At 45.4% G+C, this 72,089-nt stretch overlaps 4 protein-coding genes across 4 annotated transcripts; 3 read left to right on the forward strand and 1 right to left on the reverse strand.

Moving 5' to 3' along the window:
* Window positions 1-16,812: 16,812 nt before the first annotated feature.
* On the forward strand, window positions 16,813-17,760 carry LOC117872546 (olfactory receptor 52R1-like). Its single transcript, XM_034761143.1, has one exon. It carries the CDS (start codon window positions 16,813-16,815, stop codon window positions 17,758-17,760), a length of 948 nt encoding a protein of 315 aa, XP_034617034.1.
* Window positions 17,761-30,720: 12,960 nt separating this feature from the next.
* Window positions 30,721-31,659, forward strand: LOC117872551 (putative olfactory receptor 52P1). The gene has a single exon (XM_034761156.1). The coding sequence runs from the start codon at window positions 30,721-30,723 to the stop codon at window positions 31,657-31,659; it is 939 nt and encodes a 312-aa protein (XP_034617047.1).
* A 6,236-nt stretch (window positions 31,660-37,895) lies between these two features.
* LOC117872555 (olfactory receptor 52E2-like) lies at window positions 37,896-38,834 on the reverse strand. The gene has a single exon (XM_034761165.1). It carries the CDS (start codon window positions 38,832-38,834, stop codon window positions 37,896-37,898), a length of 939 nt encoding a protein of 312 aa, XP_034617056.1.
* Window positions 38,835-54,626: 15,792 nt separating this feature from the next.
* LOC117885379 (olfactory receptor 52E2-like) lies at window positions 54,627-55,565 on the forward strand. The gene has a single exon (XM_034786721.1). It carries the CDS (start codon window positions 54,627-54,629, stop codon window positions 55,563-55,565), a length of 939 nt encoding a protein of 312 aa, XP_034642612.1.
* The last annotated feature ends 16,524 nt before the right edge of the window (window positions 55,566-72,089 follow it).

Below are 72,089 nucleotides of genomic sequence, written 5' to 3' on the forward strand. Positions count from 1 at the left end.
CAGATTCTGAGTTTATCCCCCCCAATTCTGTCTTGTCTCTCCTTTGTCCCTACTATAACAGCCCATGCCCCCCCACCCCCAAATTCCAAACTTTCTCCCAGGTCTCCATGTTCTTGACTTACCTTTTGGCTTTGGTCTGCTACCCTCTTTGAACATTAGTTTAAAGTCATCCTCACTACGTTAGCCTTTCTGCACCAAATATGCTCTTCCCCTTCCTCGATAGGTGGACCCCATCTCCGTTTAGCAGTCCTTCCTGGAACAGCATCCTGTGGTCAAGGAAGCTGAAGCCCTCCTGGAGACACCATCTTCACAGCCAGGCATTCATCTTCAGGATGCATCTGTCTCTGCCTGGCCCCCTACTCTTGACTGGACAGATCAAAGAGAACACCCCCTGCACTCCCAACTCCCTCACCCTTACTCCCAGAGCCCTGTAGTCACTTCTGATGTGCTAAGGGTCATACCTTGAAGTAACATGTTGCCACCTCACTGATCGCCATTCTTTCTAGATTGGTAATAACTAGAACATATTTGCCCTACTATTTGTTATAAAGGTATGTAACCCCCCCCTCGGTGTGCTTCTCTCCCTTCACAGGCAACTTGAGCATTTCTGATCCCAACTGATGCACTGACAACTTCAACCTTTCAACCTCACCCCCTCTGACCCTTCAACATTCATCCTAATGGGCATCACTGCCCTGAAAGCTGCCCATGTCTGGATTTCAATTCCTTTCTCTACATTCTACATTATCAGCTTGTTGGGAAATGTCATGGTTGTGGGCAAAGAGACGACCCAAAGAGAAGACAAGCCCAAATACCTGCTGCTCTGCATGCTAGCGCTCACAGACATCGGCATGTCTACCTCCATTGTGCTGAAGGCACTGCGTATGTTTTGGTTCAATCTGAAAGTCATTACTGTCTTATGATCTATCCCTTCCTTAATGATGCCCAACATTCTGTTCACTTTTTTGACTGCTGCTGCACATTGAGTGGATGTTTCAAGAGAACTATCCACACTGACTGCAACATCTTTTTCTTGAGTGGTAACAGCTAATTTAGACCCCATGATTTTATATGTATAGTGGGGATTATGTTTTCCAAAGTGCATTACTTTACATTCATCAACATTGAATTTCATTTGCCATTTTGTTGCCCAGTCACCCAGTTTTGAGAGATCCTTTTGTAGCTCTTCACAGTCTGCTTGGGACTTCAGTATCTTGAGTAGTTTTGTATTATCTGCAAATTTTGTGACCTCACTATTTACCCCTTTTTCCAGATCATTTATGATTATGGTAAATCTTGTTAATATGGGGCCCATATGTGCTGGTGTGAATATCCTGGCTGTGGCAGAATTTTAGCAAGGGGAATGTAAGGGGGCTGTTGGACACTCACTAAAAGTTAGTGCGGATTTTTGATTGGCCCTTGCCCAGTACCAAAAGGAAGGGGAAGGGTCAATGGGAAACCAGGCCCCTGAGACAGACAGGCCCCAGGGAAAATGGGTAGAGGCCAATGTTCACAGTCAGCCTGATTGACAGGAGAGGCAGGCCAATGAAGGAGTCAGGAGGTCGCGGGGTTCTGTCCTCTGTGTGGACTGGGGCTGCCTTGGCCACAGCAGGGCTGAGCTAAGGAGAGCGCAGGGGCCTGGGCTGAGCTGGGAGCAGAGACAAGCTGAGCAGAGCCAAAGGGGTCAGAGGAGCAGCCCAGGGAGCAAGTCAGTGCTGGGAGCAGCCCCACAGCAGCCCAGAGAGCTGAGCTGTGTCAATCCTGACCAGAGGGGCCAGAGAAGCCAGGCAGGGAGCTGGAGGCAGAGCAGAAGCAGTGCTAGGGCTGGAGCTTGGGCTGGGGCTGGGGCTGGAGCCGCAGCTGAGGGTGGAGCAGCCCACTGCCTGGTGTGGTGAGTACCTGGGAAGAGCGAGGGGGGGACCCTGGGTACAGGGCCCAGCCAGGGAGATGCCCCAGTCGAAGAGGCTTTGCAGGCTGCACTGGGAGGGGAATTGTAACCCCGGCGGGGGAGCCGATGCTGGGCAGAAGGGCCCTGTTACCTAGAGCCTGAGGCCATGTGGCCATCCCCAGAGCAAGGGTCCGACCCACAGCATCTTTGCAGCACAGACAGGGCATGGGAAGGGGCCTGGGACATATGAGGGACAGACTGTGAGCTGCCCTTACTTTCCAGTGACAGCTGTTTGTGGTGTCCCTGTTGCCACAGAGCAGGGTGACGTGTTTTCCTTTAACGTTTCCCATTTTATCCTTTTTTTTTTAATTTATTGTTGTTTAATAAATTGTATTTGCTTGAAATTTACCTAATGAGCAGTGGGTCAGAGAAATGTCCGCAGCAGAGAGAGCACCCCAGAGTGGGGACACCCTAGTCTCTGTTCTAAGTGACCATGACAAGGTTGGCAGTCAAGCGCCCCCGGGATCCCGGGCCCAGCCTTGTTGGGGTTACAAAGACTCTGCCCTACAGGGGAGTGGAAGGGAAGTCCTAGAAGTCAGGCAGGCCTTTGGGTAAAGGATGTGGGAGTGAGGACTCAGCTCTTTTCACTAGCCTATTCCACCGGAGTGGTGTATACGTCAGGAAAGTTCCCCACAAGAGCAGGACCGTTCCCCCACTTACATCTGTTAGGAATTCTTCAAAGGACTCACCTTACTTTTCTCTTCTAAGGTGAAACTTTCCCCCTTAAGCGACCCAAGGCTCTTCAAAGTTCTGCAAAACGTGTAATAACCTGCTCCCTCTGCCTGACTGAGGCTAGGATAACGCTACAGACCTTACAGTGGCACAGCTGTATTGTTGTAGCTACGCCGCCCTAAGATCTTCCGTGTAGCTGCTCTATGCCAATGGGAGAGAGCTCTCCTGCCGACACAATGAAACCACCCCCAACGAGCGTCTCCCGCCTACATAGCGCTGTGCACAACAGCCCTTTGGTTGGTCAGGGGAGTGTTTTTTCATACCCATGACTGAACCAACAAAAGTGCTAGTGTAGACAAATCCTGAGTTGCATGATAGTAAAGACGTCCACTTCCCCAGCTGCTTGCATAGATATATCTCTAAACTCTCTCTGAATGTCGGCTGCATTATCTGAAAGTTTCAACTCCTTGGGGGCTTTCAGTTGTTCCATCTCCAGGATGGCTCCTTCCTTCCTTCCTTCCTTCCTTTATCACAGCCCTTTTTTCTCTGCTCCCTCCTCTGGTCTCCCCTCTGGTATCAGGGGTTGTCTTGGGAATTCATAAGAACATGGGCGGTGAGTATAATAGGCCAGGGGAGGCAGGGCCAGCTCCAAGTTTTTTGCTGCCCCAAGCAAAAAAACATTTCCAGCGCCCCCGGCTCCACCCCTTCCCCGCCCCATTCCAACCCCTTCCCCAAATCCCCAGCCCTGCCTCCTCCCCAGGGCGCGCTGCATTTCCCCTTTTACCCCTCCCTTCCAGGCAAGGGCTGAAGCGGAACGGAGGTGTGCTCGGGGGAGGAGGTGGAGGTAAGCTGGGGGGGAGCGGTTCCTCTACTCCCCGTTACTTCCTGCGGCCCTCCCCGCACCTCCCACTGCCGCAGCTCACCTCCACTCCGCCTGCTCCCCTGAGCCTGCCACCGCCGCTCCGCTTCTTCCCCCTTCCTCCCAGGCTTGCCGCACGAATCAGCTGTTTAGCGGCAAGCCTGGGAGGGAGGGGGGAGAAGTGGAGCAGCAGCGGCGTGCTCAGGGGGGCACGGGGAGGGCGAGGAAGTAACCCGGGGGGGCAGAGGAACCGCTCCCCCCCCAGATCACCGCCGCCCACCGCCCGAGCACGCCGCCGCTCCGCTCCTCCCCAGGCTTGCCGCAAAACAGCTGATTCATGCAGCAAGCCTGGGAGGGAGCGGGGAGAAGCGGAGCTGCGGCGCACCTGGGGGAGCAGGCGGCAGTGGAGCAGAGGTGAGCTGGGGGGGAACGGTTTCCTCTGCCCCCCCATTACTTCCTGCAGCCCTCCCCTGCCCCACCTCACCGCAAAAAAAAAAAAAAAAAGAGGGCTGGAGTGCCGCCTCTTTGAAAGTGCCGCCCCAAGCACATGCTTGGAGGGCTGGTGCCTAGAGCCGGCCCTGAGGGGAGGCTCTGTCTCACCCAGCTCCGCTGTGGCCGTTGGACCCCCGGTTGTGGGGTTTGGTGGTGAAGTTTTTGTTTTATGATACCCCATGTTGGTTCCAGCATGGCTGAGAAGGCACATACCGCCTCCTCAGCTGCCATGGAACCTGCATGGGGCATATCAAAATTGTCTTCTAAGTAACAGAATCTTTTCCCCTGGGTAGGTTAAGTCCGGGGAGGGGAGGCATGGTGCGGTTTTGGCCAGGCTGCTTGTGGGCAGGGAGAATATTCAGCGGGCCTGGGGCTTCTCCAGCTGAGAGCAGGGGTGCTCTGGGCTGCGGCCAGCCTGGGGCTCTTGCGGCCGGGGGGCAGCACTCGGAGGGGGGGGGGCCTTGTGGCCCGGGTGGGGGGGGGCAGAGAGTCTCGGGGCTCTGGCTGTGTGGAGGGTGCAGAATGTAGGGGTGGAGCTGGGGGCTAGCCACCCCATAGGGGGGCTCCACCCACCACACATGCAGAAAAAAGAAGCGTGTTTAGAACTAAAGCAGAGTTACAAAAGCTAACAGAGAGCCACGCGCTCCCAGCTGTGTGTCTGGTGCATCTGCCATTTAATGGCCCATTCTTGCTAGCACCAATCTAGTTCCCCCGAGCACATGCTCTGCTTTTAAAGACCCAGAACACACTTCTAACACCCGGGGCAGGGCTGTGCATTTCATCTCTCTCACATCCATCCAGCAGCGTATGTAAGTGGACTCCCAGAGTTCACACTTCACAGGAATGGGGAGTTCACAATCTCCAGCTAGTTCTGAAAACCTCAGACTCGCCTTGAGAGGATGGCAAAAGCTCAGCTCCCTTTTCCCGCCTTTTCTCTGCATCCCACCCAACGAACAGCCCCTGCCAGAGCAGGAGTCCATTTCCCTCTTGATGTGATGGAGACACTGTGGTTATGGCAGAGAAGTCAGGACTCATGAGTTCTGCCTGTCATTCGGCCCCTCAAACTCCATGTGACTTGGCCAAATCACATCACCCCGTGCCTCAGTTTACCCAATGGGGATATGTTCATAGTGACTTTCCTTTGCTAGGTATTTTGAAGATCCTTCAGTGAAACATGCTGCACAGTATGACGATAGTTACTGATCTCTCATCCCTTAGAGACAGCTCTGTGTGTCTGCACAAACAGCTCGTGTCTCCCCACATTCATCTGTCTCCAGATATGTCTGTCTACTATCTACCCATCTCTCCTGGACATTTACAGGGTATCAGACCCTATGTAAATCTAAAAAAAACAGGAGTACTTGTGGCACCTTAGAGACTAACACATTTATTTGAGCATAATGTTCTGTATGTATATGTATCTCCTTACTATATGTTCCATTTTATGCATCGGAAGAAGTGGGCTGTAGCCCACGATAACTTATGCTCAAATAAATGTGTTAGTCTCTAAAGTGCCACGAGTACTCCTGTTCTTTTTGCAGATACAGACTAACACGGCTGCTACTCTGAAATATGTAAACCTAGGCATTATCCCTAGTTTTCTTCGTAATCAACTATAAATTGTAAATATACACAAATACACAGATCAGCCAATTCCTCTCTAACTCAGCACAGAGCCGACGAGTTCTCATTTCCCTATGGGAAGATCCCTTAATTACTGTTTACTCATAAAGCTGGATAAAGAACACAGAAACACAGATATGGAAAGAGACATTGGCTAGAATGTCTCCAGTCTCCCACCTGTTTACATTCAGCTGCCGCTTCTCTCCTAGGGGCTGAGCGAACCCCACTGGAATTGCACAGAGCTCTATTATAAATGGTGCACACACCTGTGTCGGCTCTTAGCATGGGGTGTTGCTGCAGATGCTGGGGTGAGAGAGGTGTGGGACACAGCTACCTGAGGGGGATTCCCAGGGAAGACAGTTCCATCTCAGAATTCACAGATACCCATCTCTTGCTGAGGAGCTCACCTGCTCGACAAACCCAGGGCAACGTGGGTATGATGGGATAGAGAGTAAGTCTATGGTCATTTCTGCTCTGCACAGCCATTAAACATGCCAGGATCCTTGCCGCAGGGGATGAGTTTGTTCCAATATCATGGGCCAAAATGTCCCTCTTTGCTCTGCCCCCAACTCATGGCCTTCAGCCCCAAGGTGGCTGCTTATCAGTGGCACAGTGAATCCTTCAAGATGAAAGGTGTTAGCAGATGTACAACACAAGGCCAAATTCTGGGGCCGTAGCCTGTACTTTGGTCAGGCCTCACTGAGGCAAAACTCCCGTTGGAGTGAGAACTAAGTAAGGACCTCAGAAACCAGCTGTGTCTTAATGCACTGACACTGTTACCTTCTCCTCTTGCATTTCAGGGCTCTGACAGTAAATGGGGGGCTGTTACTGAAATTTTACCTGCTGCAAAGCATGGAGGTGCTAGGATTCCTCACTAGAACAATTATAAGAATTTTTCACCCTGGGAAAGACACATTTTCCTCTAGCTTCATTCGAGAAGTCAGCTGAACTGTTATGCATTAAACTTTCAAAAAACAATTCAGCCGGCAGCAGACACCCAGCATGGGTAATTTCAGTCCAAACGCTTAAAGTTTGGCAAACTTATAAGCAAATGGAGTAATAGTAATAGGATGAAATTTAATAGTGAAAAGTGTAAGGTGATGCATTTAGGGATGACTAACAAGAATTTTAGTTATAAGCTGGGGACGCATCGGTTGGAAGTAACAGAGGAAGAGAAGGACCTCGGAGTCCTGGTTGACTGCAGGATGACTATGAGTCGACAATGTGACGTGGCGGTGAAAAAAGCCAATGCGGTCTTGGGATGCATTAGGCGAGGTATATCTAGTAGGGATAAGGAGGTGCTGCTTCCATTATACAAGGCACTGGCGAGACCTCATTTGGAGTACTGTGTGCAGTTCTGGTCTCCCATGTTTAAAAAGGATGAACTCAAACTGGAACGGGTACAGAGAAGGGCCACTAGGATGATCCGAGGAATGGAAAACCTGTCGTATGAAAGGAGACTCGAGGAGCTCGGTTTGTTTACCCTAACCAAAAGAAGGCTGAGGGGGGATATGATTGCTCTCTTTAAATATATCAGAGGGATAAATACCAGGGAGGGAGAGGAATTATTTCAGCTCAGTACTAATGTGGACACGAGAACGAATGGATATAAACTGGCCGTGGGGAAGTTTAGGCTTGAAATTAGACAAAGGTTTCTAACCGTCAGAGGGGTGAAATATTGGAACAGCCTTCCGAGGGAAACGGTGGGGGCGAAGGACCTGTCTGGCTTTAAGATTAAGCTAGATAAGTTTATGGAGGGAATGGTTTGATGGGATAACGTGATTTTAGTCAATTAGTCAATAACGTGCCATCGCTGGTAAATAGTATCAATGGTCAATGAGGGTCTGGCTGGAGAATCTTGTCTGCATGCTCAGGGTTCTACTGATCGCCATATTTGGGGTTGGGAAGGAATTTTCCTCCAGGGTAGATTGGCAGAGGCCCTGGAGGTTTTTCGCCTTCCTCCGCAGCATGGGGCGGGGGTCGCTAGCTGGAGGATTCTCTGTGACTTGAAGTCTTTAAATCACGATCTGGGGACTTCAACAGCTGAGTTAAGGGAAAGTGGGTGGGTCAGCTTTTGTGGCCTGCATCATGTGGGAGGTCAGACTAGATGATCATAGTGGTCCCTTATGACCTTAAAGTCTATGAGTCTATGAGTAAATTAAAATGATATTTTCTAATTCAAGGTATCAGACAGCCTTAACCAACGGTGGTGCCACTAGCACCACCTAGAATGGCCAATCCATTTGGGAATCCCATTCAGCTAACTCTTTTCTCCAACAATGTCTGTAGCAAGGAGTTCAACAGGCTAAATAGGTATTATGTAAACAATTTTCTTTTATCAGTGTTATATGTTCATATTTTAAATGTAATTGAATGTTCCCTTGTTTATTTGTTATGAGACAGAGTAAATATAAATGCCTGTTCTACTTCTTTTATTGATAGATTCATAGGGCTTAAGACCAGTCTGAATTTCTATATAACACAGGCCATTAAATTTCACCTAACTACCCCTGTATTGAGCTCCATAACTGGTGTTTGACTAAGACCTGATCTAAAGTAGTATTTTACATGATAGAATCATAGAGCCATAGGGGAGAAGGGACCACAAGGGCTATCTAGTCTAACCCTCTGCCAAGATGCAAGATGTGTTGCATGTAAATCATCCCAGACATGTAAAGTAAGGGAGTAAAGGAGCCTCCAAGACCTCCCGAGGCGTCTGCTCCATTGTCCTCCTGTTCTTACAGTTAGGAAGATTTGATGCAGTTTGAACCCATTGGCTCTTATCCTGCCTTCTGTGGCAAGAGAGAACAACTTTTCTTCATCTTTTTATGGCAGCCTTTGAAGTATCTGAAGACCACTGTCATGTCCCCACTCAATCTCCTTTTTCAAACTAAACATACCCAGTTCCTTCAGCCTTTGCTCATATGGTTTGCATTCCATCCCTTCGATCGTCTTTGTCTCTTGCCTCTGATCCTTTCCAGTTTCTCTACATCCTTCCTGTGCTTTGGTGATCCAAACTGGACACAATACTTCAGCTGTGGTCTAGCCAGTGCTGAGTAGAGTAGTACAATCACCTCCTGTGACTTGCAGGCTCTGCCTCTGTTAATGCAACCCAAAACTGCATTTTCTTTTTTTTTTCAATAACAAAAACATCCACACTCCTGAGAGATGTAGCTATATCAACCTAAACCCAGTGTAAACAGCATGAGGTTGACAGAAATATTCTTTCATTGACCTAGGTACCACCTCTCAAAGAGGTGGATCACCTACGCTGATGGGAGAACCAGTGTGATCATTGTAAGTAGTGTCTACACTGAAGCACTGGGGCAATGACACTGTAGCATTTTAAGTGTAGACAAGCCCTCAAGCAGATCTCCGAGACTAGCATCCAGTCTTGATCTGCAGACATGAGGGGTTCGAGACTCTACCACTTCCCTTTGCACTCTTTCCCAATGGTTAATCACCCTCACTTTGGCCCTTATTTCCAGCTGGAATTTGTCTGCCTTCAACTTCCAGCCATTGAGTCTTGCTCTGCCTTTCTCCGCCAGATTAAAGAGCCAGTTATTGCCAATGGTTTTCTCCTATGAACGTCTCGCTTGATCGTCTTTTTGATAAGATAAGTAGGTGAAGCTCTTTAAGTCTCTCTCTGTCATTCATTTTCTCCAGCCTTGAATCTTTTGTGTGGCACTTTTCTGCCCCCTTTTCCAATATTTCAATATTTTTTTTTGAAATGTGGACCCTGGGACTGGTCATAGTCAATTTCATCAATGCCACATGCAGAGGTAGAATCCTTCCACTGCTCCAACTCACCACTCCCCTGTTTATGCATCCAAGGAACTCAAACTGGAACGGGTGCAGAGAAGGGCGACTAGGATGATCAGAGGAATGGAAAACCTGTCGTATGAAAGGAGACTAGAGGAGCTTGGGTTGTTTAGTCTGACAAAGCGAAGGCTGAGGGGGGATATGATTGCTATCTTTAAATATATCAGAGGGATAAATACAAGGGAGGGAGAGGAACTATTCCAGCTTAGTACTAATGTGGACACGAGAACGAATGGATATAAACTGGCCGTGGGGAAGTTCAGGCTTGAAATTAGACGAAGGTTTCTGACCGTCAGAGGGGTGAAATATTGGAACGGCCTTCCGAGGGAAACGGTGGGGGCGACGGACCTGTCTAGTTTTAAGATTACGTTAGATAAGTTTATGGAGGGAATGGTTTAATGGTAAAACATAGTAGCCAAGGAAAACCAAGCAATGGTACATAAATAGTATAATGGCCAACAGGGGTCAGACTAGAGACTCTTGCCTACATGCTCGGGGTCTTACTGATCGCCATATTTGGGGTCGGGAAGGAATTTTCCTCCAGGGTAAATTGGCTGAGCCTCTGGAGGTTTTTCGCCTTCCTCCGCAGCATGGGGCAGGGATCACTAGCAGGAGGGTCTCTGCCGATTGAAGTCACTAAAACACAGAATTGGGGACTTCAACGGCAGAGTCCAGGGAAGGGTTTTGTGGCCTGCAGCATGCAGGGGGTCAGACCAGATGATCATAATGGTCCCTTCTGACCTTAAAGTCTATGAGTCTATGAGATCGCATCAGCTCTCCTGGGCAGAGCATTACACTGGGAGCTCACAATCAGCTGGGTGTCCACTATGACTCCTCAATCCTTTGCAGGGTCCCTGCATTCCATAATACTGAGCCCTAGTCTGTGTGTCGGGCCTGCATTGCCTATTCTGAGAGGATCGCTTTGCATTTCACTGTATTAAAACATATTGTTTGCATGGGCCCAGCTCACCAAATGCTCCAGATCAATCCTTATGCCTGCCCTGGCTGCCTCATTGTAAACACTCTGCCCATCTTTGGGTCATCCACAAATTTTATCTTAAGTGATTTTCTGTTTGCTTCCAGATCCTTGATGAAAATATTTTATAGAATCAGGTCTGGAATTGATCCCTGCAGAACCCCACTGTCCCATTCCCTGACAATGGCCCACTGAAAACTGCTTTCTGAGATCTCTAGTTAGCCAGTTTTTAGTCCATTTAACGTGTGCTCTACTGATATTGTATAGTGTTTATTTTTTATCTTAATGTTTTCCCCTACTAAATCAAATGCCTCAAAGAAATCGAAGTGTATTGAATCTGCATGGTTCCCTTGATCATCCAAACGAGTACTCTCATTAAAGGATGAAATCGTGTTTAGTTGACAAGGCCTGTTTCCATAAACCATGTTGCTGACTGGCATTAATTATATTCCTAGACTTATTTTTTAACTAAACCTATACCAGCTTTTCCATTTTTGACGAACCTTCTCAAATATCCTTGTACAGCATTCATTTTATTTTTTAATAGTTTATGTTTAATACAGAACTGTCCTGGATTATCTTTTGGGGTTTTTTTTGGCTCTGCTGCTGCCTGGTTGCATACTTCTGGTTCCAAATGAGATGTGTGGTTGATTGGTCAGATTGTAACTTCGGTGTTTGTTACTCTCAGGTTCTACTGTAGATGCTGTTTAACATCCTCCTTGACTGCTAATGGACTGGAAAGTATTTAATCACTTCATATGATATGTGTACAACATGCTGCTTCTTTCCAAATGCAGAAATATACTATTTCTTGAACACATCTACCTTTTCAGGTACATTAACAAGTTCCCTTTCACTCTCTAGGAATCAGTCTAAACCTTTTCTCGGATTTCTTTTGTTCTTAATAACATCCTTGTTTGTGATCCTTAGCCCTGCCAAGCATGGATTTTTCCCGATGTCTTTAACATCACCTGTCAATTTTCATAACTTCTGATTGTATTCCTTACTATCTATTTTCCCCTCCCTAATTCCTTCCTCCACTTTGCCACTGAATTGGGTTTTTCCCAATGTTGCCACTTTCTTGACTGTGGAATTGTGGCTTTTTAGCTATCTAATTAATTCTTCTTAAAGAACTCCTGAGTTTCATTCCCATTTTTCTGTCTAAATTTTTCCTCCCAATGAGTTTTGCTTATAATTTTCCTCAGCTTTGGGGAATTAGCCCTTTTGATGCACTAAGTATCTATAGATATTACTGGCTGGGAAGTATTTTCTGTCCATTTAAATGTAATCAGTTCCATTCTTTATTTTGCTCTCCTCTATCATATGCCTCTTTATTTGTCTCTTCTCTAAACTAAACAGTCCCTGACTTTTCATTCTGTCCACATATGGAAGCCTCCCCCTTTCTCATAGCCTGTCTCTGAACCCCCCTTTCTATCTGTTATATCCAGAGCAGGCTATTCTCCATCCCATTCCTTAGGCATCTGAACTTCGTTTTTGTTTTGGCCACTATTGCAGATGAGCAGGTGTTTCCGTTGAGCTGCTATCAATGATGCCTTCCCTAAGGTTTGTTCTAATTGGGATGTTTCCCCCGGCACATGTCTTGGCAACAGTTTGGGATTTTTCCACTATCAGATTTTGAGCAACTGGGTAAATGGGGAACACTCTATAGTATTGACTCTCCAGGTGAAGTCAGAACGATTATGTGACCCTTGGGGTAAATTTGTTGTCTGTTGTGTGTGCATTTGCTGCTGGACTGAAATGTACTGTGTAGGCTGTTTGGGGGCCATGTGCTGACCATGTGGGTGCTGAGCCTAGTGGCCTGCTAGGCAAGGCTGAGAGCTTCTTAACGAGGCTTTGATCCCTAAGACCTTTAACACCCATCAACCCTTAACCAAGCGGTGGGGCTACCCGGGAAGACCAAGGCTTGAAAAAGCCCTCTCCTAAGCAATCAGAGAATATAGCAAACAGGAGCTGCTAACAGGGGAGTTTTGCGAGGGAATTTACAGGAGGAGTGTGAAAGGGGGCTAGATACACTTACCATTCCTTAGACTTCTTTAAACTTAAGGCAAAAATACCCCCTGATTAAAAAAAAAAACATCAAAAAAGGAACTAACTTCAGGAGTAAAAAGAGAATGCAGGCAGAAGTCCATCAACAGAGAGGGGGCTATCCAGTTTATTGCATCCAAAGCATCATGTGTGATTACCTGCCCTATGGGCAGGTGGTGTATGTGTGCATTCGGTGCAAGGAACTCCTGGCCCTCAGAGACTGCGTGTGGGCTTTGGAAACCAGACTAGCTGACCTGGAAGATCTAAGGGAGACAGAGAGGTACATAGATAAAACTTGGCAGGACACAGTAGAACAGTCCCACCCCCGGTGTAACAGCCTCTGTGATGTTGAGGAGGATGAAAGTCTCAGGGAAGGAGAACATACAACGGGAGCAGAGGGAAATGATCCCATAGTTGGGGCTGTCCTTCCAGATGATGTAGTGATAACCTCTCACACTGAGGATACCTTTCCAGGGGAGGGAACTCTAATTATTAGGAAGAGACAGGTATTAGTAATGGGTGATTCAACCATTAGAAACATAGATAGCTGGGTTTGCAATGACCAGGAGAACTGCATGGTGACTTGCCTGTCTGGTGCGAAGCTTGCAGATCTCTCAAGACATCTAGATAGACTTATGTGTAGTGCTGGTGAGGAGCTGGTGGTCCTGGTACATGTAGGTACCAATGACATGGGAAGGGATAGGAGAGAGGTCCGGGAGGCCAAATTTAGGCTGCTAGGGAAAAGACAGAAGTCCAGGACCTCCATGGTAGCATTCTCTGAAATTCTTCCAGTTCCATGTGCAGGGCCAGTGAGACAGGCAGAACTGCAGGGTCTCAATGTGTGGATGAGATGATGGTGTAGGGAGGAGGGGTTTAGATTTATTAGGAACTTGGGAAACTCTTGGGAAAGGGGGAGCCTATACAGGAAATAAGGGTTCCAACTAAACCAAAATGAAACAAGATTGCTGGCACTTAAAATTAAAAAGGTCACAGAGCAGCTTTTTAAACTAAGGGCTGGTGGAAAGCCGACAGGTGTGGAGGAGAATGTGGTTTGGACAGAAACCTCCCTTAGGGGAGGATCTACTAATGGAGATTCTCTATGTCCCAGTAAGGAGGAAAGGATGGAAGATAATAAAATACAGGTAAGATCTGATGAGAAACAGTTAAATGAAAAAAAAGTCTCATTCAATTACATGACGTAATGGGAGACAGCTAAAAAGTGACAAGTTTTTAAAGTGCTTATGTACCAATGTTAGAAGTCTAAATAATAAGATGAGTGAACTAAAGTGCCTCATATTAAATGAGGATATTGATATAATAGGCATCACAGAAACTTGGTGGAATGAGGATAATCAATGGGATACAGTAATACCAGGGTACAAACTATATCGGAAGGACAGAACAGGTCATGCTAGTGGGGGAGTGGCACTTTATGTGAAAGAAAGTGAAGAATCAAATGAAGTAAAAATCTTAAATGAACCAAACTGTGCCATATAATCTCTATGGATAGTAATTCTATGCTCAAATAATAGAAATATAGCAGTAGGGATATATTACTGACCACCTGACCAGGATGGTGAGAGTGACTGTGAAATGCTTAGGGAGATTAGAAAGCCTATTAAAATAAAAAGAAACTCAATAATAATGGGGGATTTCATATATCCCACACAAGGAGAGGCAATTCTTCATTTAGTCTTAAGTGGAGCACAGGATCAGGTCCAAGGTTAATATAGCTGAACCGCTTGATAATAGTGATCCTAATATAATTACATTTAAAATCCCTGTGGCAGGGCAGAGAAAACACCATAGTTGCCCAACGCTGAAGCATTTAATTTCAGAAAGGGGAACTACACAAAAATGAGGAGGTTAGTTAAACAGAAATTAAAAGGTACAGCACCAAAAGTAAATTCCCTGCAAGCTGCATGAATTTTTTTTAAAGACGCCATAATAGAGGCTCAACTTAAATCTATACCTCAAATTGATAAATATAAAAAAAGATCAAAAAAGTGCCACTGTGGCTAAACAACAAAGTAAGAGAAGCAGTGAGAGGCTAAAAAGCATCCTTTAAAAATGGAAGTTAAATCCTAGTGAGGAAAATAGAAAGGAGCATAAAATCTGACAAATGAAGTGTAAAAAAGAAAAGATTTAGGAAGGCCAAAAAAGAATTTGAAGAACAACTAGCCAAAGATTCAAAAAGTAATAGCATTTTTTTTAAATACATCAGAAGCAGGAGGCCTGCTAAACAACCAGTCGGACCACTGGATGATCAAGATGCTAACGGAGCACTCAAGGACCGTTAGATCATTGCAGAGAAACTAAATGAATTCTTTGCATCAGTCTTCACAGTTCAGGATGTGAGGGAGATTCCCAAACCCGAGCCATTCTTTTTATGGCAACATAGTGACCGACAATGTGGAAAAAAGCTGAAGTACTCAATGCTTTTTTTGCCCTGGTCTTCACAGACAAGGTCATCTACCATACTGCTGCACTGGGCAACACAGTATGGGCAGGAGGTGAGCAGCCCTCAGTGGTGAAGGACCAGGTTAAGGACTATTTAGAAAAGCTGGACGTGCACAAGTCCATGGGTCCAGATCTAATGCATCCGAGGGTGGCTGATGGGATTGCAGAGCCATTGGCCATTATCTTTGAAAATTCATGGTGATTAGGGGAGGTACTAGATGATTGGGAAAAGGCTAATGTAGTGCCTATATTTTAAAAAAGGAAGAAAGAGAACCTGGGGAAGTACAGACCGGTCAGCCTCACCTCAGTCCATGGCATAACCATGGAGCAGGTCCTCAAGCAAAGCATTTTGAAGCACTTGGAGGAGAGGAAGGTGATCAGGAACAGTCAACATGGATTCACCAAGGGCAAGTCATGCCTGACCAACCTGATCACCTTCTATAATGAGATAACTGGCTCTGTGGATATGGGAAAAGCAGTGGATGTGATATATCTTGACTTTAGCAAAGCTAAAAAAGTAGGGATTGGATGAATGGACTATAAGGTGGATAGAAAGCTGGCTAGATTGTCGGGCTCAACGGGTAGTGATCATCGACTCGATGCCTATTTGGCAGCCAGTGTGAAGAGCAATGCCCCAGGGGTCAGTTCTGGGGCCAGTTTTGTTCAACAACTTCATTAATGTGGGAAATGGGCTTATTTAGTCCGCAGAAGAGTCGGGGAGGGGGGGATTTGATAACAGCCTTCAACTACCTGAAGGGGGGTTTCAAAGACGATGGAGCTAGGCTGTTCTCAGTGGTGGCCAATGATAGAACAAGGAGCAATGTTGTCATGTTTCAATGAGGGAAGTTTAAGTTGAATATTAGGAAAAACTATTTCACTCAGGAGGTGGTGAAGCACTGGAATGGGTTACATACAGAGGTGGTGGAATCCCCATCCTTAGAGGTTTTTAAGACTGGCTTGACAAAGCCCTGGCTGGGATGATTTAGTTGGGTACAGTACTGCTTTGAACAGGGGGTTGGAATAGAGGACCTCCTGAGGTCTCTTCCAACACTAATCTTCTATGATTCTATGATTCTATGACAAGGTCCCTCACCAAAGGCTCTAAAGCAAAGTAAGCTGTCATGGCATAAGAGGGAAGGTCCTCTCATGGACTGGTATGTGGTTAAAAGATAGGAAGCAAAGGGTAGGAATAAATGGTCAGTTTTCAGACTGTGGAACTCCTTGCCAGAGGATGTTGTGAAGGCCAAGACTATAACAGGATTCAAAAAAGAACTAGATAAGTTCATGGTGGATAGGTCCATCAATGGCTATTAACTAGGGCGGGCAGCGATGATGTCCCTATCCTCTGTTTTCCAAAAGCTGTGGACGGGTGACAGGGGATGGATGAATCACTTGATGATTACCTGCTCTGTTCATTCCCTGTGGGGCACCTGGGATTGGCCACTGTCAAAAGACAGGATACTGGGCTAGATGGACCTTTGGCCTGATCCAGTATGGCCATTTTTATGTTAATGATGGATAGCCAGTATTTGCACGCGTGTTTCCTGCTGGTGCATGTTAAGGTTTTCCACACACCGACATTAGGAATTATAGATGCAGGAATTATAGGAATTATAGATGAAGCACCATCAAATATGGAATTGGCATTAGTAGGGTCAATTGTTCATAGTTCATTTCTCTGAACAATGAAAATGTCATTTTTCAGTGTGTGAAGAGGGACCAATCTGCTTCACCCATGAGAACAGCCTCCAGTAGTGCATGCAGTGTCTCATATTAACATTGTCTCTCCAACCAGGCATTTGTACTGAGATCATCACCCTGGAACCTTGGGTACATACAGAAAGTCAGGGAAACATATGGTGCATGCAGGAGACACCTTTCTGTCTCAGAGTTGGACACCTTCTCCTCTACTTCATGTCAGATTCCAACACAACCAACTTCACCAACCCCTCCACCTTCATCCTGCTGGGCATTCCAGGCCTGGAGAGGGCCCATGTGTGGATCTCCATCCCCTTCTGCACCATGTATGCCATAGCCATCTTGGGGAACTTCACCATCCTGTTGGTCGTGAAGAGGGAGCCGAGCCTCCATGGGCCCATGTACTATTTCCTCTGCATGCTGGCCATCACCGACCTGGTCCTGTCCACGTCCATCCTGCCCAAGACTCTGAGCATCTTCTGGTTTAATTCCAGGGAGATCGATTTCAGTGCCTGCCTCACCCAGATGTACTTCATTCACTGCTTCTTAGTGGTGGAGTCTGGGATCTTCATGGCCATGGCTTTGGATCGCTACGTGGCCATCTGTGATCCCCTGAGACATTCTACCACCCTCACAAACCCTGTGGTGGCCAAGATTGGCCTGGCTGTGGTGTTGCGTGGTGGCATGCTCATATTGCCCTATGTCTTCCTGGCGAGGCAATGGCCATATTGCAGAACCAACATCATCCCCCACACGCACTGCGAGCACATGGCCGTGGTGAAGTTGGCCTGTGCAGACACCCACGTCAGTAATTACTATGGCCTCTTTGTGCTATTCTGTGTGAAGGGTCTGGATGTAATTTTTATCGTCGTGTCCTATATCCAGATCCTCAGGAGCATCTTCAGCCTCCCCACAAAGGACGCCCGGCTCAAGACTTTTGGGACCTGTGGCTCCCACCTCTGTGCCATCTTCACCTTTTACATCTCATCTCTCTTCTCCTCTCTCACACACCGCTATGGATATAATGTGCCCCTGCATTTCCACGTTCTCATGGCCAACGTGTACCTCCTGGTGCCCCCCATGCTAAACCCCATCATCTACGGGGTGAGGACCAAGCAGATCCGGGATAAGCTGCTCCATGTTGTTACTCATAAAGGGACCTAAAGTTTTCTCCTGGTGCTCTGGGTCTTAGACCAAGCTCCGTGCAGAGCTGGCTGGTGACATGGTGCTGGGCCCTCTTCCCTGAATCACTTACTGGACAGTCAAAGAGACATTAAAGCCTTTCCTGACCTTAGTGTGCTGTGTCAGCATGCCAAACTGGGGAATCAGTCTATGTAAAACTCATTGGGTTCCAGTTTTTTAATTGCCGGTCACTGGACCCCTAAGAACATAAGAACGGCCATAGTGTGTCAGACCAAAAGTCCATCTAGGCCAGTATGCTGTCTTCCGATCATGGCCAATTCCAAGTTCCCCAGAGGGAATGAACAGAACAGGCAATCATCAAGTGAGCCATCCCTGTCACCCATACCCAGCTTCTGTCAAATAGAGGATAGGGACACCATCCCTGCCCATCCTGGCCATTGATCCTCCAGTTCTTTTTTTAACTTTGTTATAGTCTTGACCGTCACAACATCTGCTGGCAAAGAGTTCCACAGGTTGACTGTGTGCTGTGTGAAGAAATAGTTCCTTTTGTTTGCTTTAACCCTGCTGCCTATTAATTGTGTTTGGTGACCCCTAGTTCTTGTGTGATGAGAAGGATTAAATAACACTTCCTTATTTACTTTATCCACACCAGTCATGATTTTATAGAGCTCAATCATATCCCCCCTTAGTCATCTCTTTTCCAAACTGAAAACTCCCAATCTTATTAATCTCTCCTCATATGGAAGCTGTTCCATACCCCTAATAATTTTTGTTGCCCTTTTATGAACCTTTTCCAATTCCAATATATCTTTATCGAGATGGGGCAACTAGATCTGTATGGAGTATTCAAGATATGGGCATACCACAGATTTATATAGAGGGAATATGATACCTTTTGTCTTATTATCTATCCCTATCCTAATTATTTCCAACATTCTATTAGCTTTTTTGACTGCCACTATCCACTGAGTGTATGTTTTCAGAGAATTATCCACAGTGACCCTTGAGGCCACACCCCCTACCCAACCTCTTCCCCCAAGGACCTCCTCCTGCTCCACCTATTCCACCAAGGCCCAGCCCCTGCTCCATCTCTTACCTCTAGGCCCAGCTCCCTTCTATGCCTCTTCCCCCAAGTCATAGAATCATAGAATATTAGGGTTGGAAGAGACCTCAGGAAGTCGTCTAGTCCAACCCCCTCCAAACCTCTAAGGAATCCTTGACCTTGCTTCTAGCTCCTCTCCTCTCCTCCCCCTATCACTTGCTGGTCATCTCCACCTCCCTCCCCCACCCCAGCTGAGTCGGGAGCTGCTGCAGCCTGACAAAGAGACTGCAATAATTGTAGTGAAGATGCAGCACTGGGGTGGACAGGCCAATGAGGAGCATGGAGGGAAGCCAGGAAACCATATAAAAGCAGCTGAGGGTTGGCAGTAGGGCTGTGTGGCAAGTGGGCAAGATTGTGTATCATACAACTTGTGGGCCCTAAAGCTAGGCTACAAAGTCATGAAGGAATAGACAATTGTATGGCTTATTTCTTTAGCTTTCAGTTCCCTTTTCTTCCTCCTGGCTGGGGGATGGAAGGAGGCAGGGTCCCTGCAATGGGAACCCCTTGCCCTGAGCCAGGACTCAGGGGCAGGGCAAGGGATCAGCTTTGAAGCTAGGAGGACAACAGCTGAGTAACCTGGAAGGATAAGCCCCTGCGCTAGTTGGGCAGAGGCACGGGTGGCATCGGTATTTCACAGGGAGGGAGATAAACGGCACACCTTCAATTAGGCAGCTATTTACACATGTACACAGTACCTTATCTGGAACTATAGGGCATCTATTGCCCAGGGGATGAAGCTGGACAATAAAACTGAGTCTAACATATGCTCTGCATGATGATTTTGATCACTACATTTAGAAGATCTTTAGCTATGTTGGAAGGCTCACCAGGTGGGAGAAAAGTTTCTTCTACGCCTGTTGTTTTCCCTAATGGCTCATTGCTCTGAATAGGCCCTTCCCAACCATCTATCTAGCCTGAAAACACCTTGCCTACTGGGTATTACCCCAATGTAACTACATTTGAAATACAGACATTGATCTTCTCAGTTGTATTAGATGCAGTGAGGCTATTTGTGTGTCATAATCTGTGGAAATGCAGTCCTACTTAAACAGGAGGAATTTATTAAACAAACAGCTAAAACTACAGCCACAAAACCAGGTTTCCACATAGCTCACTCTTCAGCCTTGTTTTGCTTGTTTACCACGGACCATATACAGTGCATAGAACTCAACAGTGTGCTTCAAGGAATCAAATTTTTTTAATCTGAGCTCAGTGTGCTTTTAAGTGAAGTGTCTGAGGGAGAAATCTCAGCTTGGTTACCACAAGTGTGTATTGTCCTCACTACATTCAGGGGGGAGCTGCGGGGCGAACTGGGTAACAAATTCATACTGTTCAGAGTTTTGACTAGAGTAGGATGGTAGAGCTCTGGGGTCCTAGGCTGGGGAGCTGGTGGTATTTGGCAGTAGTCTCTCTATTGTTGGTTCATGCAATGGCTGTGTCAAGATCCTGAACTCAACCATCTCATGGTCACTGCCTCCCAAGTTCCCATCCACTTTTGCTTCCCCTATTAATTCTTCCCTGTTTATGAGCAGCAGGTCAAGAAAAGCTCTGCCCCTAGTTGGTTCCTCTAGCACTTGCACCAGGAAATTGTCCCCTACACTTTCCAAAAACTGCCTGGATTGCCTGTGCACCGCTGTATTGCTCTCCCAGCAGATATCAGGGTGATTAAAGTCTCCCATGAGAACCAGGGCCTGCGATCTAGCAACTTCTGCTAGTTGCCAGAAGAAAGCCTCGTCCACCTCATCCCCCTGGTCTGGTGGTCTATAGCAGACTCTGACCATGACATCACCCTTGTTGCTCACACTTCTCAAATTTATCCAGAGACTCTCAGGTTTTTCTGCAGTTTCATACCGGAGCTCTGAGCAGTCATACTCCTCTCTTACATACCATGCAACTCCCCCACCTTTTCTGCCCTGCCTGTACTTCCTGAACAGTTTATATCCATCCATGACAGTACTCCAGTCATGTGAGTTATCCCACCAAGTCTCTGTTATTGTTTATCATATATGCAGTGATCTGGTGAGCAAAATTTACCTGATTTTTCTACTTCCAATCCTTCAGAAAGCCTGGAGGATAAACCAAATATTTCCGCTGGAAAGTGCTAATACAGGAGACTGGTGCTGGAATTGAGTACATTCTACTAGATCTTATTGGTGAGAGTTGTATAACTGTGTGTTTTTGAGAACTGGACTGTGTTACCCTGGATTTGAGGGGTGTGTACCCCAGAATGTGATCAAGCCAATTGCAACCATATGATGTGCACTTAGGCACTGTGAATTGAATATCCTCTTGATCTTGTGTTATGAGACAGGAGAACACATTCTCAATCTGCTTTCTACCTGGTGAACTCTACTAATGAACTTACATTGAACTGAGCACTGTGACTGTGACGTGACAGGGAGCTGGGAAATTGCCTGGCATCTCCTGTTTGTACTTGGTTGGCTTAGGGAAGCCCTTAGGTAGCTCCGTTTGTGTATGTGGCGCCATCTGCTGTCGTGTTGGTTTATAACAGAGCCTGAAGAGGCTAAATCAACAGCAAAGCAGTGTGAAAAAGGGCCAGTCCAGCTGGGTGGTTAGATAGGGGCAGCAGTTCCAACCGCTTCCATACTGCACCCTGGGGTGACAACCCATCACACTCACACCCTCCAGAGACCATATTAGGCCCCCAGATACTTGTGACGCATGCATGGTTGAGGGACTGCAGCCCACACAAAAGATCCAGATGTAGCAGTTGTTTGATTTCTTTACCATTGTGTTCTTACCCCAGTAGGCTGAAATACCACCATACTGAAATGGCCACAGGGCAACAGATCAGGGAAGATACATGGCTGTTCCCTCAAAAAATGTGGAATACCATCTGAGATGAACTCCACATTATTTTGGCCCTGGAAGTGGTGAGGGAATGTCACAGTGAGTGGAGAAGTCCCTTGGTACTAGTTCTGAGGCAGGATAACACAACCTGTTTCTTCATCGATTTCTGAAAGATCAACACAGAATTGAAATTTGATGCTTATCCGATGCAGAGAGTAGAAGAACTATTAGAACAATTGAGACCTGCCATATATATACCACTTTAGACCTTGCAAAGGGATACTGTCAAATACCTTTGATGCCAGAATCCTGGGAGAAGAAAGCCTTTTCCACACCCTTAGACCTTCATTAATTAAGGATCACATCATTTGACCACCACAGGGTGGCAGTGACTTTTCAGAGGCTAATGGACTGGATATTACAACTGCATGGGCGGTATGAAGCGATACACTACTACAATCAATTACAAATCGTTTTTGGTCCCATATCTTGTGGCAGTATTCCCACACATAGTGCAGATGGCTGTACTTTACACACAGAAAAGAAAAAAGTACAAGTAGTACTTGTGGCACCTTTGAGACTAACAAATTTATTTGGGCATAAGCTTTCGTGGGCTAAAACCCACTTCATCAGATGCATGCAGTGGAAAATACAGTAGGAAGATATATATACACAGAGAACATGAAAAAATGGGTGTTGCCATAACAACTATAATGAGAGTAATCAATTAAGGTGGGCTATTATTGGCAGGAGAAAAAAAAACTTTTGTAGTGATAATCAGGATGGCCCTTTTCCAACAGTTGACAAGAAGGTATGAGTAACAGTAGGGGAAAAATAGCATGGGGAAATAGTTTTACTTTGTGTAATGACCCATCCACTCCCAGTCTTTATTCAAGCCTAATTTAATGGTGTCCAGTTTACAAATTAATTCCAATTCTGAAGTTTCTCATTGGAATCTGTCTTTTGTTGGAGTATTGCGACTTTGAGGTTTGTAATTGAGTACCAGGGAGGTTGAAGTGTTTGCCGAGTGGTTTTTGAATGTTATAATTCTCGATGTCTGATTTGTGTGCATTTATTCTTTTGCGTAGAGACTGTCCGGTTTGGCCAATGTACATGGCAGAGGGGCATTGCTGGCACATGATGGCATATATCACATTGGTAGATGTGCAGGTGAATGAGCCTCTGATGGTGTGGCTGATGTGGTTAGGTCCTATGATGGTATCCCTTGAATAGATATGTGGACAGAGTTGGCAAAGGGCTTTGTTGCAAGGATAGGTTCCTGGGTTAGTGTTTTTGTTGTGTGATGTGTGGTTGCTGGTGAGTATTTGCTTCAGGTTGGGGGGCTGTCTGTAAGCAAGGACTGGCCTGCCTCCCAAGATCTGTGAGAGTGAGGGATTGTCCTTCTGGATAGGTTGTAGATCTCTGATGATGCTCTGGAGAGGTTTTAGTTGGGGGCTGAAGGTGACAGCTAGTGGCGTTCTGTTATTTTCTTTGTTGGGCCTGTCCTCTAGTAGGTGACTTCTGGGTATTCTTCTGGCTCTGTCAATCTGTTTCTTCACTTGAGCAGATGGGTAAGAAAAGAAAGCCATTGTCAATTGCTAGGCTGAACATATTTCAATACTCAGTTTGCCATGACAATCTGAGCCCCTGACATCGGAGAATCATTTCTTCACTCCTGGGGGAGGCTCTCAAGCTGAAGTTCTCCAGGGTCTATTTTCTGCTCTTCCTGCTGCTCACAGAGCCAAGGCAATTGTCTGTGAATCCTGGCTAACCTGAGAGTCTGCAGGGACTGTACAGAAGAATCATAAAGGTCGCTTTCCAGCACAGCGAGTGTCAGTTATGTGAGATCAATACACTGATTATCAAGGCTCTGCTTTTCTGTTCCAGTAAGGAGATTTCCTCAGCAGGATTGCGGTGAGTTGCCTATTTCTGCATTAAAGTTAGCGCTAAGGGCTCATGAAGGGTTCCAGGGTTTAAGTCAAGAACCACCTGGGCAGGAATTCACCAGCACAGCAGCTTGAACTGTTTAGTATTGTCAGAAACACCAAGGGATTTACCCGGTAACATTGGAGCTACAAATGTACTGGAAACAGTTTAGACAAATATTTGATTTTAAGATCAGTTCCTTGTCTCTTACTGTGTCCTTCTGTCTGACTCAGTAGCTTCCTTTTTTGGGGCGGTGATGTTTTTCCTCTGGTTCATTCAAGTTTTTGAATTCAGCAACTTCACTGTCCTGTTAGAAAGTGCAGCCAAAGCTTCCGCAGTTGGTACCTATGTTACGAGAGGGTTCACAACAAGAATGGGTCGCACACTGGCCAGATTCTGCAATCACATTCTGCCGTCACTGGGTTACTCCAGATTGACACTGGCCTCCTTGAGAACAAAATCAGGGGCATGTGTTTCAGAATCCCTGTCATTCAGATCCGGTCTCATAGTGCATCATAAACTGGGGGTTTCTTACAAACTCTTTCAGCGCCCTAACAGAAGAGCGCTATCTGTAGCAGAACCTGCAAATGTGATTTTCACAGCTTGGAACTGAAATTTAACCACTAAGGGTGAAATCTTGGTCCCATTAAGATCAAAGGAAAAACTCCAAACTCAGCCAGGATTTCACCCTAAATCCACATGTAGGGAGTTAAATAAATGGCCTGATTTACACCCGCTATGAGCCTCCGGTGACTTCAACTGGAGGCATCCAGTGGCCTCTAAGGACGGGTGAACTCATTTGAATCAATGAAGAACTGACAGGAGTGTTGCTGAAATCTCAAACTCAAAGGCTTAGAGGTGTAAAACAAATAGGATCACTTTTTTTTTCATGGAGGGAGAGGGGTCTTCTCTCTCTGTGCCCTTGCATTTCTGGTTGGCGAGGAAGAGAAGCACCAGAAGGCAGTAACAATAAAAAAATGTTTCTGTCTTAGGGGAAACGAGGCGGTGTTGGAAATCTCACTGGGGGAGGTCCAGGAATGCACAGTATATGTGGACGGGGGAGGCTGGGACATTCAGTACCCAGAGCACAGTGGCACAGAGTCCTGAAACTGGATGAAACAGGGAATGGACATCCTGCCTAATGCACAGATAAAAGAGGTGTAACAAGGTCTCCTGGGTTGCGGGGCATCTCAGACTGTAATGTAACATGGACTACATTGTAGCAGACTGTCTCGGACACCTTCCGCCTTCCAGACCGTCCCTCCTCCCATGAGCAACCCCACTACAGCCTCGTGGCAATGTCAGCAATGGCCAACATGGAGGAGTAGTCTCAGGAATGTGTGTCTGTGTTTTTAACGGGCTGCAATACGTTAAATATTTGTGTCATTTTGAGGAAGAGTTACTCATGCTGGCTCCTTTTAGTCTCCACGTCCTCTCTCCCTCCCACCTTGTTTGTCCATCTCTCCTCCCCGCACAGGCAGAGCTGCTGCTGGGGTTCCCTTTGCCCCCCAGAAAGGCAGTTCAGGCTGATCTCCCCCTTTTCCCTGGTGCAGGCAGACACTGAGTTTATCCTAGACTGAGGAGGCATTTCTGTGAGCTTGTTTTGTCCTGGGCAGTACCAGATTTATAATGGCTCTACAGCCCATTCCCCTACGAGTCGGACCCTGGGTTTCTCTTCTTCTCCTCCCCCTCACTTGCTCCTCCTCTCAGCTGGCCGGCTGAGGGCTCCTGTCATCTCCACCACCCCACCCTCTGTCACTGGCAAGCAGCCTGCGGGGTGGGAGGAGCGGGCGGACAGGAGGCCTCAGCCACTGCTTTGCCACTCCTCCAGTCTCAGGGCTGGCTCCAGGCACCAGCTTGCCAAGCAGGTGCTTGGGGCGGCCTCTCTGGAGAGGGGTGGCACTTCCAGCCATTCGGTGGCAATTCGGCGGACGGTCCCTCACTCCTGCTCGGAGCAAAGGACCTCCCACCGAATTGCCGCCGCAGATTGCGATCGCGGCTTTTTTTTTTTTTTTTTTTTTGTGCCGCTTGGGGTGGCAAAAACCCTGGAGCCGGCCCTGTCCAGGCTGCAGGTGACAGACAGTCTGCTGCTACGGGCTTCCCCGGGGTCAGGAAGCGCAAAGCCACGGACTGTCAACCAGTCACCCAGAATGGAGTGGAGTGGAGGGGACAGAGTCCCTGCCTGCTGCTCACTAGTTCAGCGGCTCTGTGTGGGGGCTAGGACCAGGGAGAAGGTAGGTACCTGCTCTATGTGGGGTGGGTGGGTGGGAATCCTGTTTACCCCCTCCCCAATTCTGTTGTGCTTGCAGTTTACCCTGGCACCTCTCTCACTCCAGGGACAAACCCTAGGTCCCGCCCTGCTGTGCTTTTGCCCCCAGCCCCTGTCTTGCTCCAGCCAGTGGGGACTAATTCTCTCCCCCTCCCATGCCCTACTATGCTCGTCCTGCCCCTGGGCTCATCTCGCTTCAGCTGGGGACCAATCCTTACCCCCCCACACCAAGCCCCACTGCACTCTTGCCCTTCATTCCCCAGAGGTCCCACAAGTAAGTTTCGCGCTGGGCCCACAAAAAGCTAATCCAACCCTTGTCCTGGGTGAGGGGTATCACTGTGTGGCAGGGATGAATGTTGTGCGGGTGGGGAACCTACATGGATGGACAAGTGGTTCTGGGGCAGGGAATGGGATGTCCACGGGCAGGTGGGCAGCACTGAGGGTTATGGGGGGCGGGGAGAGTGGTGTACAGGGATAGGCAGGCAACACTGGGGGTTGCAGGGGCGGGGTGCAGCATGTACATACACAGGGATCTGAAATTAAATTTTTCTTTGTGATTATTGGTCAAAGACCAGCGCTGGGATCTTTCCTGGTCCCAAGTGCGTGTTGGTAGGACTCAGGATCTCTTTCCCCTGGCAAGCCACAGAACTGCAGCCTGGGTGTCACAACTTTCACTCAGTTTTGTTTCCAACTGTTGTTGTTGTTTTGTAACTTTTAGCATTTCACGGTGGAAAGTACCACTGATCTTTGTGTGACATTGCATCCAATATTCTTCATAGAGATATTATTATGATATGACTATAGCATAATTATGATACATTTCATGCAAGATGGGTCATGTCATTGGAAAAGTTAAGATTTTCTGAATATGATTATCCTATTTGTATCTATGTATCATTTTTGTATCTGAAGTTATGAATATTGACTATGTATCTGTATTTCAAATGTAGTTACACCTGCGTAATGCCCACTGGACAAGACACTTTTGGTCTAGATAGCTGCTTGGGAAAGGCCTATTCAGGGCAATGACCCATTAGGGAAAACAATAGATCTAAGGAGAAGCTTATCTCCCACCTGGTGAGCCTTCCTGAGAATGCTCCAGACAGCCTGTACGTATTGGATGCTATGACCCTACAAGGGCATGTGCCCAGGCCACATAACTCTGGACTCCATCTTGGGGAGTCTGTACTTTTCCTAGAAACTGGTCTGGGAACCAAGTTTTGAAACAATGGGTTCCCACCATATGTTAACTTATATAAGGCAGGGAGTGACATCATCAGTGATTCCTAACTCCTCACACAAGGGGACTCCCGGAAACACCTGAGGAAAAAAGAATGAACTGGGGGAAGTGCTGGACCCAGGCTAAAGGGATTGCTAGGCTGTGCAGGGAAACCTGAGAAACCCAAGCTGCAAAGCAAATGTAGCTTGTGCCTTGAGAATCTGTCAAACTACTTGTATCCTCAATCATGTTGAGAAACTGCTAATTCATAGTCAGTCAAACTAGTGTGTTAAGCTTAGTTTGCATATTTGTTTATTTTCTAGGTAATCTGCTTTGACATGTTTGCTATCCCCTATAATCACTTAAAATATATCTGTTGTAATTAATAAACTTGTTCTATCTTTTAATCTAAACCCAGTGTGCCTTTAAGTGAAGTGTTTTGGAGAAAAATCTCAGCTTGAATACTACAACCGTGCATTCTCCTCTCCACAACGAGGGACAAAGTAATACTGGTCAGAGATTGGTCCAGGGCAGGATAGCACCACTCTGAGGTCCTAGGCTATGTAGCTGGTGGTTATTTTGGCTGTAGCCTCTCTATTTTTGTTTCATGTCGTGGCTGGTCAGAAAACCTGCATATAACTGCAGCTGGGTGTGTCCCTGCCTGTGCAACTGCTGGTGGAGGTGTTGTACTGGGAGTGGGTCTGCAGTTTGTCTCAGCAGCACATTGAAAGGGGAGGTCCAGGCTGGTGAGTCAGAAGGCTCATTGGTAACCCAGTTACAGGTAGTACCTAAGGGGAAACCCATCACACTTTTCTCCTCATCTGCTTTAATCACCCATCATATTCTGACCCACTGCCCATAGTCTCCTTCCCCTCCCTGGCTGCCCTGATTACAACAGCACTCTGGTCGCCAGTATCTTCTCCATGCTTCCTAGTCATCCCTGACTCCCACCACCTCTGACCTGCCCCACAATCCCCACAGCTCTTCCTCTGCAGGGGGTGAGGTGCCTCCCATCACACCTGCTCCCTTGGCTGGGGAGTAATCAGTGACTGTGTCTCAGCAGTGAGAAATCTCATGAGTGGCAAATGCCAAGGCAGGCACCTGTGTGGCTTCTCTTGTTACACACATAACACCACCGTGTGGTGCTTCAAGGACTGCTACACAAGAACAACTCGCAAGCTGAGAAGTTTGCACATTATATAATGAAAGTGGGCAACTCTGCGACATGTGCGGGCCTAGATAAATACATCAGCCATGTGCAGGAACCACTGGTAGGTGACTGAAGCAATAGAACACTGGGACCGTGGTGTTAAACCCAGGATGCTCTGGGACCATTTGCTAGCCATTTCTGTTTGTCATTAATGGTGAGGGGTTCTACATTCTATCCTCAGTGCAGAGATTTTATGGACTCAAGTCATTATTTCTCTCACCTAAAACATTCATCTATGCAGTGCCCTCAGTAAGCTCAGGTACGAATTTGCAGGCAAAATGGCTCCAGCTGACTCCTGGGGACATGTTCATGGATTCCAAGGCCCGAAGGGACCATTGTGATTATCTAGTCTGTGTAACACAGGCCTGAGAATTTCCACAAAATTATTCCTAGAACAGATCTTTCAGAGAAACTTCCAACCTTGATTTCAAAATTCTCGCTGATGAATAATCCACCATGACCCTTGGTAAATTGTTCCAATGGTTAAGTACTCTCTTCCCTTAAAAAATGTACGCCTTATTTCCAGTCAGAATTTCTTTAACATCAACTTCCAGTCATTGGATCGTGTTACACCTCTGTATGCTAGGATGAAAAGCGGACTATTAAATATTGGTTCCACGTATAGGTACTTAGAGACTCTTATCAAGTCACCCCTTAACCATCTTTTTTTTAAACTAAATAGATTGTGATCTTTGAGCTTATCAGTATAAGACAGTTTTTCTAATATTTTTTCTAATTGATTAGAAAAATATCACTTCAGAGTGTCCACACCCATCTTTAATCATGGACACCAGAACTGGACACAGGATTCCAGCAGCAGTCACGCCAGTGCTCCCCAAATCTTGTTCAGAGTCATTGCACGTTCCATGATAGTCCCCCATTGTGTAAGCACTGCCAACATTCTTTGTTCCTAGATGTAGATATCTATGTTATCTAACTATGTTAGAACACATATTGTTTGCTTTGACCTAGTTTGCCAACCAATCCAGATTGCTCTGAATCAGTGACCTGTCCTCATCATTATTTATCATCCCAAATGTTTTGTGTTCATTGATATTTGGGTATGAGAAGGGCTAACACCTGAGTTGCTGTCACATGTCTCTGCTTACACCTGTCAGATAAAACCTGTAACTTATGTCTCACGCAAAGCTGTGTGCCTTCAATAAAGTGTCTGACCAAAAGAAACAAGGGAAGGAACAGAGGTGCAGGCTTGTAGCCCTAAATACCAAGGCCCTTGTGCCCCTAGTGCCCATTCTGTTGAGCACAAAGTCATTGCCCAGCATGATTATGTCTGTTTCCATGGGGGAAACTTGGCTGCTTTCCAACTTAGGAATTGCATCATGGGTCAGATCTATGGTCCATCTAGTCCAGTGCCCGAGGTGCTGCAGTAGAAGGTGTAACAAACCCAGCAGTGAGTGGATGTGGGAGGGGATGACCTGACCATCATAAGGGTATCACCCTTATACCTAACAGCTAGAGATTGGCTTGTACCCTGAAACACGGGGATGAATAACCTTTCCAAAATATTTACTTATCTGTAACTATTGTAACTGGATAGTTGCACTATCCATGTAAATGTCCAAACCCTCGCCGATTCAGGTTGCAGATTGGTCCTTAAAGCATTCTTTTTTTTAACTGTTTTGATTTTGCCTCATTTCAGTTTAATTGAATATGCTCTTGAACTTGTGTTATGAGACAGGGAGAACACATTCTCCATCTACTCTCTACCAGTCAGTATTTTATAGACTGTTCTCATATCCCCTCTTATTCATCTCCTTTGTAACGTAACAATACCAGTGTTTTAACCTTTCTCTGTAAGAGAGTTTCCCTAGGACCTTGATCATTCTAATTGTCCTTCCCTGAACACCTCTAGTTCTGCAATATCCTGTGTGAGAAGGGTGCCCAGTACTACACAAATGAGTCCAGAGGATGATGAAACATTGACTAACTGATTTAATGGCATTGTATTTTCCATATTATTCCCTCTCCCACTCCTGGATGCCAATGTTTGCTTAGTTTCTGTCAATGATTGCACTGTGAGCAGGGTGTCACAGAGCTGTGTACCATGATGTCCAGGTCCCTGTTCTCAGTTCCTAAAGTTAAATTAGAACCTTGTTTGTTGTTTGAGGAGTTTGAGCTTTTCCCTCCAATGTGCATACACGTTGCAGTTATGGACTTTAAAGTGCATCTCCCATCATGCTGCCCATTCACCTGTCTTGGTTAGCTCCCTGTGAGGACTTCTCTGGACTTGACTATGACGTAAATAATCTGATGCAATCTGTAAATGTTGCCACCTCACTGCTCATCTCCCTTTCTAGATTGTTAATAGCCATCAAATATTTACTGCATTATTTATTATAAGGTGTGTAACCCCAATTGCTGTGCATCTCTCCCTCACAGGCACCTCGAGCATTTCTGACCCCGATCGACGCTTCGACCATCTCATGGCATCTTTCAACCTCACCCCCTCTGACTCTTCAACATTCATCCTAACAGGCATCCCTGGCCTGGAAGCCTCCCACATACTGATTTCCATCCCTTTCTCTATGTTCTACTTTATCAGCCTGTTGGGAAATTTCACAGTTCTCTTTGTTGTATACAAAGAGCAGACCCTGCACAAGCCAATGTACCTGCTCCTCTGCATGCTGGCGCTTACAGACATCGGCACGTCTACCTCCGTCGTGCCAAAGGCACTATGTATATTTTGGTTCAATTTGAAAGGCATTACTGTGGGTGGCTGCCTCACCCAGATGTTCTTCCTTCATGCAGCTTCTGTTATGCACTCAGCCATCCTTGTGACAATGGCCTTTGATCGCTACGTTGCCATATGTAACCCTCTGAGTTATGCCACCATCCTCACAAATGCACGAGTAGCTAAGTTAGGGCTTGTGGGTTTGATAAGAGCTGTTCTCTTTATTCTGCCCATGCCCCTGCTCCTGAGAATACAGACATTCTGTGCCAATCACGTTATCCCCCACACACACTGTGACCACATGGCTGTGGCAAAGATGTCATGTGGGGACATCACAGTCAACAGGACGTACGGCTTGGTAATAGCACTTGTAGTCATTGGGTTTGACCTGATGCTCATTGCCCTGTCCTACGGTCTTATTATCAGGGCTGTCCTCAGAATCTCCTCTGAGAAAGCCCACCAGAAAGCTGTCAACACCTGCACAGCCCACATCTGTGTGATACTGACATCTTATACTCCCTCGCTTTTCTCCTTTGTGACACACCGGTTCGGTCAGGGCATTGCTCCACACATTCACATCATCTTGGCCAACCTCTATTTCCTTGTCCCCCCCATGCTCAACCCTATAATTTATGGGGTCAAAACCAAAGAGCTTCGTGACAAAGTGGGCAAATGCACCTGCAAAATGTGATTGCCTGGGGCCATTGACCTTAAACCTGTATGATAAGAGGGGGAAAGGATATCTCCTCATTAATCAAGGGTGCTGTGTCCCAGTTTGGCTGAACTCAGCATTGTGGAAGTTCACATTCTGAGAAGTTCCTCACACCTAACGCCTTATCACTCCATGACCAAGCACTGCTCTCTCCATTGCTGTGTTCCCTCTCTCTGTCCATCACCTGATCGCTTTCAGCATCACCCATCAGCCCCAACCTCCATATACCCTTACACACTGCCTTTCCATGACTTCCAGATCACCCGAAGATTCTGCAGCTTTCTGATGCAAGGTGGCTTTCCATGATACCGTGTGTGAACAGCATTCTTGTTCAGTTTGACAGAGAGAGACTATGCTTTCAGATAACCAAAGACAAAGTTACTACAATGCTGAACTTCTTTATCATATGTACAGTGATCCAGTGAACAAAATTTACCTGACTTCTCTCAGTCCAATCCTTCAGGAGGCCTGGAGGATAAACCAAGAGTTTCAATTGTTTACTGTGGATACATGAAAACAGCTGCAGGAATTGAGGACATTCTACTAGTGCTTGTTGGTGAGACTTGTGAAACCCTGTGTTTTTTAGAACTGGATTGCTGTGTTAAACTACGACGTTGCCTTGGAGTCTAATTACTTATTGCTTTTCAGCTGGACCTTTCAAAATACACACCAACCCTTCCCGGTGTTGAAGATGTCAAAAGTTGGTGTTGAGAATTCATGCTGGATTTTCTAAAAGAGAGATTGCCACCAAACATCCTGGTAATTGAATCACTTGCAGAACTAAGTCCTTCTTCTGTGCTCAGCCCTGAATGACCTGTTTTGGCTGATATCTCATGTCTGCCATTTTTTCTGGAGACCTTGGAGAGTTTTACCAGTGGTTCATTGGCCTCGTACAGAGGACAACCATTTTGAGCAGTTTGGGGCTGAAGGTATCAAATACACGGATGCCGCTGGTGACAAAGACTTTAGTGAACTTGGCTTATTTGCTGAGTTGTTGCTCTCACTATCTTTTAGCAATGCTGCAGTTGAAAGATTGTTTTCCCAGATGAACTTGATAAAATCTATTGTGAGACAAGATGCAAGGGGAGCTTTTAGAAAACATTCTCCATGTTAGGCATATATGCAATGACACAAAACATTTTGTGAACATTTTGCACCAGGGAAAGAAATGATTGCACTGGTCACTGGTGTTTTGTATGACCAGCAGCAGAAGCATTCTACTTCCAACGAAGACAAGGAGGATGTAATGTTGCTTTTTAGAGACTAAAAGTAACAAACTAATTCAACTCAAAATATAGACACTGTCTGCAGTTATAGAATGCAATTAGAAATGAATAATATAATAATGATACTGTTGTTTTTACACTCCAGATGTTTTGTGGTCCTTTGGGGCTATTTTTAACTCTGTCGTTTACTGTTTTTCATTTGAAACACCTGCCAACCCTCAATCGGGATACAAGTACCAGTATTGGGATTTTGATTTAGAATTTGATTGTTATCTCATAGCTTTGTTGCTAATGTGGACAAACGCCTGCTTGGATTTGTAGCTCTTGTTTTAAAATCAAATCTGTACAAGGCATCTAAAAAAAAAAATCCTTCATTTGTTATTTGATGTATACACCAATGTGATAATAAAAACTAACTAAATAAATAAATAATAAACTTTCTTTCAGTAAATAGACTGAGCAATTTTAGGTGAGTTTTTAAGTGATTTGAGGCTATTACTGCTGTGGAAATTTGGCAAACTACCCCAAGCTGAGCTGGAGGAGAGCAGCAACAGCCAGAATCACAAGGGCCAAAGAATCATAGAAGATCAGGGTTGGAAGGGACCTCAGGAGGTCATTTGGCCAACCCCCTGCTCAAAACAGGGCCAATCCCCAACTAAATCATCCCAGCCAGGGCTCTGTCAAGCCTGACAAAGAGGATGGAGCTCGGCTGTTCTCAGTGGTGGCAGATGACAGAACAAGGAGTAATAGTCTCAAATTGCAGTGGGGGAGGTTTAGGTTGGATATTAGGAAAAATTATTTCACTCAAAGGGTGGTGAAACACTGGAATGGGTTTCCTAGAGAGGTGGTGGAATCTCTATCCTTAGAGGTCTTTAAGGCCCAGCTTGACAAAGCCCTGACTGGGATGATTTAGTAGCTGTTGGTTGTGCTTTGAACAGGGGGTTGGACTAGATGATTTTCTGAGGTCTCTTTCAACCCTGATATTCTATGATTCTATGAAGAGGGTACCCTGGAGTGGGGACACCCGAGGTCCTGTCCTAAGTGAACATGATGAGCCTGGGGGTTCAGCCTACAAGGAATCCTAGGCCTAACCATGTCGCCATTATGAGAACTGCCACACAGGAGAGTGGAAGGGGATTGCTTGAGGTCACGGAGGCCTCTGGGTAAAGGGATTGTGAGTGGGGACTCAGACCTTGTGCTAGCCAATTCCCCTGGAGTAGTGCAGAAGCCAGGAAAGTTCTCCACAATAGTTCCGGAACGGAGAGAAACTGTTGGGTTGGATTTTAGTGACACGTAAAGAGATGTGTAAGGTGTGAAATATTCATATAAATGATAAAAGCTGAAATGTGTAACTTTGTGGAACACACTTTCTGCATAAAGCAACAGAGGGTCCTGTGGCACCTTTAAGACTAACAGAAGTATTGGGAGCATAAGCTTTCGTGGGTAAGAACCTCACTTCTCTGGAAATTTCCATTACTTGCATCTGAAGAAGTGAGGTTCTTACCCACGAAAACTTATGCTCCCAATACTTCTGTTAGTCTTAAAGGTGCCACAGGACCCTCTGTTGCTTTTTACAGACTCAGACTAACACGGCTACCCCTCTGATAGTTGCTGCATAAAGTGTATGTAACATCACTGCATGAGACGGCTTTCCAGAGACTGGTGTCATATAAAACCTTTTTCCTGTACTATTTTATTATGGGGTTATAGCAGTAAACCTGACATTGTTTATTCATAGAATCATCGAATCATAGAAGATTAGGGTTGGAAGAGACCTCAGGAGATCATCTGGTCCAACCCTAACTACATCATCCCAGCCAGGGCTTTGTCAAGCCGGGCCTTAAAAACTTCTAAGGATGCAGATTCCACCATCTCCCTAGGTACCCATTTTATTTGGCCCCGTGAACAAATTTCAGATCATATGAAAGCTTGGTCAAGGAATTGACTGCACAATTTATCAACAACCAGTATGAATCACTCCTTCCTCTCAGATTTCAATATTTAGACACAATGAAGGCACCCACAGAAATCATTCTCCTGCGCAAAAATGCTGTTGAAGTTTACAAACCTTCAGCATTAACGGAATTCATGGAAAATTTTAGTTTTGTTTGATTTTAGTTTTTTCAAGGTCTGCCATGAAATCAGCTGATCCCCTGCCCTTTTGCTTTCCTCAAGCACTTCACTTCAGACTTGATTTGTCTGCCTCATTTTTCTGATAATTTACTGGCTGAATGTTTGGCTTTTTTAAACTCAATTTGAAATGTAGCTACAAGTTCAGAGGCTTTGGGGAGTAATACTGCTACTTTGTACAGGTCTGTGTCTTTGGATTGTAGCAGTTTTGAAACAAAATTTACCATTTGCAGAATCTTTTTTTGGAGCACAATGAAAAAAAGAAAACTAAAATTTTCCATTAATTTCTTTAATGCTAAAGGCTCATACACTTCAACTGCGTTTTTGCTCAGGAAAATGATTTCTTTGGGTGCCTTCATTGTGTCTAAATACCGAAATCTGGGAGGAAGGAGTGATTCACACTAATTGTTGATCATTTGTGAGTCAATTGCTTGCCAAGCTTCCATTTGTTATGAAATATGTTCAAGAGGCCAAATAAACAATGTCAGGTTTACTGCTCTAACCCCATAATAAAATAGAACAGGAAAAAAGATTTTATGCTATACCAGTCTCTGGGAAGCCATCTTGTGCAGTGATGTTACATTCACCTTAGACAGAAAGTGTGCTCCCCAAAGTGACACATTTCAGTTTTTATCATTTGTATGACAATTTCACAAGTTACACATCTCTTTACCCATCACTAAAATCTAACCCATCAGGTTCTCCCAGTTCCCTAGTGTAAGTGGGGGAATGGTCTTGCTATTGTGAGGAACTTTTCTTTTTTTTTTTAATTACCCCAGGAGATTTGGCTAGTGAAAGTGTCTGAGTCCCCACTCCCACTCCCTTTACCCAGTAGCCTCCCTGACCTCAAGGACTCCCCTTCCACTCTCCTGTGAGGCAGAGTCCTCAGAATGGTGACACGTCTGGGCCCAGAACTCCTGGGAAGCTGAACCACCAGTCTCATTTGTGGTCACTTAGGAGAGGGGCTAGAGTGTCCCCACTCGGGATACTCTTCTCACACTGGATGCCTCCCTGACCTACTGATCACTACATTAAGTTCATATCAAGTATAATTTATTAAACAACAACTGTAAAAAAAAGAAGGAAAAAATGAGAAGGGCTCAAGGAAACAAGGAACCCCACTCTGGGCACAGGGCTAACACAAACAGCTGTCTCTGGGACATAACGAAAGTTCGCTGTCAGTTTCTCACACGTCCCAGGCTTCCGGCCCAGGCCCTGGCTGTGCTATGGTGAAACTGTGTGTAAGACACTTGTTCTGGCAGTCGCTACACACCCTCAGGAACTAGGTAGAAGGACTTTTTTCCAGATGATCTGCCCTCCCTTCAGATTCATGTCCCCCCTTCTGAGTCCAGCCTTCAAGGCTCTCTTGTCTGTTGATTTCTCCCTGTGCTGGGTCCTCTCCCCATGGCCCCACCTTTCTCTCCCAGTTACTCATTACTCTGCCATGTTACTTGTGGCATGGCTGGCATCCACTATCCTGCCTTTAGCCACTCAGCTCCCTGCGGTAGATGAGCCCTGGTTCTCTGTTGGTGCAGCTGACCTGTGCTGACCCAGCTCCCACTTCTGGTCAGCTCCAGCTGCCTCTCTTGAGCTCTGCCTTCAGTCCAGCTCTGGTTCTTCTGGCTCAGTGCTGCTTCTCTGGCTCCAGCCCAGCTCTGCCTTCTGGGATGCTTCTCTGGTCCCTGTGGTTCTGGCTGGTGCTGCTCTGACTCCAGCTCAGCTTGAGGTGGTTTGCCAGGTTTCTGCTGCATTAATAGCCCAAATTCACTCAGACGCTAACCCCAAAGTAGCCCCATCTATTTCTTACAAGATTCCATCAGATATCCAGTACAGATTTGATATTTTCAAAAAATGCTAGAAGCCCCAGCTGGAGTTTGTCCACATCAGCAACAAAGCTAAGAGATGACAATCAAATTCAAAATTAAAACCCCAATACTGGTACTTGTAACCTGATTGAGGGTTGGGAGGTGTTTCAAACAAAAAAGGGTGAATGATGGATTTTAAAATAGCCAAAAAGTAGCCCAAACCATATGTAGTGTAAAAAAAAAAACCAATAACATTATTATATTATTTATTTATAATTTATAATTCCATTCAATGATGGTAATCAATGTCCATATTTTGAGTTGAATTCGTTTGTTATTGTTAGTCTCTAAAAGGCAACATTTCATCCTAAGAGTCTTCGTCGGCAGTAGAATTCTTCTGCTGCTGGTCATACATATCAACAGCGACAAGTACAATCATTTCTGAAAAACACGCTGTTTCACAACTCTCACCAACAAGCTTTAGTAGAATGTCCTCAATTCCTGCAGCAGCTTGCCTGTATTAGCACTTTCCGACTGACACTTTCGGTTTATCCTCCAGGATTCCTGAAGGATTGGAAGTAGAAAAAATTGGTACATTTTGTTCACTGGATAACTGCACATCTGTTAAAGAAGTTCAGTATTGTAGTATCTTTCTTTTTCTTTGGCTCTCTGAAGCTCTTTTGGGTTCCGTTATTCTGAACTGATCCAGAACCCTATTCACACAGGGAGTAATGGAAAGCCACCTTGCCTCAGAAAGCTTTAGTATCTTTTAGTTGTCCTGAAGTCACGGAAAGTCTGATTGACAGGGTGTGTGGGGGTGGGGGCTGATGGGTGATGCTGAAAGAGGTCAGGTTATGGTCAGAGAGAGGGAATTCAGGAACAGAGAGAGAAATGCTTGGTCATGGAGTGATAAGATGTTAGGTCTGAGGAACTTCTCAGACTGAACTTCCACAATGCTGAGCTCAGCAAAACGGGCACAGAGCCCCCTTGACTGATGAGGAGATATCCTTTCCCCCTCTTGTCATACAGGTTTAAAGTCAATGGCCCCTGGTGATCACCTTCTGCAAGTGTATTTGCCCAATTTCTCACGAAGCTCTTGGGTTTTGACCCCATAAATGATAGGGTTGAGCATGGGGGGGACAAAGAAATAGAGGTTGGCCAAGATGATGTGAACATGGGGAGCAATTCCCTGACCAAATCGGTGGGTTAGGTTAGAGAAGAGATTGGAAGCATACGACATCAGAATCACACAGATGTGGGCTGTGCAGGTGCTGAGGGCTTTCTGGTGGGCTTCTGTGGAGGAGATTCTGAGGACAGCCCTGATGATCAGACCATAGGACAGGGCAATGAGCGTCAGGTCTAACCCGATGAATACAAATCCTAAGACTAAGCCGTACATCCTGTTGACTGTGATGTCCCCACATGATATCTTCGCTACAGCTATGTGCTCGCAGTACGTGTGGGGGATAATGTGGTTGGCACAGAATGGTAGCTTCCTCAGGAGCAGGGGCATGGGCAGAGCATAGAGAACAGCTCTTATCAAACCCACTAGCCCTAGCTTAGCTACTCGTGCGTTGGTGAGAATTGTGGCATATCTCAGAGGGCTACATATGGCAACGTAGCGATCAAAGGCCATTGTCACAAGGACAGCTGACTTCATAACAGAAACTGCATGAAGGAAGAACATCTGGGTGAGGCAGCCACTCACAGTAATGCCTTTCAAATTGAACCAAAATATACACAGTGCCTTTGGCACGATGGAGGTAGACATGCCGATGTCTGTGAGCGCCAGCATGCAGAGCAGCAGGTACATCGGCTTGTGCAGGGTCTGCTCTTTGTATACAACAAAGAGAACTGTGAAATTTCCCAACAGACCGATAATATAGGACATAGAGAAAGGGATGGAAATCCAGATGTGAGCAGCCTCCAGGCCAGGGATGCCCATTAGGATGAATGTTGAAGGGTCAGAGAGGGTGAGGTTGAAAGCTGCCATGAAATAGTTGAAGAATTGATCGGGCTCAGAAATGCTGAAGGTTCCTGTGAAGGGAGAGAAGCACAGTGAGGGGGGTTACACACTTTATAACAATTAGTATAGTAAATATTTTATAGTTATTACCAATCTAGAAAGGGGAGTGAGCAGTGAGGTGGCAACATTTGCAAATGGCACCAAATAATTGAGGTCATAGTCAAGTCCAGAAAAGTTCTCAGAGGGAGCTAATCAAGCCAGGTGAATGGGCAGCAAGATGGCAGATGAACTTCAATGTCAATAACTGCAACAATCTCTCACAGTTTGGCATTAGAGGTGACACCCTCATAATGGTCAAGGCACCACCCCCCATCCACCCATTGCTGGGTTTCTTTCACCATCTATTGCAACACCTGGGGCTGTCACTGTCAGAGAGAGGACACTGGAGTAGACGGACCATAGATCTGATCCATGATGCAATTCCTATGTTGGAAACTAGCCAAGTTACCCCAAAGGAAACACACATTATCATGCTGGGGTATGACTTTTTGCTTAATAGAATGGGCAGGAAGGGAACATGGGCCTTGGTATTTAGGGCTACAGGCCTGCACCTCTGTTACTTTCCTTGTTTCTTTGGGTGAGACACTTTCTCCAGGCACCCAGCTTTGTCTGAGACATAAATAAAAGATTTTAACTGACAAATGTAAGCAAAGATATGTGTCAGCAACTCAGCTGCTTACCCTTCTCATGCCTGAATATTGATGAAGTTTGAAGATGACATCAAAATTGGGTTGGGGGGATTATAAATAACGAAGAGGACAGGTCACTGATTCAGAGCAATCTGGATTGGTTGGTAAACTGGGTCGAACCAAACAATATGTGTTCTAATTAGGGCTGTCAAGCAATTAAAATTAATCACTATTAATTGGGTGATTAATAACACTGTTAAGCAATAATAGAATGCCATTTATTTAAATATTTGTGGATATTTTCAAATATATTGATTGCAATTACAACACAGAAGTCAAAGTGTACAGTGCTCACTTTAAAATTATTTTTGATTACAAGTATTTGCACTTTAAAAAAACAAAAGAAATTGTATTTTTCAATTCACCTAATACAAGTACTGTAATGCAATCTCTTTGAACTTACAAATGTAGAATTATGTACAAAAATGCATTCAAAAATAAAACAATGTAAAATTTTAGAGCCTTCAAAGACCCCTCCCTCTCTTTGAAAAATATATATTATCTCACTTGTTATGAACCTTTAAACCTGTGAGTTTGAGATTTCAGCAACTCTCCTGCCATTTTCTCTTTGGTTCAAACGAGGTCACCTTTCCTTAGGGGCCTCGGGACAACTCCAGTTGAACTAACTAATTCCAGCCCAGATGGTTCTTGACTTGAACCCTGGAACCCTTCCTGAGCCCTTAGGACTAATTTTATTGCAGAAACAGGCAACTCACCAAAATCCTTCTCAGCAGCGAAAGGAAATCTCCATACTCCGACAAAAAGGCAGAGCCCTGATGATCAGTATATGAATCTCACATGTCTGACATTCAGTGTTCTGGACAGCGACCTTTATAATTCCCCTGTACAGTCCCTGCAGACTCTCAGGTTGGCCTGGACTCCTAGACAATTCCCTCGGCTTCGTGAACAGTGGGAAGAGCAGAAAATAGACCCTGGAGAACTTCAGCCTCAGGGCCTCCCACATGAGTGAAGAAATGATTCTCTGATACCACGGACTCAGATTCTCACGGCAAACTGAGTCTTGCAGACTTGTTAGAGTCTTATTTCCACTTTTAGAGATTAAATTACTGTAATACTCACACTACATTTACCCACAGTGCCTTGGGGCCCCAGGCAATCGCTATGCTCGTTACACCCTAACGCCGGAACTGAGGTAATCCTGAGCAGCCATCAGGTTGAGCCCCCGGTTGGTGGCCTGCGCTGGTCTAGTCAGGTGGGGGCTAATAATGCAGCCCAATGTTCAGGGGCCACTGCACTGCTACCACCACCTGCTCAAAGGTGATAAGGAATGCCTCAGGGGCATCACCATGACCCACCTTAATGAGTTTACCAGGATCAAAGTGGGGTTCGACGTCCCATTGTCAGATTCACCACTGCCCCTGGAGAGTGGAGAAAGGACAGCGTTTGTTGCACCAGGCGTTGCTGCTGATCCGTGTCCTATCTCTGTGAGGGAAGAAGCAGCCTTGGCTGCCTGGCCTCTCTCTGGAAGCTAGGAAGTTCAAGAGCTGCCCCTTTCCCAGAGTTAGCCATATCTGAGTGGAGTTCCCTCCTTTTAACTCTTCCTCCAATTCTGGCTTTGTTTGCAAGTTGGGCAGGGCAGGGCTGCTCTGGCCCAAAGCATCTCCTCAGCCCCTTCCATGCTGGTCCGGTGTCAGCTGATCCGTCACAGACACACTTTCAAAATCTATTGCCATTTGTTCATCCTCAAATGCTGAGCCGTATTCATGCACATCTTTTGACCACATCCCCGTCCCCAAAAGGCTTTTGACATTTCAAAGGAAGGCCTTGTAAGATGCAGCCACCCTTGAAGTTTGTGCAGCTGCCGTTTGCATAAGTATGTTTCTCTGCTTTTGAAGTTTGTTTTTCCAGTCCTTAACTTGAGTGATTCATGACTATCTGGGGTACAAAGAGTCATGAATGGGATACAGTAAAATCAGAGTACAAAATATATCGGAAGGACAGAACAGGTTGTGCTGGTGAGAGAGTGGCATTATATATGAAAGAAAGCATAGAATAAATTAAGTAAAAATCATAAATGAATCAAACTGTACTATAGAATCTCTATGGATAGAAATTCCATGCTCTAATATAAGAATATAGTGGTAGAGATATATTACTGACCACCTGACCAGGATGGTGATAGTGGCTGTGAAAGTGAAATGATCAGGGAGGTTAGAGAGGCTATGCAAATAAAAACACTCAATAATAGTGGGGGATTTCATCTATCCTCATATAGACTGAGTACATGTCACCTCAGGACAGGATGCACAGAGAAAGTTTCTTGACACCGTAAACAACTGCTTCTTGGAACAGCTGGTCCTGGAACCCACAAGAGGAGCGGCAATTCTTGATTTAGTCCTAAGTGAAAGCGTAGGATCTGGTCCAAGAGGTGAATATAGCTGAACCACTTGGTAATAGTGAAAATAACATAATAAAATTTAATATTCCTGTCGGTTGGGGGTGGGAAACACCACAGCAGCCCACCACAGAAGCATTTAATTTCAGAAAGGGGGCCTACAGAGAAATGAGGAAGTTAGTTAAACAGAAATTAAAAGGTACAATGCCAAAAATGAAATCCCTGCAAGCTGCATTGGAATCTTTCTAAAGGCACTATGACAGAGGCTCAATTTAAAAGTATATCCCACATTACAAAACATAGTAAGGGGACCAAAAAAGTGCCACTGTGGCTAAAGAACAAAGTAAAAGAACCAGTTAAAGGCAAAAAGGCATCAGTTAAAAAGTGGAAGTTAAATTCTATGCAGGAAAATAGAAAGGAGTATAAATGTTGGCAAATGAAGTGTAAATATAGAAGGAAGGCCAAAAAAGAATTTGAAGAACAACTAGCCAAAGACTCAAAAAGTAACAGCAAAAAGTGCTTTAAGTGCATCAGAAGCAGGAAGCCTGATAAACAACTAGTGGAGCCACTGGATAATGGAGATGCTAAAGGAGAAGTAAAGTATGATAAGACCATTCCAGAGAAACCAAATGAATTATTTGCATCGGTCTTCACAGCTGGGTATGTGAGGGAGATTCCCAAACCTGAGCCATTCTTTTTAGGTGACAAATCTGAGGAAATGTCCCAGATTTAGGGGTCATTAGAAGAGGTTTTGGAACAAATGGATAAATTAAACAGTAATATGTCACCAGGACCAGATGGTATACTGGGACCAATACTGTTGCCTGCCTAAAAAAGGCCTCAAGATGGCAAACAGGGGTTCGTTGCCCGGTGTGCTTGGCACCAATAAAGACACTGAGGGGAGAAAGCAAGCCAAGTTTATTTCAGAGCAGACAGGGAAGCCAAGCATGCTGCTACCCTGAAGTCACCAACAGAGGAGAATGTCCAAATGCATGCCCTTATCCCATCAGTAGGTGAGCTTGTAGCTCCTCAGTACTCCCAAGAGGACAGAAACCTGGCTGACAGTCTCAGTCTCCAGGAAAAAGAGGTATGGCTTTATTCCACAGAGGGAAGAATCCTCCTGCCCAAGGGCCTAATCCGACCAGTGTTGCAGAAACTGCATCAAACCACACACGCAGGCAGAGAGGCTCTTACCCAGCTTATGAATAAATATTTTCTAACCTCTAGACTTAAACCCCTAGCATCACAGGTACAGGCTGAATGTTTAATCTGCCAAAAGAACAACCCTCAACCAGGAGTAGCAGTGTTACCAGCCACCCTGGAACCTACCCCAGGCCCAGGATTGGTGTGGCAAATAGACTTTACTGAGTTTCCCAGGACCCAAGGATACAGGTACCTCCTCGTCTTGGAGGATTGATTCAGTGGATGGCCTGAGGCCTTCCCATGTCATAACAACACTGCCAAGACAGTGGCTCTTAAGTTTGTCAAGGAAATCATTCCTCGCTTCGGCCTCCCCCAGTGGATGGAATCTGATAACAGAACACACTTCCCATCTGAAGTTGTTCAAAAGATATCAAGTGCTCTGCAAATCCCCTGGAAACTCCACACACCCTGGCGACCACAAGCCAGTGGAGTAGTGGAACGCACAAATCAGACACTCAAGCGACACCTCTCAAAGGTCTGTCAGGAGGCCTCTCTAAAGTGGCCTGATGCCTTGCCCCTTGTGTTACTCCGCATTCGTGCTCTCCCTAAGGGTAGGTTAGGGCTTAGTCCCTTCGAGATTATGTTTGGAAGAGCATGGCCTATGGATGGTACCCCAGTTCTGGCAGGGGAATGGGAAGTGGGGTGTGGTTTCTTGTCTCAGTACATGTGCTCTCTGTCTGCTGTTCTTTCTTCTCTTCACAGGTACACCAAAGATTCACAGCCTCTTCTGCGGGATACTCCGATCCACTTCCTGCAGCCTGGTGACTCCGTTCTCGTGCGGACCTGGAAGGACGAGCCCCTCCAAGAGAAGTGGAAGGGACCCCACATCATCCTGCTTGTTTCCCACACAGCGGCAAAAGTCAAAGGACACAAGAACTGGATTCATCACTCTCGACTGAAAGCAGTACCCGCTCCTGAACAGTGGACTGTCCAGCCTGCTGATAAGAAAGCTTCCAGCAACGATTTGGGACTTAAGCTGTTATTCAAAAGACAGTAAGGGTCACTGGGAATGCCTGGTGATCTCTCTGAACAGCCACAGCGCACTCCCCGCGAGAACCCTGAGCATTGGCTTTTGCCAATGACACCCTGGCCATAGAGAAACGCATAAGTGCTGAGCGGTACCAGCTTCGACTGCTGGCTTTGCAGAACCGCCAGGCCCTAGAATATGTGTTAGCCTCACGGGGCGGGGTATGTGCCCTTATTGGAGAAGAATGTTGTACCTATGTCCCAGAGTTTTCACAGGATATTAACAAGCACATCTTGTCAGCGGAACAAGCCTTGAATCAGTGGAAGGCCCAGGAAGGGGAACCCACTGTTTTGGATTCCCTTTGGGGTTAGATAACCGGTTTAGGGGAACTAGGGGGTATAAGGGGGAAGCATTGTTCACATCTTGCTCACAGGTGTGGTGATATGTTTTGTCCTTTTCTTTTGCTCACTTGCTGTAAAGTGCTCATATGTAAGATTTGTACCTCCCCCTTCCCAGAAGTTCCCTTATATTCTCTCATTGATGATCCTGATTGCACGGAGCTTAATCGCATTTTGTCTTTAGAGTATGAGAAAACTCTGACAAAGGTTTGTTGAGTGTTCTCAAAGGAGGGATTGTTGGGGTCCACTAGGCATAGCTACCAGGTAACTCGGGAGAGTGGAAGGCCAAAAGAGCCGATGAAGCTCTTCTGCTCTGGGCCTACCTGAACCACAGTGACTCCATCTTGTGAACTCTCACCTACTTCTGTGCTAACTGCTTACATGCTGAAGCAGAAATGTAAGGGTCAGCTTTTCTAGCAGGCAGCTGCTGTAAACAGGCCTTGCAAGGCCAAAAGATAAGCAGACGAATGGGAACTTTTCTAATTGTAACTGCTACAGAAGGGAGGGGGGGGAGGGGTAAGAGGGAGTAACAGAACAAAGGCTTGCACAGAAACTGCCTGGAGTATAAAAGGTAAAAGTTATTTGTATGTGTTGCACTTGATTTGAGACATGCTGGTCTCCTAGTGCCATTTCAGAGCTCTGAAATAAACTTGGCTTGCTTTCTCCCCTCGGTGTCTTTATTGGTGCCAAGCACACCAGGCGACGAACCCCTGTTTGCCATCTCGGGGCCCAGTTCTGGGCAGGCAACAATACTGTTCAACATATTCCTAAATGATCCGGAGAAAGGGATATATCATGAGGTGGCAAAGTTTGTAGATGATACAAAACTACTCAAGATAGTTAAGATCAAAGTGGACTGTGAAGAGTTTTAAAGGGATCCCACAAAACTGGGTGACTGGGCCATAAAATGGCAGATGAAATTCAAGGTTGAGAAATGCAAACTAATGCACATAGGAAAACAATCTCAGCTATACATATATCATAATGGGTTCTAAATTAGCTGTTCCCACTCAAGAAAGAGATATTGGAGTCATTGTGGATAGTTCTCTGAAAACATCCACTCAATGTGCAGCAGTGGAAAAAGCTAACAGAATGTCGGGAATCATTAGGAAAAGAATAGCTAATGAGACAGACAATATCATATCACTTCTATATAAATCCATGATACATTCACAATTTCAATACTGCATGCAGATCTGGTTACCTCATCTGAAAAAAAGATATATTGGAATTGGAAAAGATACAGAGAAGGGCAACAGAAATTATTAGGGGTATGGAACACCTTCCGTATGAGGAGAGATGAATAAGACTGTGGGGTTATGATAGATGTATATAAAATCATGACTGGTGTGGAGAAGGTAAATAAGGAAGTGTTAATTATTCTTCCTCATAACACAAGAACTAGGGGTCACCAAATGAAATTAATAGGTAGCAGTTTTAAAATGAACAAAAGGAAGTATTTCTTTGTAAATGCATAGTCAACCTGTGGAACTCTTTGACAGAGGATGTTGTGAAGGCTATGACTACAACAGGGTTTAAAAAAGACCTGGATAGGTTCGTGGAGGATAGGTCCATAAGTGGCTATTAGCCAGTATGGGTAGGGATGCAAAACAATGCACTGAAGTGTCCCTAGCCTCTGTTTGCCAGAAGGGGCGATGGGGGATGGATGACTTGATTACCTTTTCTGTTCATTGCCTCTGAAGCACTCGACATTGACCACCATCAGAGGACAGGATACTGGACTATATGGACCATTGGTCTGACCCAGGATGGCCATTTTTATATTCTTATAAAGAGCAAATTTGGGGGGGGGGTTCCTTTGTCAGAGGTTTTCCTTACCCCTCTGGAGTCATACCATGATGGGAAGGTATTTCCAGAGCCTGATGCTGTTGTGAATATTTAGGTAATGTATATAACTGTATTGTTGCTAGGATATAATACGTAAGTGTGTTGCTGCTTGTAATTGTACTTTGGATGTTATCAACACCAAGTTCCGTTTGGACTAATAAAGGAATTCTTGTGTGGAAACTTAGCTGTGTTAAACCTTAATAAACTTATTAGGGAAATTATTTCCAATATCTGGCCTTTCTGGTCATATTGGAGAGGGACTGGCAGGGCCGGCTCTAGGCACCAGCAAAAGAAGCTGGTGCTTGGGGCGGCACATTTTTAGGGGCGGCATGGCTGGCGCCAGAATGCTGCCCCTGCCGCCCCTAAAAATGTGCCCTGGCCGCCCTAGCTCACCTCCGCTGCTGCTGCCGCTTGCGCGCCATGGTGCGCGAAACAGCTGATTCACGCGCCGCTGCTCTTGAGAGCCTGGGAGGGAGGGGGAGACTCCGAGTGGCCACGGCGTGCGCGCCGCTTCTCCCCCTCCCTCCCTCCCTCCTAGGCTTGAGAGCCTGGGGGAAGGAGGTAGGGCTGGGGATTTGGGGAAGGGGCGGAGTTGAGGCAGGGCCGGGGGTGGGGTAATTAAAAAACGGGGGGGGCGGCCAAAATTGTTTTTGCTTGGGGCAGCAAAAATCCTAGAGCCGGCCCTGGGGACTGGTACCACTTTGGAGAAGTTCCTGAAGGAATGGGGGGAATGGCTGACTGAAAAGATGGAGGCGGACACCCTGGTGAGTGGATGTGTAGAACTGACAAAGTTCATAGGAATAGGAGAGGAGAAAACATGATGCTGTAGAGGACACTTCCAGCCAGGTCAGTGGGCCTGCAACGACCACAGCCCTCAACAGCATCCAGAATGCATTTGTACAGGGAGATTTTGGCAAATCAGTAAAGTGCCTGAAACCACTATTGCTTATTGCTAAAAGCACCCATGTCAGCATGCTGTCAAGTGGCCATGCAGCAGCCTTAGCTTAACCAAGGCAGGAGGGAAGGGGGTTTTGGGTGCCACAAAAAGGGCAGCTTCATCTAATCACATCCTTCCTGATTAGAATTGTGTTGAAATTGCTGATACATGCATTTTAGTGGCCTCAAGGCATCCAAACTCTGAAAAAAACACACCTGGTTAATCGATGACCAGAAGGAAACCTCTTGCTTGACCTTTGAAACTGCTTAACAAGTTTTCTTTAAGTGACATGTCATTGTATTGCTAATGTATAAATAAGGGGAAAAGTTTGAGGTAGGGAGACTCTCCCACTGGATGCGTCTTGTGTTCCCCACAGACGGGTTGCCACTTTGCCACTCGAGAGCCACACTCAGCTTTTGTAATTATTGAGGGTTGGAGGTGTTTTACCAGTGTGTTGTGGATGTGTGTAAGTGCTTGACACTCAGTAAAGTTTAGCTTTAAGTGAAAGCACTCTTGTGTTGTCCTGTTTGTGCCAGCCAGCTATCCGTCAGACGGCCATGTTTCCCCTGATTTATTTCCTGATACCACCTCACACAGAGTAAAAGTTACCAAGAGCTTTGGGTTAAAAAAACCACGGGTAACACATTCACCCGGGGAGTGGCTTTCCTGGTCCACCACACAATTTTGTTCAGGAACAAGGACAGAGCATATGATCAGTCATGCCTAAGGCTAAGATTTTGACACACTTATTTTTAGTAAAACTCAGGGACAGGCCATGGGTAATAAACAAAAAATCATGGAAGCCCATGACCTTTCTGTGACTTTTACGAAAAATAAGGGGTGAACTGACAGAGGGATGATTCAAGCCCGATCGGGAGGATGAGAGCCCAGTCCCCACATTGGGAGAGGGGAAGGTCCAGCACCTGCTGCCGCCACGGCTAATAGCTCTGTAGCCTCCGCCACAGCCCCAGCAACTCAGAGCTCCAGAGCCCATACCGCAGCCCCAGTGTCACAGAGCCACCTGCAGCAGCTCAGATCTGAGTCCCCCTGTCACCCATGTTGTCTGAGATCTGTACGGTCCTTGGCCACTGATGGCAACAGAGAGCTCAGGGGCTCCCGCTGGCTGAGAGCTTTGGCTCCACAACCCGAAGCTGAAGTGGAAAATGTCACGGAGGTCTCTGAAAGGCACAGAATCCATGACTTCTGTTCCATAATCTTATCCTTAGCCACTCCTGTGAAAAACTTGCTGCGATGAATGGGGAAGTGGTGGAACCTCAGCGACTGAGGCAGTGACCATGCTTTGGGCAGGAGGCAAAACAGTCACTGACTTGCTCCAGACTGTAGAGTTCTTCACCCCTGGGCTCAGAGTGTCAGCCGGCTGTTGTCAAGTGCTGAAGGCTGGAATGTTGTTGCCTCGGTAATGCTGTTCAGGCTTCTCATCGCTTGTGCTTTCGAGCTTTAGTCAGAAGGCAGCCTGCTAATACAGCAAACTTTGATGTTACTGATAAAGATCGACCACAGGCATGGTTCAGTGACAAAGGTACTCAGCCAGGTTTACTGACCTCTAGGCATAGTCCTAGCAATCTGGTTACGAGCCAAATGAGCAAATAATGTTATGAAATGTCTTTCCCGGGTGGCAATACCCAAAGAAATACTTACTAATCGAGGACCTAACTTCACTTTACTACTAATGAAAGAACTGTGCAATCTACGGAGGGTAAGGGCATTCAGAACAATTTTGACAATGATGGGTTGGTAGAGTGATATCACAGAAGTCTGATGGTGATGTTAAAGAAGTTTGTAGCCTGAGATTGCAAACATTGGGACCAACTCTTCCCCCACCTCTTTTTTGCTATCAGGAAGGTGCCTCAAGCCTCCAAGTTTTCTCCCTTTGAACTGGTGTCTGGGAAGCAGCTTTGAGGTTTTCCACACCTGCTTGGAGAAACATGGAAGAGCAAAGACCCCAGGCAATGAACATAGTCCAATACATTCTTTAATTAAGAAATGGCCTCAAGACTTTGCGGGTGTTTGCTAGAAGAATTTTGCTAAATGGGCAACAGGTACAAGGGAAGGCCTATAACAAAGGAATCTACCTGTGAATGTTCAGACTGGTGATTGAGTGTTATTGTTACTTCCAAGTTTGTTGTTCAAATTACTGGTTCATGGCAGGGACCGTTTGAGACAGTGAGGTATGTGGGCCCCATCTACTATGAGGAGCAGCACACAGAGAAGAAAAAGGAGACTCAGATAAGAACATAAGAATGGCCATACTGGGTGATACCAATGGTCCATCTAGTCCAGTATCCTGACACCGGCCAATGCCAAGTTCTTCACAGGGAAAGAACAGACAGGGCTATTATCGAGGGATCCATCTGTGGTTGTCTAGTCCCATCATCTGGCTTTCAGAGTCTAGGGAAACCCAGAACATGGGATTGTGTTCCTAAACAACTTGATTAACAGCTATTGATGCACCTATCCTCCATGAATTTATCTAGTTCTTTTTGAACCCCATTGAACTACAATTCTGTCAGCTTTTTTGATTGCTACTGCACACTGAAAAGATGTTTTCAGAGAATTGTCTACGATAACCCCTACGATAATCTTTTTCTTGAGTGGTAACAGCTAATGTAGACCCCATCATTTTATACATATAGTTGGGATTATGTTTTCTAATGTGCTTTACTGCTATCATTTGAATCTTTTCAACTATTAGAACAGTTTGAGCTGCCAGATAAATATCCACTTTAGACCTCCAAAAGGGATACTGGCAAATACCTTTGATGCCAGAATCCCTGCAGAAGAAAGCCTTTTCCAGGCCCTTTGGCCTGCATTAATTCAGGATCAATTCATTTGGCCTCCACAGGGTGGCAGTGACTTTTCAGAGGCTAATTTGCTCAATATTACAACTGCATGGGCAGGATGTATCGGTATGCTGTTATGATAAATTGAAAATGGTTTTTGGTCCTGTATCTTGTGGCAGCATTCCCACACATAGTGCAGATGGCAATACACTACACACAGAAAAGAAAGCCACCATCAATTGCTAGGCTGAACTGTCTGGAAGACTCAGTTTGCCTTGACAATCTGAGCCCCTGGTATCGGCAAATCATTTCTTCACTCCCGGGGGAGGCTCTCAAGCTGGAGTTCTCCAGGGTCTATTTTCTGCTCTTCCCACAGCTCACAGAGCTGAGGGAATTATCTGGGAATCCAGCCAACCAGAGAGTCTGCAGGGACTGTACAGGGGAATCATAAAGGTCGTTGCCCAGTATGCCGAGTGTCAGACATGTGAGATTCATACGCTGATTCTCAGGGCTCTGCCTTTCTGTCACCGTAAGGATATTTCCTCTCTCTGCTGAGCGGGATTGTGGTGAGTTGCCTGTTTCTGCATTAAAGTTAGTGCTGAGGGCTCAGGAAGGGTTCCAGGTTTCAAGTCAAGAACCATCTGGGCAGGAATTCACCAGGACAGCGACTTGAACTGTTTAGTATTGTCAGAAACGCCAAGGGATTTACCTGGTAACATAAGAGCTACAAATGCTTTGGAAATAGTTTAGAAAAATATTTGTTTTTCAGATCAGTTCCTTGTGTCTTACTGTGTCCCTCTATCTATCTCAGTAGCTTCCTTTTTTGGGTTTATGTGGATTTTCTTCTGGTTCGCTAAATTTTTCCTATTCAGGAACTTCACTGTCCTGTTAAGAATTGCAGCCAAAATCTTTGAAGTAGGCATCTGTGTAGTTGAGTTCACAAGAAGAATGTGCCACGCACTGGCCCCAGAAATGCTATTCAGGCTGATCTCTCCCTTTTCCCCGGGCAGACAGACAGAGTTTAACCCAGTCCGAGAAGATATTTCTGTGAACTGTCGCTGTGGGGTCTGGAACATGGTTTTGGTCCTGGGTGAGGGGTATCACTGTGTGGAAGGGCTGTAAGTTGTGGGGGTGGGAGGCCCATATGAACAAGCGGGCAGCACTAAGGGTTATTGGGTGGGGAGAGGGGTGTACATGGACAGGTAGAGAGCTTGGAGGATTGGGGGGCAACCAGGGAGGTTTACGCAGAGAAGCAGTTAGCACTGAGGGTGTCGGGCAGGCAGGGGATGTCTACAGACAGGCAGGTACCACTTGGGGTTTTGGGTCAGGCATGGCATACATATATAGGCTGGTAGGGCTGAGGGTCATGGGGGCAGGGAGGGGATGTACAGGTACAAGAGAGCAGTACTGTGAGTTCTGGGTGTGCGTAGTGACATGTACATGGACAGGCGGGTAGTGCTGGAGGTTGTGTGAGTAGGCAGGGGGTATACATGGACAGGCGGGCAGAGCTGGGGGTTGTGGGACTAGCAGGGGAGTGTAGATGGACAGGCAGACAGTGCTGGGGTTTGTGGGGCAGCCAGGGGGTACATGGATAGGTGGGAAGTGCTGGGCGTTGCGGAGGCTGGGAGCAGCATGTTCACGGAAAGGGGACTGTGATGCTGAACTTAAATTTTTCGCTGTGATTGTTGGTCCAAGGCCAGCTCTGGGTCATTTCCTGGCCCCGAGTGTATTGCTGGCGGGGCCTCAGGGTCTCTTTGCCCTGTGAAGCCACAGAACTGCAGACTGGGTGTCACAACCTTTATTTAATTTTGTTTCCAATTGTAGTTCTTGAATTTTAATTATGTAACTTCCGGCATTTCACTGGTGGAAAGAACCACTGATCTTTGTTCCTCAGCTGCTTCAATCTCCCATCATACTCTGACCTCCTGTCAGTACTCTCCTTCCCCATCCCAGGCTGCCCTGATTACAACAGCACACTGGTCACCAATGTTATCTCCATGCTTGCCAGTCATTCTGATCTACCCCACACTCCCCACAGCTCTTCCTCTGCAGGGAGTGAGGTGCCTCCCATCACACTTGTTCCCTTGACTGGGGGGAAATCAGTGACTCTGTCTCACCTGTGAGAAATCTCACACACGACACCTGTGCTGCTTCTCTTGGAGCACCCACAGACTGCACGCTGCTTTGGAGGCTGCTACACAGGAACAATTGCGAGCTGAGAAGTTTGCACATTATCAAATGAGAGCGGGCAACTCTGGGACATGTGAGGGCCTAGATAAATATAGCTGCCATGTGCAGGAGACACAGGCACTGAAACAGTGGGCCACTGGGACACAGACGATCAACCCAGGATGCTCTGGGACCATTTGCTAGCCATCTCTGTTAGCAATTTTTGGCAAGGGTTGTACATTCATTCCTCAGTGCGGAGACTTTACAGGCTCTAGTCATCATTTTTCTCACCTAAAACATTCATCCATGCAGTGTCACGGGCTCCCTCAGCCTCAAGAAATAGACACCCAGCGTACGATTTTCAAGGCACCACAATCACAGGATAATTTCTCCACATAGGGCTAAATTCAACACGGTCATGAATAGAAAAAAAGGCACGATCTTTCAGGCAAAATGCCTCCAGCTGACTCCGGACATGTTCATAGATTTCAAGCCTAGAAGGGACCATTGTGATCATCTGGTCTGATTTCCTGTAGGGTACAGGCCAGAGAAATTCCTGAAAATTATTCCTAGAGCAGATCTGTTAGAGGAGCAACCTTCATTTAAAAATTCTCCATGATGGAGAATCTGCTATGACCCTTGGTAAATTGTTCCAATAGTTAATTACATACAGTGCTTAAAAAATGCATGCCTTATTTCCAAGCAAATTTTATTTAACTTCAACTTCCAGCCATTGGATCTTGTTACACCTCTACATGGTAGGCAGAAAAGCCTATAATTAAATATTGGTTCCCCTTACAGACTGTTATCAAGTCACCCATTAACCATCTTTGTTAAACTAAATAGATTGAGCTCCTTGAGTCTATCACTATAAGGCAGGTGTTCTATTTTTTTTTTAATAATTCTTGTGACTCTTCTGTGAATTCTCTTCAATGTATCAACATCCATCCTTAATAGTGGACGCCAGAACTGGATACAGGATTTTGGTAACAGTTGCACTAGTGCCAAATACAGTGGTAAAATAACATCTCTACCTCTCCGTGAGATACCCCTGATTATCATTCAAGAATCACATTGGCTCTTTTGGCCACAGGGTCACACTGAGACCTCATGTTTAGCTAATTATCCCTTCACACCCCCCAAACCTTGTTCAGTCATTGCGCTTCCCATGATAGTCCCCCATCATGTAAGCATCCTCTTGATCTTGTTCTATGAGACACGGAGAACACATTTTCGATCTCGTCTCTACCACTCAGTATTTTGTAGACTTTTATCATATCCACTCTTATTCATCTCCTTTGTAAGGTAACAATCCCAATGTTTTCAACCTATCTCTTAAGAGAGTTTCCCAGGGTCCTTCATCATTCTCATTTCCCTTCCCTGAACCCCTCTAACTCTGCAATATCCTGTGTGAGAAGGGTGCCCAGTACTACACAGAAGAATCCAGAGGAGGGTGAAATATTAACTGGCTGATCTCATGACAGACCTGCGGGTGGCTATATTACAACAGAAAAACTTCAAAAACAGACTCCAACGAGAGACTGCTGAGCTAGAATTGATATGCAAACTAGACACAATCACCTCCGGTTTGAATAAGGACTGGGAATGGCTGAGCCATTACAAACATTGAATCTATCTCCCCTTGTAAGTATTCTCACACTTCTTATCAAACTGTCTGTACTGGGCTACTTGATTATCACTTCAAAAGTTTTTTTTCTCTTAATTAATTGGCCTCTCAGAGTTGGTAAGACAACTCCCACCTGTTTATGCTCTCTGTATGTGTGTATATATATCTCCTCAATATATGTTCCATTCTATATGCATCCGAAGAAGTGGGCTGTAGTCCACGAAAGCTTATGCTCTAATAAATTTGTTAGTCTCTAAGGTGCCACAAGTACTCCTGTTCTTCTGTATTTTCTATATGATTCCCCATCCTACGCTTCCTGGATGCCAATGTTTTGCTTAGTCTCTGTCCATGCTTGCACTGTGAGCAGGGTTTCACAGAGCTGTGTACAATGATGTCCAGATCCCTGTCCTGAGATCATACAGTTAAATTAGAACCTCGTTAGGTGTTTGAGGAGAACAAGTTTTTCCCTCCAATGGGCAAACACATTGCAGTTTTTGACATCAAAGTTCATCTGTCATCATGCTGCTCATTCACTTGCTGGTTAGCTCCCGCTGTGGACTTCTCTGGACTTGCATATGACCTAAATAAACTGGTTCCATCTGCAAATGTTGCCACCTCACTGCTCTAACCCTTTCTAGATTGTTAATAACTATGAAATATTTACTGTCCTATTTGTTATAAAGTGTATGACCCCATTGCTGTGTTTATCTCCCTTCACAGGTACCTTGAGGTTTTCTGAGTCTGATCGACGCATCAACCACCTCATGGAAGCTTTCAACCTCACCCCCTCTGACCCTTCAACATTCATCCTAATGGGCATCCCTGGCCTGGAAGCTGCTCACATCTGGATTTCCATCCCTTTCTCTATGTTCTACATTATCGGCCTGTTGGGAAATTTCACTGTTCTGTTTGTTATAGGCAAAGAACAGACCCTGCACAAGCCGATGTACCTGCTGCTCTGCATGCTGGCACTCACAGAAATCAGCATATCTACCTCCGTCGTGCCAAAGGCAGTGTGTATATTTTGCTTCAATTTGAAGGGCATTACTGTTGGTGGCTGCCTCGCCCAGATGTTCTTCCTTCACGCGGGCTCTATGATGCACTCAGCTGTCCTCGTGACAATGGCCTTCGATCGCTATGTTGCCATATGTAACCCTCTGAGATATGCCGCCATCCTCACCAACGCACGGATAGCTAAGCTAGGGCTAGTGGGTTTGATAAGAGCTGTTCTCTTCATTCTACCCATGCCCCTGCTCCTGAGCAGGCAGCCATTCTGTGCCAACCGCATTATCCCCCACACGTACTGCGACCACATGGCTATAGCAAAGATGTCATGTGGGGACATCACAGTCAATAGGCTGTATGGCTTGGTGGTAGCCTTTGTCTTCATCGGGTCAGACCTAACGCTCATTGCCCTGTCCTATGGTCTGATCATCAGGGCTGTCCTCAGGATCTCCTCTAAGACGACCCACCAGAAAGCCCTCAATACCTGCACTGCCCACATCTGTGTGATGTTGATGTCTTATCCTTTCTTCTTCTTCTCCACTCTGACACATCGGTTTGGTCAGGGCATCGCTCCCTATGTTCACATCATATTGGCCAACCTCTATTGCCTAATCCCCCCCATGCTGAACCCTATCATTTATGGGGCCAAAACCAAAGAGCTTTGTGACAAAGTGGGCAAATACACCTGTATAAGTTGATCACCTGGGTCCACTGACTTTAAACCTGTGTGACAAGAGTGGGAAAGGATATTTCCTTGTTAATCAAGGTTGCTTTGTCCCAGTTTGGCTGAGCTCAGCATTGTGGAAGTTCAGAGTTTCAGAAGTTCCTCACATCTAAGATCTTATTACTCCATCACCAAGGACTGCTCTCTCCATTGCTGAGTTCCCTATCTCTGACCATCACCTGATCTCTTTCAGTGTCACCGATCATCCCCCACCTCCACCCACCCTGTCATTTCGCCTTTCCATGACTTCCAGACCATGGGAAGATAGTACTGCTTTGTGAAGCAATGTGGCTTTGCATTAGACCCTGTGTGAACATGGTTATAGATCAGTTCGATGAACTCAAGCTATGCTTTCTGCTAGACAAAGACAAAGAAAGCAACTACAATGCTGAACTTCTTTGTCATATGTACAGTGATCCTGTGAGCACAATTCACCTGATTTTTCTATGTCTAATACTTTAGGAAGCCTGGAGGATACACCAAATATTTCCATTGGAAAGTGCTAATACAGGAAAGCTGCTGCAGGAATTGAGGACATTGTACTAGAATTATTGGTGAGAGATGTGAAACTGTGTGTTTTTGAGAACTGCACTCTGTTACTCTGGATATGGGGGCGTATACTGCAGAATGCTATCAATCCAATTGCAACCATATGTTGTGCACTCAGCCACTATGAATTAATAAAATGGAACACAACACAGTATAGGGTTAATTGGAAAGCTGGCTTTTAGATGCAAAGTCAAAATCTAGGTGGCAGGTTCTACTAATCAGAATGGGAGGAGGGGAAAGAGAAGTAAATAAGTGAGAATGAAAAATGGTAAATGGATGGAAACCTTGAGTGTAGTTGCCTCTGATATTAGAAGTTTATTGAAAGTGAGGAAAGGTGATGATCCAGTAGTGGACACTATGACCAATGCATTTTGTAGAAGTTATAAAAGATTAGCTAATACAGCGTACTTTGGAGAAGTCCTCTGAAACCATCTTGAGAGATGTTTTTCCTGACATCCTTTCTCCCTGGTTGGTGAGCAACTGGCCACTGTGAACCTGCTGTTAATTACTCAATACCTTTCCAGATGTTAGGTTACTATCTGGGATGTTCTAAGCCTATTGTTTATGTCTGTGTGTGCTTAAATCTCATAAACTGAAGTGCTGGCCAAGAGCATGCTTACTTGCATTTAATCCTTTATGAGACAGAATTGCTGTGTTCCCATTGATTTATTCCTGACACCGCCCAGAGTGAAATACTTAAATTGCCCCTGCTGTGTGTTCTTAAAACCCCAGGTAACAGACTGCTGTGCTAAATTACGACATCACCTTGGAGTCAAATAACTTACTGCTTTGCACTGTTGATTTTGGAGTCATTTTCAGCTGGAACTTTCAAAATACACACTAACCATTCCCGTTGTCGAAGACATCAAAAGTAGGTGTCAAGATAATGTCTTGGGGTTTGTAAAACAGATGAAACAGAGATTGCCATCAAATGTCCAGGTTATAGAATCACTTGCAGTACTAAGTCCTTCACGACCTAGATTGGCTGATATCTCATTTTTGCCATTGCTTTGTGGAGACCTTGAATAGTTGGAGCAGCAGTGGGGAGTTTTGCCTGTGGTTTACTGGCCTCATACTCAGAACAACCAAGTAGTGCAGATTTGAGTTGAAGGTCTTGAACACATGAATGCCACTGGGGACAAAGTCTTTAGTGAACTTGCCTTGATTGCTTTTTCATTGTTGTTCCTATCTTTTAGCAACGCTAAAGTTGAAAGACTCTTTTCTCAGATGAACTTGATAAAAACAAACCTGTGCTACCAGATGCAAGAGGAACTTTTAGAAAACATTCTTCGTGTTAGGATGTAGATGCAACAACACAAAATCTGTTGTGAACAGTTTCCACCAATGTAAGAAATGATTGCACTGGTCACTATTGACATGTATGACCAGCAGCAGAAGCATTCTACTTCTGATGAAGACTTTCTGATGAAATGTTGCCTTTTAGAGACTATCAGTAACAAACTAATTCAACTCAAAATATGGACATTGACTACCATCACTGAATGGAATTAGAAATAAATAATATTATTGCTGATTTTACACTACATACATTTTGGGCATATTTGGGGCCCTTGTTAACACTGTTATTCACCCATTTTTCTTTGAAACAGCTGCCAACCCTCAATTAGGATACAAGTACTAGCATTGGGGGTTCGATTTTGAATATGATTGTCATCTCATAGCTTTGTTGCCAATGTGGATGAAGTCCTGTTGGGGATTGTTTTTTGTTTTTTTTTAACCTAATCTGTACTAGGTGTCTAACAAAAGCTTTCATTTGTTACTTATATAGAAAAATGTGTTAATAAAAAAAAATCTTTCAAGAAATAATATTGGGCTACTTTTAGGTTGGTTTTAAAGTGGTTTGGGCCTACTAATGCAGTAGAAATCTAGCAGACCACCAGGCAGAAACACAAGGGCCAGAGAAGCAGTCCCAAATCCGGAGCTTGGCTGGAGGCAGAGTAGCGGTGCTGAGGCAGAGCTGGGGAGCGGCAGCTGGAGCAGACCAGAACTGGGAGCTGGGTCGGAACAGACCAGCTCTGCCAATGGGGAGCCAGTGGTGTTACAGCAGGGAGCTGCGGAGCCGGAGCCAGAATAGTGGACACTGCCTGTGCCACAAGTAGCACAGCAGCCAAGCATGAGGAGTAGCTGGGGAGACCAAGGTGGAGCAATGGGCAGAGGCCCCAGCACTGGGAGACGTCATCAGAGATGGGGGCCGTGAAGGCTGGACTCAGAATGGGGGACAGGAATCTGATAGAAGGGCAGATGCTGGGGAGAAGGGTCCTGGCACCTAGAGCCTGAGGGTGTCTGGCCCCTGCCAAGGCAAGTGTGTGACCCATGGTATCATCACACCACAGCCAGGGCCTAGGCAGGAGGCCTGGGATGTGTGAGGAACAGACTGCGAACTTTCCTTTCATCCCAGAGACAGCTGTTTCTGATGTCCCCATGCCCACAGAATGGGGTTCCCTGTTCCTTGTTTCCTTGAACCTATCCCATTTTTTCTAATACATTATATTTGTTTTGAACTTAATGCAATGATCAGTTGGTCAGTGAAGCATCCAGTGTGAAGAGAGCATCCCAGAACCATGCACCACCTATGCCGCCTTTTCATTCCCAGCTTTCAGAGTATTGACAGTCCCCCAAAGGGCCATGAGTCAAAGCCCGGTGTGCTGAAATGGCCTGGACTCCCCTACCAACAACCCCCTGCATTCACAGGCCTAAGCCCAGACTACTAGTTGGCACTTCCCTGCCAATTAACAATAGCCATCAAAAGGTGAAAGACTTGCCAACTCAGAAATATTTTTCAAAGTGAACATGTGTTACAGGCATCTCAATATAATAAATGCTTACAGGTAGGTGCCGATCAATTGAGCATCATTCAGCCAAATACGCTTAATTCTGCATGTGATGAGGATTTGTATGAAGGAGCTGAAAAACTAGCCAATTGTTCCAGCGATGCACCAAGGCATCCATGTGTTGTACGTTATGAAGTACTGGCAAACAATAATATGTGGTCCTGCAAGCTACGGCAGCATCTCAAAACAAGACACCCTACCTTAGTACCTAAACCCGTCAAGTTTTTTCAGAGGAAGCTCAATGAGTTAACAGGACAAAAATAGTTGTTGAAGTGTACAGCCCTGTTAACATGAAGGCTACTGAGGTTTCTTACTGTGTGGCTTTTTACATTGCCGAAGCTGGTAAGCCGCACAACACAGGTGAGAAACTACTATTTCCAACTGCAAATGATATGTGTGGTGATGATAGCAGAGAAAGCAGCATCACAGCTAGATGTGATCCCATTCTCTAACGACACAGTTTCATGCCATATTGTGGAGATGGCCACTGATATAATAATTTTGTCCAAAACACAGGCCTTGATTTGGGCACTGTTTTGGAATTTGCCGCAATTGATAATGGTCTATGATGGGACAACATAGCAGGCTTGTGACAAGGGTACAAGAATGGCCCCACAGCAATGTGGAATCATTGTATGATCCACAGACAGGCATTGGCTGCTAAGAAGATGGCAGAGTTGCTCAGTAGTGTTCTTTCAATTGCGGTAAAAATTATAAACTTTATAAACTCGCGTCTGGTTAATTCAAGGGGTTTGCCATTTTATGTGAAGAGATGGGAGCAAACTTCACACAGTTGTTGTTACATGCAAAAGTTTGTTGGCTGTCCAGGGGCAAGATGCTGAGAAGTCTCTGTGAACTGCGTGAGGAAGTCCATATTTTTCTCGCCAATAATATGAATATGGCAGCCAGATATAACAACAAAGGTATCAAAGAGTGTCACGGAAATGCTACACAAGTGGAGAGTGACTGAATTCTCTGAATGTGACACTTCAGGGACGAGATGAAAATGTTTTCATTGCTAATGGTTGGATAGCAAACTTGAACCATGGTCTTCACACTGGGCTCTTAAAGCGCTCATTCCTTTTTCACCTCAACATCTACCTGGCAAAGGTTTTTACTCTTGCTATTTGCTAATACCCAAGGAGAAGGAAGTTTGGAGACCCAGCCTAGCCCTCAGATCACTCAACAAGTTTGTCAAAGCTCAACAATTCAAGATGGTCTCTCTAGCAATGATTATTCCAGCATTGGAACAGGGAGACTGGTTGTCAGCCCTTGACCTTCAGGACACCTATTTGTATATCTCAATCTGACTGTCTCACAGACGGTTCCTCAGATTCACCCTAGGACAAGACCATTACCAGTACATAATACTCCCTTTTGGGTTATCATCAGTTCCAAGAGTATTCTCCCAGGTTCTCTCAGGAGTGGCCGCTTACCTGTGCTCCCAAGGAATCATGATGTACCCCTACTTAGACGACTGTCCCCTCACAGCCTGCTCCTTCAACAAGGCCTGCCAGGTTCCACCAACACTGCATTAGACTTCTTTATGGAACTGGGTCTGCAGATCAGCATCCAAAAATCAACCTTCACTCAGGTACAGAGCCTAGAGTTCATAGGGACCAACCTCAAATTGTTACAGGCCAAAGCACTCCTGCCTCAGCACAGGGTCCTCTCCTTGGCCACGCTCATAGAGTCAATGCAAAAGATTCCTCAGATATAAGCCAGACACTGCCTCCAACTCCTGGGGCATATGGGGGCGGGCACAGTGCTGATACCTCATGCCAGGCTTCATATACCACCTCCATTTGTGGTTCAGCTCAATCTACAGACCAAACAGAGACAGACTAGACAAAACTCTGGCACAGCCCAGCAAGGTCAAGAATTCCCGGGGCTGGTGGAAAAACCCAGCATAGCAGATTTAGATTAAATCTCAAGAAAAAACTTTCTAACTGTATGAACAGACTGCCTATGGAGATTGTAGAAGCTTCTTCACTGGAGGTTTTTGAAAGGCAGATGGATAGCCATCTCTCTGGGACACAACAAATCCTTCATCTTGGCAGGGGGTTAGACTAGATGACTATTGCAGTCTGTTATAACCCTGTGACAGAACAATGAGTACGCCAGTTACCATGGATGGGACTGATATGAGGGGGCTGAGGAACTCCGGCTGACATTTTCAGTGCTCCTAGTCTCCAACAGCTGCTCTGTATCAAGGGGCAGCACAAGATGAGGAATGAAGATATATTGAGCTCTGAAACCACACCCATCAATGCTGTGTCAGTCTTGGCAGCTTTCTTGCTGGGGACACCTTACTAGAATCATAGAATCATAGAATATCAGGGTTGGAAGGGATCTCAGGAGGTCATCTAGTCCAACCCCCTGCTCAAAGCAGGACCAATCCCCAACTAAATCATCCCAGCCAGGGCTTCGTCAAGCCTGACCTTAAAAACCTCTAAGGATGGAGATTTCACCACCTCCCTAGGTAACCCATTCCAGTGCATCACCACCCTCCTAGTGAAAAAGTTTTTCTTAATATCCAACCTAATCCTCCCTCACTGCAACTTGAGACCTTTGCTCCTTGTTCTGTCATCTGCTACCACTGAGAACAGACTAGATCCATCCTCTTTGGAACCCCCTTTCAGGTAGTAGCTATCATATCCCCCCTCGTTCTTCTCTTCTGCAGACTAAATGATCCCAGTTCCCTCTGCCTCTCCCCATAAATCATGTGCTCCAACCCCCTAATCATTTTTGTTGCTCGCTGCTGGGCTCTTTCCAATTTTTCCACATCCTTTTTGTAGTGTGGGGCCCAAAATTGGACACAGTACTCCAGATATTAATAGTTCCCAGTCAGTTTCAAGGAGAGAGAACCATATATCTGTTAATGGAGATTTTCTATATCTTAGTAAAGAGTAGAGGATGGAAGATGATAAAATACAAGTAGTATCTGATGAGAAATGAAGATGAGTCCCATTCAACTACTTCACATAATGGCAGACAGCTAAAGAGTGGCTATTTTCAGGTGCTTATATATTAATGCTAGCAGTCTAAACAAGATGGATGAATTTGAGTACCTTGTGTTAAATGAGGATATAGATATAATAGGCATCACAGGAACTTTGTGGAATGAGGATAATCAATGGGAAACAGTAAATACGAGGGAACAAAATATATTGGAAGGGTGGAGCAGGTCATGCTGATGGTGGAGTGATACTATATATGAAAGCATAGAATCAAATGAAATAAAAATCTTAAATGAATTAAACCATGCCATAGAATCTGTACGGATAATAATTCCATGCTTGAATAATAAGAGTGTAGCAGTAGGGATATCACCTGACCAGGATGGTGATAGTGACCGTGAAATGCTCAAGGAGATTAGAGAGGCTATATACATTAAAAACTCAGTCATAGTGGGGGATTTCAACTATCCCCATATTGGCTGGGTACATGTCTCATCAGGACAGGATGCAGAGATAAAGTTTCTTGACACCTTAAATGACTGCTTCTTGGAACAGCTGGTCCTGGAACCCACAAGAGGAGAGGCAATTTCTGATTTATCCTAAGTGGAGCACAGGATCTGGTCCAAGTGGTAAATATAGCTGGACCGTTTGGTAATTATGACAAAAAATAATGAAATCTAACATCCCTATTGGTGAGGGGGGAAACACCACAAGAGCCCATCATGGTAGCATTTAATTTGAGAAAGGGGAAGTACACAAAAATGAGGAAGTTAGTTAAACAGAAATTAAAAGGTATAGTGCAAAAATGAAATCCCTGCAAGGTGAATGGAAAAATTTTAAAGACACTGTAGGAGGGACTCAATTTAAATGTATCCCCCAAACTAAAAAAACCCTTCTTAGAGGACCAAAAAAGTGCCACTGCGGATGAAAAACAAAGTAAAAGAAGCAGAGAGAGGAAAAAAGGAATCCTTTACAAAGGTGGAAGTTAAATTCCATTGAGGAAAATAGAACTTTAGCAAGTGAAGTGTTCAAATATAATTAGGAAGGCCAAAAAAGAATTTGAAGAACAACTAGACAAAAACTCAAAAAGTAACAGTAAAAATTACATTTTAAGTACATCAGAAGAAGGAAGCCTGCTAATCAGTTGGTGAGACCACTGGATGATGGAGATGCTAAAGGAGCACTCAAGGACGATAAGGCCATCAAGGACAAACTAAATAAATTCTTTGCATTGGCCTTCATGGCTCAGAATGTGAGGGAGATTCTGAAACCTGAGTCATTCTTTTTAGGTGCCAAATCTGAGAAACTGTCCCAGATTAAGGTGTCATTAGTAGAGGTTTAGAAACAAATTGACAAATTAAACAGTACTGAGTCACCAGGACCAGATGGGATTCACCCAAGAGTTCCAAAGGAACTCAAATGTGAAATTGCAGAATTGCTAACTGTAGTCTGTAATCTATCATTTAAATCAGCTTTTGTACCAAATGACTGCAGGATAGCTAATAAGATGCCACTTTTTTAAAGGGCTCCAGAGATGATCCCAGCAATTACCTTTCAGTAAGCCTGACTTCAGTACTGGGCAAATGGGTTGAGATTATAGTAAAGAACAAAATTGTCAGATACATATAAATATAATTTGTTGGGGAATAGTCAACATGTTTTTTGTGAAGGGAAAATCATGCCTCACAAATCTACTAGAATTCTTTGAGGCGGTCAAAAAGCATGCAGATAAGGGGGATCCAGTAGATATAGTGTACTTAGATTTTCAAAAAGCCTTTTAGAAGGTCCCTCATAAAAGGCCCCTTAAGCAAAGTAAGCAGTCATGGGATAAGAGGGAAGGTCCACTCATAGATTGATAACTTGTTAAAAGATAAGAAACAAAGGGTAGGAATAGATGGCCATTTTTCAGAATGGAGAGAGGAAAATAGTGGTGTCCTCCAGGAGTCTGTACTGGGACCAGTTCTATTCAACACATTCAGAAATTATCTGGAAAAAGGGGAATAGAGTGAGATGGCAAAATGTGCAGGATACAAAACTACTGAAGATAGTTAAGTACCAGGAAGATTGCAAAGATCTACAAAAGGATCTCTCAAAATTGGGTGGCTGAGCAACAAAATGGCAGATGAAATTCAGTGTTGAGAAATGCAAAGTAATCCACATTGGAAAACATAATCCCAACTATACATATAAAATGATGGGCTCTAAATTAGCTGTTACCACTCAAGAAAGAGATCTTGGAGTCATTCTGGATAGTTCTCTGAAAACCTGCACTCAATGTGCAGCAGCAGTCAAAAAAGCAAAGAGAATGTTTGGGATTATTAAGAAAGGGATAGATAATAATACAGAAAATATCATATTGCCTCTGTATAAATCCATGGTATGCCCATATTTTGAATACTGCATCCAGATGTAGTCACCCATCTTAAATAAAATATCTTGGAATTGGAAAAGGTTCAGAAAGGGCAACAAAAATGATTATGTATATGGAACGGCTTCCATATGAGGAGAGATTAATAAAACTGGGACTTTTCAGCTTGGAAAAGAGATGACTAAGGGGGAATGTGATAGAGAGCTATAAAATCATGACTGGTATGGAGAAGGTAAATAAGAAAGTGTTAATTACTTTTTCTCTTAAGAGAAAAACTAGGGGTCACCAAATGAAATTAATAGGTAGCAGATTTAAAACAAACAAAAGGAAGTATTTATTCACACAGCACACAGTGAACCTGTGGAACTCCTTGCCAGAGGATGTTGTGAAGACTAAGCCTATAACAGGATTAAAAAAAGAACTAGATGAGGTCATGGAGGATAGGTCCATCAGTGGCTATTAGCCAGCATTGACAGGGATGGTGTCCCTAGCCTCTGTGTGCCAGAAACTGGGAATGGGTGACAGGGAATGCATCACTGGATGATGTCCTGTTCTGCTCATTCCCTCTGGGGCACCTGTCGGAAGACAAGACACTGGGCTAGATGGACCTTTTTTTCTGACCCAGTATGGCCGTTCTTATGTTCTAAGAAATCCTTACTGATCATGGACCTAATTGCACTTTTAAACTAATGAAAGAACTGTGCAATCAACTGAGGGTAAAGACATTAATAACTGATGGACTGTATAAGGCTGTCACAGTCCTCTGCCTGTCTGTCATGGAGGGAGACCATGCCCTTTCATTGCCATGCTCCTAGAATGACTCAGTTCAGGGGAGGGGGGGGATTAGCTGACAGTTAATTAATAATAGCTTCACGCCTGCAGTCCAGGCCGGTCAACAATTGGTTCTGTCAGCCCCAGTTCTCAGCCAGAGCAGTTCAGCACACACTTAATACTTCTGGCCCACAGTCTATTGCCTCGTTCCCTCAATAAGAGTGGGACCGTAATCAGTTAACGACTCTGGCTTGCAGTCAGGCCGAGCATTAGTGAGTCTGTCTGCTGGGGGCATTCAATATGGTGGGGCAGCAATCAGTTCAGGTAATGTCTCTGGTCTACAGTCAGGTAGAGCAATACAGCAGTCTTGGCGGGAATAGCTCTCTCATGAGAGCCAGAAAAAAGCATCTTGTGTTCTAGCTCAGGTGGGTGCCAGAACAATGCAGGCCTCCTGGCTGAAAGGTGGGGAGTCTCCCACCTCCAGGGGTAGCAGGGGGTAGGGGGCGCAGGCCGATCCACTTCACTGTGTCCCAGCCCAGGGCCCTAATGGTGCCAGAGTGGTCTGGCACTGGGTGAGCATGAAAATCCGGCCACAACACACTGGCTGGCTTGCAGTTCGTAGCACAAGCGAACTTGGTTAGACTTCCCTGGGCTCCTTCCTATACTCCCAGTCATCAGGTACACGGATTCAGCATTGTCATTCACCTCGCTGGGGCAGACAGCTAGTGACAATCCAAATAGCTCGTCGGTGTTGCCAGTGTCTGGCAGCTCTGACAGTCCCTCTGGGTTTCTGGCAGTATAGAGGCATCCGTCACCTCTATACTTCAGCAGTGGGGTTGGGGAACGTAATGCTCCTCTGAAAGATCTGGCCTAACTGGGGGCTGGTCTTTTATAGTTCTGGTTCCTGTTCCCCTGCTTCTGCCTCAAAGTTTTTTCCCTTTGAACTGCTGTCTGGGAAGCAGACTCTAGGCTTTCTATACTTGCTTGGGGAAACATGGAAGAGCAAAGACCCCAGGCAAACTACTGGTTCAATAGCAGGATCAGTTTGAGGTAGTGAGGCATATGGACCCATTGGGTCAGACGAATGGTTCATCTAGTCCAGTATCTTGTCTTCTGACAGGGGGCAATGCAGGTGATTCGGAGAGAAAGAATAGAAAAGGGCTATGATCGAGGGATCCATCTCCTCTTCTCCAATCCCATCATCTGGCAGTCAGAGGCTAGGGACACCCAGAACATGGGGTTGCATCCCTGAATACCTTGGCCACCAGCCCTTGATGGACCTATCCTCCAGGAACTTCTCTAGTTCTTTTTTGAACCCTATTATACTTTTGGCCTTTATGGCATCCACCGGCAATGAGTTCCACATGTTGGCTGTATGTTGTATGTAGTATTTCCTTTTCTTTGTATTAAACCTGTTACCTATTAATTTCCTTGGGTGATGCCTCGTTCTTGTGTTATGTGAAAGAGTAAACAAGACTTCTGTATTCATTTTCTCTACACTATTCACAATTTTATAGATCTCTATCATATCCCCTTTTAGATGTCTCTTTTCCAAGCTGAAAAGTCTGTCTTTTTAATCTCTTCTCAGATGGAAGCTGTTCCATGCTACTAATCACTTTTGTTGTTCTTCTCTGTAGCTTTTCCATTTCTAATAGAGCTTTTTTGAAATGGGGCGACAAGAATTGCATCCACTATTCATGGAGTGGGGTTAATATAGAGGCATTATTATATTTTCTATCTTCTTATCGATCCTTTGCCTAATGGTTCCCAACATTCTGTTAGCTTTTCTGACTGCTGTTGCACATTGAGCAGATGTTTTCAGAGCACTATCTACAATGACCCCAAGATCTCTTTCTTAAGTGATAACAGCTAATTTAAACCCTATCATTTTGTCTGTCTAGTTGAGATTATGTTTTTGAATGTGCAATCATTCCTGCTATATCAAACCTGCTATCATTTGAATCTTTTAAAAGCTTAGGAGGGGATTCTCCTCATAACCTCGTGATACTCCATCCCATATTCTTCATAGTTGTATGATTATGATATAAATATAACATATGTGATACATTTTGTACATGATGTCTTGTCAGGTGTCATAGGAAAAGTTTTGATTTGCTGAAAAGGACTATTCTATCCTATTTATATGCATGTATCATTTTTATATCTGAAGTTATGAATATTGACTATGAATCTGTATTTCAAATGTAGTTACACCTGGGTGACACCCACTAGGCAAAATGCTTGTAGTTTAGACAGCTGGTTCTGAAGGGCCTATTTGGGGTACTGGGCCATTAGGGGAAACAAAAGGCTTTAGGAGAAGCTTATCCCCCACCTGGTGAACCTTCCTGAGAATGCTCCAGACAGCCTATAAATATTGGCTGCCATGACTTTGCAGGCCATGCAAGGGCCTGTGACCGGACCACATGACACTCAACTCCATTTTAGGTACCTGTATTTTTCCACAAACTGGTGTGGGAACTGTTTTGGGAAGACAAGATTCCTGCCATATGTTAAAGCTATATAATGTGGGGTGTGACATCACCTAATGGCTTCACTCCCCACACAAAAGAATTCCTGGAAACACCTGAGGAACAAGGACTGAATTGGGGGAAATGCTGGTCCCAGGCTAAAAGGATTTCTAGTCTGTGTATGGAAACCTGGTGCACTGCTTGTATCACCAGCCAAGGTAAAAAAATGGATAATTCATATCCAATCTGTTTAATATCTTAGGCTTAGTGTGTGGTTTTATTTGCTAGGTACTCTGCTTTGATACATTTGCTATCACTTATAATCACTTAAAATCTTATCTTTTTGTAGTTAAATTTATTTTTTGTTTTATCTAAACCTGCGTGCCTTTGAGTGAAGTGTCTGTGGACGATCTTGGCTTGGTTAAGACAGGCTTCTTGCATATCATTCCCACATCGCGGGGAGGGCGAAGTCTATTAATGAGTTTATATTGTACAGATGCCTGTGCAGTGCAAGACGGTATTCATAGATTCATAGATTCTAGGACTGGAAGGGACCTCGAGAGGTCATCAAGTCCAATCCCCTGCCCTCACGGCGGGACCAAATACTGTCTAGACCATCCCAGATAGACATTTATCTAACCTACTCTTAAATATCTCCAGAGATGGAGATTCCACAACCTCCCTAGGCAATTTATTCCAGTGTTTAACCACCCTGACAGTTAGGAACTTTTTCCTAATGTCAATCCTAAACCTCTCCTGCTGCAGTTTAAGCCCATTGCTTCTTGTTCTATCCTTAGAGGCTAAGGTGAACAAGTTTTCTCCCTCTTCCTTATGACACCCTTTTAGATACCTGAAAACTGCTATCATGTCCCCTCTCAGTTTTCTCTTTTCCAAACTAAACAAACCCAATTCTTTCAGCCTTCCTTCATAGGTCATGTTCTCAAGACCTTTAATCATTCTTGTTGCTCTTCTCTGGACCCTCTCCAATTTCTCCACATCTTTCTTGAAATGTGGTGCCCAGAACTGGACACAATACTCCAGTTGAGGCCTAACCAGCGCAGAGTAGAGCAGAAGAATGACTTGCTCACAACACACCTGTTAATACATCCCAGAATCATGTTTGCTTTTTTTTGCAACAGCATCACACAGTTGACTCATATTTAGCTTGTGGTCCACTATAACCCCTAGATCCCTTTCTGCCGTACTCCTTCCTAGACAGTCTCTTCCCATTCTGTTTGTGATATATAATATAATAATATAATTCTGTATATAGTATAATTAGTATAATATAGTATAATTCTGCATTTATACTTCCATTAGGGGTATGAGCCTGGGGAGCTGGCAAATTGACTGGTGTCTGCTTTTTGTATTTGAGTGGTTTAGGAAAGCCCTCAGGGGGGTGTGCAGCGCCATCTGCTGTTGTGTTGGGTGATACCAGGGTTGAGAGAGGATGAATCACCAGCAAAGCAATGTGAAAAAGGGCCAGCCCAGCTGGGTGGTTAGAGGGGTGCAGCAGTTCCCACAGCTCCCAGACTGCAACCTGGGGGTGAAAACGTGTCACACTCATACCATCCAGAGCCCAAATTAGTCCACCAGGCACCTGGCACCGGGCGTAGGGGAGTGACTGTAGCTGGAAAAAAAGCCAGATGTTGCAGTTGTTTGTTTCTTTTATCACTGTGTTCTCCTATCTAAAATGCCACCATAGTGAAATGGCCCCAAGACAACAGATCAGGGAAACTCTATGGCTGTTCCCTCATGAAATGTGGGATACCATGTGAGATGAACTTCAGGTCATTTTGGTCCTGGGAGTGGTGAAGAAATCAAAAAGTGAGTGGAGAAATCCCATAGTAACAGTTCTAAAGTAGGACAATACAATTTGTTTCTGCATTGATTTCTGAAAGATCAACACCGTATCGAAATTGGATGCTTACCTGATGCAGAGAGTAGATGAACTATCATAACAATTGGGAGCTGCCAGATATATATCCACTTTAGACCTCACAAAGGGATACTGGCAAATCCTTTGATGACAGAATCCTGGGAGAAAAAAGACTTTTCCACGCTCTTTGGCCTGCATTAATTCAGGATCACGTTATTTGGTCTCCACACGGTGGCAGTGACTTTTCAGAGCCTAATGGATTGGACATTACAACTGCATGGGTGGTATACAGCACTAAGCTTCTACGATCTATTGAAAACATTTTTTGGTCCAGTATCTTGTGGCAGCATCCCACATGTAGTGCAGATGGCAATAGATTACACACAAAAAAGACAGCCATCACCAATTGCTAGGCTGCACAGACTCCAAGACTCAGTTTGCCCTGACAATCTGAAGCACTGGTATTAGCAAATAATTTCTTCAGTCCTGGGGGAGGCTCTCAGGCAGTTCTCTATGGTCTGTTTCCTGCTCTTCCCGCTGCTCATGGAGCAGAGGGAATTGTCTGGGAGTCCTGCCAACCTGAGAGTCCGCAGGGACTGTACAGGGGAATCATAAAGGTTGCTGTCCAGCACGCTGAGTGTCAGACACATGAGATTGATACGCTGATTCTCAGGGCTCTGCTTTCCTGTTGCTGTAAGGAGATTTCCTCTCTCTGCTGAATGGGATTTCGGTGAGTTGCCTGTTTCTGGATAAAGTTAGTGCTGAGGGCTCAGGAAGGGTTCCAGGGTTCAAGTCAAGAATGATCTGGGCAGGAATTCACCAGCACGATGACTTGAACTGTTCAGTATTGTCAGAAACACCAAGGGATTTACCTAGTAAAATTGGAACTACACATTTATTGTAACTAGTTTAGACAAATATTTGTTTTTAAGATCAGTTCCTTGTCTTTTACTGTATCCTTCTGTCTGACTCAGTAGCTTCCTTTTTTGGGCTGTGTGGTTTTTCCCCTGGTTTGTTCAATTTTTCCAATTCAGCAACTTCATTGTGGTGTTATCTGGTACAGCCAAAGCCTCTGCCCTGGTTATCGGTGTTACCAGAGGGTTCACAACAACAATGGGTCACACACTGGCCAGATTCTGTTCTCACATTCTGCCTTCACTGGGTCACTCCAGATTGACACTGGCCTCCCTAAGAGGAAAATCAGGTCCCCTCGTCTGTTTTGAAATCCCCAACTTTCATGCCCGGTCTCAGAATGCCACATAAACTGGGGGTTTCTATAAGATTCTCTCAGTGCCCTAGCAGAAGTGCGCTCTCTGTAGCAGGACCTGGAGCAGTTCGGAGCTGAAATTTAAACAATAAGGGGGAATCTGGTCCCCTTGAGATCGGTGGTAAAACTCCAAACAAGGCCAGTACAACCTCAATCCACCTCTAGGGACTTAAATAAATGGCTTTATTTATACCAACCATGAACTTCCAATGACTTCAACTGTAGTCGTCCTGTCGCCTCTAAAGAAGGGTGAGTTCGTTGGTGAACTGACAGGACAGTGACTGAAATCTCAAACTTACAGGCTTAGAGGTTCAGAACAATCAGAATAACAATTTTTTTTAGGAAGGGCTCCTTTTAGTTTCCGCATCCTCTCTCCCGTCTTCTGGGCCTGTCCCTCTTTCCTTCTGTGGGCATAGTGAGCTGCTGCTGGGATTCCCTTCACCCCCAGAAAGGCAGTTCAGGCTGATCTCCCCCTTTTCCCCAGTGCAGGCAGACACTGAGTTTAACCTAGTTTGAGGAGATATTTCTGTGGGGTCTGGCACTTGGTTTTGGCCCTGGGTAAGGGGTATCTGTGTGTGGCAGGGAGGTAAATTGTGGTGGTAGAGGGGTGTACATGGACAAGTGGCCAGTACTGGGTGTTGTGGGGCAGTGTGTGGAATGAACACAGGCTGGAGGGAAACCCTGAGGGTTATATGCATGGGGAGCCGGGTGTAAAGGGACAGGCGGGCAGCGCTGATGGTAGTGGGGCAGACAGGGGTGTACAGGGACAGCTGAGCAGCACTGAGTGTTGTGGGGGGACCGAGTGGCATGTACACAGGCAGTTGGGCAGTGCTGTTGAAATTAAATTTTTGTTTGTGATTGTTAGTCCTAGGGCAGAACAGAGACCTTTCCTGGCCCCGAGTGTGTTTGGGGTGGGGTGAGGGTGGGGGGGTTAAAGGGTCTGTTTGACCTGCCAAGACACAGAACTTCAGCATCGGTGTCACAACCTTTACTGAGTTCTGTTTCCAACGGTTGTTGTTGAATGTTAATTATGTAACTTCAATGGTTCTTTCTACCAGTAAAATGCCTCATCTTTCCTCCTCATTTGGTTCAATCTCCCATCATACTCTTACCCCTGCCCGTACTCTTCTTCCCCATCCCAGGGTGCCCCGCTTCCAAAAACATGCTTGTCCCCAATAATTTATCCATGCTTCCCAGTCATCCCTGGCTCCCACAACCTCCGAGATGCCCCACCCTCACCACAGCTCTTCATCTGCATGGTGTGAGGGGCCTTCCATCCCACCTGCTCCCTTGACTGCAGGATAGTCAGTGACTGTGTCTCACCGGTGAGAAATCTCACAAATGGCAAATGCCAAGTCTGTGTGACTTCTCTTGATAGACCAGG

This window comes from Trachemys scripta, chromosome 1 (assembly GCF_013100865.1).
Source record: "Trachemys scripta elegans isolate TJP31775 chromosome 1, CAS_Tse_1.0, whole genome shotgun sequence".
Lineage (NCBI taxonomy): Eukaryota > Metazoa > Chordata > Testudines > Emydidae > Trachemys > Trachemys scripta.

Coding starts and splice junctions, on each gene's coding strand:
- LOC117872546 (XM_034761143.1), top strand. CDS start 16,813: ATGTCAGATTCCAACACAACCAACTTCACCAACCCCTCCACCTTCATC.
- LOC117872551 (XM_034761156.1), top strand. CDS start 30,721: ATGGCATCTTTCAACCTCACCCCCTCTGACTCTTCAACATTCATCCTA.
- LOC117872555 (XM_034761165.1), bottom strand. CDS start 38,834: ATGGCAGCTTTCAACCTCACCCTCTCTGACCCTTCAACATTCATCCTA.
- LOC117885379 (XM_034786721.1), top strand. CDS start 54,627: ATGGAAGCTTTCAACCTCACCCCCTCTGACCCTTCAACATTCATCCTA.